The sequence below is a fragment of the Mirounga leonina genome, unplaced genomic scaffold (genome assembly GCF_011800145.1).
Source record: "Mirounga leonina isolate KUSES-001 unplaced genomic scaffold, KU_Mleo_1.0 Mir_115, whole genome shotgun sequence".
Taxonomy (NCBI): Eukaryota; Metazoa; Chordata; class Mammalia; order Carnivora; family Phocidae; genus Mirounga; species Mirounga leonina.
In genome coordinates this window covers 67,971,205-68,043,293 of record NW_023270268.1, presented here as the reverse complement: position 1 = coordinate 68,043,293, position 72,089 = coordinate 67,971,205, and the positions used below count along the sequence as shown (strand labels likewise).

At 41.1% G+C, this 72,089-nt stretch overlaps 1 pseudogene; it reads left to right on the top strand.

Annotated features, from left to right (window-relative positions):
• Positions 1-16,848: 16,848 nt before the first annotated feature.
• LOC118000313 lies at positions 16,849-17,093 on the top strand (annotated as a pseudogene).
• The last annotated feature ends 54,996 nt before the right edge of the window (positions 17,094-72,089 follow it).

Below are 72,089 nucleotides of genomic sequence, written 5' to 3'. Positions count from 1 at the left end.
TAAATGGATGAAAGACCTCAATGTGAGACAGGAATCCATCAAAATCCTAGAGAAGAACACAGTCAGCAACCTCTTTGACATCGGCCACAGCAACTTCTTTCAAGACACGTCTCCAAAGGCAAGGGAAACAAAAGTGAAAATGAACTTTTGAGCCTTTATCAAGATAAAAAGCCTCTGCACAGCAAAGGAAACAGTCAACAAAACAAAGAGGCAACCCACAGAATGGGTGAAGATATTTGCAAATGACACTACAGATAAAGGGCTGGTATCCAAGATCTATAAAGAACTTCTCAAACTCAACACCCAGAAAACAAATAATCAAGTCAAAAAATGGGCAGAAGACATGAACAGACACTTCTCCAAAGAAGACATACAAATGGCTAACAGACACATGAAAAAATGTTCATCATCATTAGCCATCAGGGAAATTCAAATCAAAACCACATTGAGATACCACTTACACCAGTTAGAATGGCAAAAATTGACAAGGCAAGAAACAACAAATGTTGGGGAGGTTGTGGAGAAAGGGGAACCCTCTTACACAGTTGGTGGGAATGCAAGTTGGTTCAGCCACTTTGGAAAACAGTGTGGAGGTTCCTCAAAAAGTTAAAAATAGAGCTACCCTATGACCCAGCAATTGCACTACAGTGTATTTACCCCAAAGATACAGATGTAGTGAAAATAAGGGTCACATGCACCCCAATGTTCATAGCAGTAATGTCCACAATAGCCAAACTGTAGAAGGAACCGAGATGCCCTTCAACAGACAAATGGGTAAAGAAGATGTGGTCCATATATACAATGGAATATTACTCAGCCATCAGAAAGGATGAATACCCTACATTTGCATCAACATGGATGGAACTGGAGGAGATTATGCTAAGTGAAATAAGTCAAGTAGAGAAAGTCAATTATCATATGGTTTCACTTATTTGTGGAACATAAGGAACAGCATGGAGGACATTAGGAGAAGGAAGGGAAAAATGAAGGGGGGGGGAAATCAGAGGGGGAGACGAACCATGAGAGACTATGGACTCTGAGAAACAAACTGAGGGTTTTAGAGGGGTAGGGAGTGGGGGGATGGGTGAGTCCGGTGATGGGTATTAAGGACGCATGTATTGCATGGAGCACTGGGTGTTATATGAAAACAGTGAATCATGGAACACTACATCAAAAACTAATGATGTATTATTGTATGGTGACTAACATAACATAAAATAAATAAATAAATAAATAAATAAATAAATAAATAAATAAATAAATAAGAGTCTCTTATGGTTTGTTTCCCTCTCTCCTTTTTTCCCCTTTCCCATATGTTCATCTGTTTTGTTTCTTAAATTCCACATATGAGTGAAATCATATGGTATCTATCTTTCTCTGAATTACTTATTTTGCTTAGCATAACACATTCTAACTCCATCCACCTTATTGCAAATGGCAAGATTTCATTCTTTTGATGGCTGAGTAATATTCTATTGCATATATATATACAACCTCTTCTTCATCCATTCATCAGTTGATGGACAGTTGGGCTCTCTCCATAGTTTGGCTATTGTTGATAATGCTGCTATGTGCATGTACCCATTTGATTCTGTATTTTTGTATCCTTTGTGTAAATACCTAGTAGTTCAATTCCTGGATTGTAGCATAGCTCTATTTTTAGTTTTTTGAGGAACCTCCATACTGTTCATCAGTTTTCATTCCCACCAACAGTGCAAGAGAGTTCCCCTTTCTCTACAGCCTCACCAACAGCTGTTGTTTCTTGTGTTAATTTTAGCCATTCTGACAGGTGTGAGGTGGTATTTCACTATCGTTTTGATTTGTATTTCCCTGATAATGAGTGATATTGAGCATCTTTTCATGTGTCTGCCATCTAGATGTCTTCCTTGGGAAAGTGTCTATTCATGTCTTCTGCCCATTTTTTTATAGGATTTTTTGTTTTTTGGGTGTTGAGTTTGATAAGTTCTCTATAGATTTTGGATACTAACCCTTTATCAGATATGTCATTTGTAAATATATTCTCCCATTTTGTAGGCTCCCTTTTAGTTTTGTTGATTGTTTCCTTCACTGTGCAGAAGATTTCTATCTTGATGAAGTCCCAATAGTTCAGTTTTACTTTTGTTTCCCTTGCCTCCAACGATGTGTCTAGTAAGAAGTTGCTATAGTTGAGGTCAAAGAGGTTGCTGACTGTGTTCTCCTCTAGGATTTTAATGGTTTCCTTTGTCACATTTAGGTCTTTCATCTATTTTGAGTTTATTTTTGTGTATGGTGTAAGAAAATGGTCCAGTTTCATTCTTCTGCATGATGCTGTCCAGTTTTCTATCCACCATTTGTTGAAGAGGCTGTCTTTCTTTCCACTGGATATTCTTTCCTGCTTTGTGGAAGATTAGTTGACCATATACTTGTGGGTCCATTTCTGGGTTTTTATTTTGTTCCATTGATTATGTGTCTGTTTTCGTGCCAGTACCATACTGTCTTAATGATGACAGCTTTGTAATAGAGCTTGAAATCCAGAATTGTGATACCTCCAGTTTTGTTTTTCTTTTTCAGAATTGCTTTGGGTGTTTGGGGTCTTTTGTGGTTCCATACAAGTTTTAGAATTGTTTGTTCTAGCTCTATGAAAAATGCTGGTGGTATTTTGACAGGGATTGCTTTAAATGTGTAGATTGCTTTTTAACAATATTTGTTCTTCCAATCCATGATCATGGAATGCTTTTCCATTTCTTTGTTCCTCTTCAATTTCTTTCATATGTGTTCTATAGTTTTCAGAGTACAGATCTTTTACCTCTTTAGTTAGGTTTATTCCTAGGTATCTTACTGTTTTGGTGCAATTGCAAATGGGATTGATTCCTTGACTTCTTTTTTCTGCTGCTTCTTTATTGGTGTATAGAAATGCAACAGATTTCTGTAAGTTGATTTTATATCCTGTGACTTTGCTGAATTCATGTGTTAGTTCCAGCAATTTTCTGGTGAGTCTTATGGGTTTTCTATGAAGAGTATCATGTCATCTGCAAATAGTGGAAGTTTGACATCTTCCTTGCTGATTTGGATGCCTTTTATTTCTTTTTGTTGTCTGATTGCTGAGACTAAGATTTCCAGTACTATGTTAAATAGTAATGGTGAGAGTGGACATCCTTGTCTTGTTTCTGACCATAGGGGAAAGGCTTTCAGTTTTTCCCCATTGAGGATGATATCAGCTGTGGGTCTTTTGTATATGGCCTTTATGATGCTGAGTTATGTTCCATCTGTCCCTACTTTGTTGAGGGTTTTTATCAAGAAAGGATGCTGTATTTTATCAAGTGCTTTTTCTGCATCTATTGACAGGATCATACGGTTCTTATCCTTTCTTTTATTGACATGGTGTATCACGTTGATTGATTTGCGAATATTGAACCAACCCTGCAGCCCAGAAATAAATCCCAGTTGATGATGGTGAATAATTCTTTTAGTGTACTGTGGAATTCAATTTGCTACTATTTTATTGAGAATTTTTGCACTCATGTTCATCAGGAATATTGGCCTGTAATTCTTTTTTAGTGGGGTCTTTGGTTTTGGAATCAAGGTAATGCTGGCTTTGTAGCATGAGTTTGGGTTTTCCTTCCATTTCCATTTTTTGGAAGAGTTTGAGAAGAATAGGTATTAACTCTTCCTTAAACCTCTGGTAGAATTGCCCTGGGAAGCCATCTGGGCCAGGACTTTTGTTTCTTGGGAGATTTTATTTTATTTTATTATTTTTTAAAGGTTTTATTTATTTATTTGACAGAGAGAGACACAGCGAGAGAGGGAACACAAGCAGGGGGAGTGGGAGAGGGAGAAGCAGGCTCCCCACAGAGTAGGGAGCCCGATGCGGGGCTCGATCCCAGGACCCTAGGGTCATGACCTGAGCTTAAGGCAGACACTTAACGACTGAGCCACCCAGGCGCCCGTCTTGGGAGATTTTTGATTACCTATTCAATTTCTTTGCTGGTTATGGGTCTGTTCAAATTTTCTATTCCTGTTTTAGTTTTGGTAATTTGTAAGTTTCTAGGAATTTGTCTGTTCCTTCAAAATTGCCCAGTTTGTTGGCATATAATTTTTCATAGTAGTCTCTTATAATTGTATTTCTTGGTGTTGGTTGTGATCTCTCCTCTTCTTTCATTTGTGATTTTACCTATTTGGGTCTTTTGGGTCTTTTCTCTTTTCTTTCTGATAAGTCTGGCTAGGGGTTCATCTGTTTTATTCATTCTTTCAAAGAACTTGCTCTTAGTTTCATTGATCTGTTTTGCTGGTTTTTTTGGTTTGTTTGTTTCTATATCATTTATTTCTGCTCTAATCTTTATTATTTCCCTTCTGCTGGTTTTAGGCTTTATTTGCTGTTCCTTTCCTAGCTCCATTAGGTGTAAGGTTAGGTTGAGTATTTGAGATTTTTTTTGCTTCTTGTAGGTTTGTATTGCAATATACCTCCCTCTTAGAACTTCCTTTGCTGCAGGTTTGGACTGTTGTGTTTTCATTTTCATTTGCTTCCATATATTTTTTTTTTATTTAATCTTTAATTTCCTGGTTAACCCATTCATTCTTTAGTAGGATGTTCTTTAACCTCTGTATTTGAGGTCTTCCAAATTTTTTTCTTGTGGTTGACTTCAAGTTTCATAATGTTGTGGTCTGAAAATATGCATGGTATGATCTTGATCTTTTTGTACTTGTTGAGGGCTGGTTTGTGACCCAGTATGTGATCTATTCTGGAGAATGTTCAATGTGCACTCGAAAAGAATGTGTATTCTGCTGCTTTAGGATGAAGTGTTCTCAATATATCTGTTAAGTCCATCCAGTCCAAGATATTTCAAAGCCATTGTCTCCTTGTTGATTTCCTGCTTAGCTGATCTGTCCATTGTTGTAAGTGCGTGTTAAAGTCCCCTATTATTATTGTATTATTATCAGTGAGTTTCTTTATGTTTATTATTAATTGATTTATATATATATATATATATATCTCCAATATATAACCAAATATATATATATATTTGGGTGCTCCCAAGTTAGGGACATAAATATTTACAATTGTTAGATCTTCTTGATAGCATGATAGATGTTTCTCCATCCCCTCACTTTCTTTTCTCTTCTTTTTAAAAAAGATTTTATTTATTTATTTGAGAGAGAGAAAGAGAGAGCACACGAATTGGGGGAGGGGCAAAGGGAGAGGGAGAAGCAGACTCCCCACTGAGTGTGGAGCCTGATGTGGGGCTCCATCTCAGGACCCTGAGATCATCACCTGAGCCAAAGTCAGATGCTTAACCAACTGTGCCAGCCAGTGCTCCTCCATTCCCTCACTTTCAATCTGTAGGTGTCTTTAGGTCTAAAATGAGTCTTTTGTAGTCAGCATATAAGTGGATCTTGTTTTTTTAATCCATTCTGATACCTTGTATCTTTTGATTGGAGCATTTAGTCCATTTACATTCAGAGTGCTTATTGAAAGGTATGAATTCACTGCCATTGTGTTACCTTACCTGTAGAGTTGGTGTTTCTGGTGATGTTCTCTGGTCCTTTTAGTCTTTGTTGCTTTTGGTCTTTTTTTTCTCTACTCAAAGAGTCCCCCTTAAAATTTCTTGCAGGGCTGGTTTAGTGGTCAAGAATGCCTGTAGTTTTTGTTTGTCTGGGAAACTCGATCTCTCCTTTTATTCTGAGTGACCGCCTTGCTGGACAAAGAATTCTTGGCTGCATATTTTTCCCATTCAGCAAGTTGAATTATCCTGCCACTCTCTTCTGGCCTGCAAAATTTCTGTGGACCGATCTGCTAGGAATCTGATCTGTTTTCCCTTGTAGGCAAAGTGCTTTTTTCCCCTTGCTGCTTTCAGGATTCTTTCCTTGTCTGTGTATTTTGTGAATTTAGCTGTGATACACCTTGGTGATGTTTGGTTTTTGTTGAATTTAATGGGAGTTCTTTGTGCTTCTTGGTTTTTGACATCTGTGTTCTTCTCCAGATTAGGAAAGTTTTCAGCTATAATTTGTTTGAATAAAACTTCTGCCCCTTTTCTCTCTCTTCATCTTCTGAGACTCCTAGAATATGAATGTTATTACATTTTAATAAGTTGCTGAGTTCTCTAACTCTATCTTTCTGACCATTATCTTTCTTTCCCTCTTCTTTTCTTTTTAAAAGCTTCATTATTTTCCATAATTTTATCTTCTATATCACTGATTTGTTTCTCTGCTTCATCTATCCTCATTTTTATGGCATCCGTTTGGGTTTGCATCTTGGTTCTAGCATTTTAAATTTTGGCCTGAGTAGATTTCATTTCTTTTATCTCTGTAGTAAGAGATTCTCTAATGTCTTCTATGCTTTTTTCAAGCCCAGCTAGTATCCTTATAATCATTGTTTTAAAATCTAGTTCAAACATCTTACTTATATTTGTATTGATTAAATCCCTGGCCATGAGTCCTACTTCCTGTTCTTTCTTTTGGGGTGAATTTCTCTATCTCATCATTTTGTCTAGAAAAGAAAAGAAGAAAAAAAATAACCAATAAAACAAAACCCCCCAACCCCCCCCCAGATCCTGGGTGTGTTTTGGTCTGCTTGTTTATTTCTTTTATTTATTTCTTTTATTTTATTTGACAGAGAGAGACACAGCGAAAGAGGGAACACAAGCAGGGGGAATGGGAGAAGGAGAAGCAGGCCTCCTGCCTAGCAGGGAGCCCAATGTGGGGCTCGATCCCAGGATCCTGGGATCACCACCTGAGCCGAAGGCAGACGCCTAATGACTGAGCCACCCAGGCGCCCCTTGGTCTGCTTGTTTAAAGAATCTTCCAAAACGTGGCCACTTTTCTACTTGTAGACTTGCACTTTTTGTTCTCTCAGACCTCCGGTTGATTTTTTAGGTGTTCAGAATGATTTGATAACTAGCTGTGTTCAAGGGACAAGGCAAGCTTAGGGTCCCCCTACTCCTCTGCCATCTTAACTCCTCCCATGAAAACTTTTTATTCTACCCTCCTTAATTCTTTGGCTGGTCTAATAATCAAATTAACATAGGACAGATTAATAAGAGAAAAACAAATTTAATCCTCCACAGAGACAATGAGACTCAAGGATAAACTGGGCAGTTGAGGCTTATATGCCATCCTGAGCTAAGGAATGAGATAGGGGCCTGGGACTTTAATGGGGAGGTAGGTGACTCACAGGGCCATAAGAAGAGCAGATGTTCGGTAATTAGATTTTAGTTCTGCCATACAGATAGGTCATTCAGGTTAAACAAAAAAAAAAGTTATCTATTGGTAATAGATCTCTTTCTGGGCCAGGTCCCCTCTCTAAATTCTTTTAGGTAGTTAAGGGAAGTTAAAAGGTTTTCTTGAATCTGCTGGATCTTGATTGCCTCAAAATAGTCCACATGCCAAAGTAACACATTCTGGGGAAACTTGTTCTGAACCCTTTCACCCATGTGATTCTATTATGTAATCAAGGTTAAAAATCAATGCACTATTGGAAATTGCCAAAGAAGCCCTTGGAACAGCACAAAATCCTTCTATTGTCCTTTTCTCTCTCTCCTTTCTCCTCCCTCCTTCCCTTCCTCCCTCCCTCCCTCTCTCATAGGTGTCTCCGAATCTAGCCCGAGTTAGCATTTATTCCCTACTACTAGAAGAATCATAATTATTATGGATTGAGGGGGAGAAGACTATACCACCTCAAAATATGCCTCTTTGGCATAAGGGTTATTTTAGGCTGCTTATTTATTTTATTTTTTAAAAACATTTTATTTATTTGACAGAGAGAGAGAGAGCACACACAAGCAGGGAGAAGGGGAGAGGGAGAAGCAGGCTCCCTGCTGAGCAGGGAGCCTGATGCAGGTCTTGATCCCAGCACCCTGGGATCATGACCTGAGCTGAAGGCAGACACTTAACCAACTGAGCCACCCTGGTGCCCCAAGACTGTTTATTTTTTAAGAAACAACAGACACAGTGGAAGTTACCCCTTTGTAAGAGACACTTACAAGTATAAGGGAAATCTCCATTTCTAAGGGTATCTCCCTCTGTACCAGGAAAAGGGGGTTGACCAAGTCTGTAGAAACTCTTATCAAAGGGGAAGGCACTGAGGAATTTGCATAACAACCATATCCTTGTTTTCTGTGACCTGGTAACTTCCCATAAATGTCTTCCTAACCCCCCAATATCTTCTTTTGTCTTCACCTGGAGACATTATTTAAGGTGATGGCCTGGGCCATTTCAACGAGTTACTCAGTTTTCCTGGGTATCTCTCATGCATATAGGAGACATACTTGTTATTAAACTTGTTTGGTTTTCTTCTGTTAATCTGCCTTCTTATTACAGAGGTGTCTCAGCCAAGAATCTAGAAGGGTAGAGGGTAGAGGAAAAATTATTTTTCCTCCCCCATAAGATGATATCTATGTCAAGAGTACCATCTTTGGAATTTTTTTTGCTCATAGAAATATATCACTTAGCTATATAACCTCCCATTTTGTTATTATGGATCTGGGTTTGTTTTTTTTTTTAGAGATTTTATTTACGAGAGATAGAGAGTGTGAGTGAGTGGGGGGCGGGATAGAGGGAGAAAATCTTCATGTAGACTCCCCGCCGAGTGCAGAGTCCAATGCAGGGCTCAATCCCCGACCCATGAGATCATGACCAGAGCTGAAACCAAGAGTTGGACACCCAACTGACTGAGCCACCCAGGCACCCTGTGGATCTGGGTTTTTACAAAATTGCTATTTTGTGTTTTCCAGTATTTCCCTAACAGGTCCTGCATATTCCCCTTAAGATATGAATATTTTGTTTTTTTAAGGTTTTCAGGCACTAATTCTATTCCCTTATTTTAGCTTCCTATTTTTATGTCTGCATAATTTTTGTCATACTGCCCAGACTGTAACTTTTGGGAGCAAACAATAAAGATAGAATGCCTTGAATTTGCATTGGGTGAACTGGAATTTAAATCTCTTCTCTTCACTCCCAGTAGCCTCAGTGTGTGTATATGTGTTTGTGCATGCATGTATGCACACGTGTGCATGTGTATTTTAGTATAAGTGCAGTGCCACTCCTCACACCTTAATGTATTATAAAATATCTCATTTACCTTTCTTCTTTTTCTGGCTGTCCTTCATTTTCCTTATTTGCTCCACATGATTCCAAAAAAGATGAGAAACTTAATATGAACATTTGTGTTGCTTACTGTCAGCCTGAAAAACAATTGCCAATAGACTCTATTGGTTTGTATCATCAAACCTACATAGATTCACACACACACACATACAATCGAATTTTAGTGTAACCAAATTGCCAGATATGCCTTTGGCATGTCTGCCTTGTCGGTGACCAGCTGAGACTTGTGATATAGGCCTCAGGGTGTGTACGCTCCCCAGCTGTACTGACCAGCTGGCAGATGGCCCCATGCTGGCAGGGTGGTACTGTTAGCCCCACCAGCATGCCATTCCACCCAGAAATAGAAAGAGAGGGTTGATTTTTCCCTCTGCACTGTCAGCAGAAATGTCCCTTCAAAATCACTTAGGATACTTTCGTAAGTATGAAGGAGCTCCATTTATTAGCTAAACTTATCTAATAACCTTATAGCCTTATTTAAGTTTGGGAGGACCCAGTGATTTTTAATTGAAAATGTTGGTTGTGAACTGCTATGAGATTTAATAATGTTATTTCTGTCTTAAAATTCCATTACCCAGGATTGAGCCAAAGTGCTTTTGTGAGTCACTTGGATTCATCTCCTGGCCAGCTGCACATTTGATTTTGAATTACTGTGCTGCCTGCATACAAGGAAATGCCCACTGTTCTTCCCTCCTCTACACATGACATCCTTTCTAGTTTCTGTTTTAAAGTGAGGGATGATAAACTGGGCTGGGAATCAAGAGATAATCAAAAGATAAATACAATCAAGAGATAAATATTGGGATTACATTTCTATCACAAAGGGTTGCTTGACATCTGATTTAAGTAGATTGGGATTTGATGGTAATTCACTGAAAAATTGTTGTACCATTCATCACTAAGCTGCCCAAAGATATCCAGCCTTCAGGAGTTATCATTCCTTTAATACTCACAAACAAATCAAATACACTCACAGCCCATCTCACATGTACTTGGGAGTTCCTGTATCTCTAGGAAGTAGGGGCAGGGGGTCTAAACTTCCTACCAGGTCTTCCTTTGGTTTCCTGCTATGCTAAATTCCTATTTGTTGCCCTGCATCTGATTTCCTGGCCTGTGTCTTCCCTTCTGTTTTTTCATCAATTATGGAAGGCAATTTTGCTTTTAATTTTCTACCAGTTTTCTCTTATCCAAGACGGTCTACCTAATCAACTTCTACTGAAAATTTAGAGGTAAAGAGTTGTGTGGGTATGTGTATATTATGGGCTGAATTATTCCCCCCCTCCCCATTCATATATTGAAGTCTTAACCTCCATTACCTTAGAAAGTGACTGTATTTGAAGGTAGGGCTTTTAAAGAGGTAATTAAGTTTAAATGACATCATTGGTGTGGACCCTAATCCAATAGGACTGATGTTATTATAAGAAGAGATTAGGACACAGGCATGTCCAGCAAAAATGACCATGTGAGGACACAGAGAGGAAGATGACCATCTATCTACCAGCCAAGGAAATAGGCCTCGGGAGAAATCAACCTGTTTGACACTCTCATTTCAGACTTCTAGCCTCCAAAAGCGTGAGAAAATAAATTTCTGTTGTTTAAACCACACAATCTGTGGTAATTTGTGATGGCAGCCCTAGAAAACTAATACAAGGCGTTCTATCAGAACAGAGCACAGCACGAGAAACAATTTACAACTGAACAGTAACCATCTTTACTTTAAAGATGTCTTTGGCTTCCCTCACCACTGAAGATTTCTCATGGCCATCTTTTCTTCTTATGATCTTGTCTTTTTTTTCATGTTGTCAGTGCCTTCCTTTCTCTTTAGACCTCTTTATCTCTCCCTGATTCTTCCTCTAAGGAGGAGGAACTCTCATTTTTGTCCAGGAGAATGGAATTCTTAGGGAAGCATAAGGCTGGGTGGGTCCTTGAGGCACAGAGAGACCTGGCGGCTCCACCACGTCCCAGCTGTGGGCTTTGGGTAGCTTACTGAAGCCTCCCTTCAACAGGTTCTTCTCTGTAAATTGGGGATGGCAATGGCACTTCTCTTACGAGTTGTTCTGATGATTAAATAAAACAGTGCATGTGAAGCACTTAGCAGAGTCCTGAGCTCAACAAACATCAGTGACCATCCCACCAAGTGGTACATTAGTAGATGGAGAAAAAGGATGATAAATTGATGCCGGTGCCCAACCAGCCTGTGTGTAAATACTAAACAAGGTCACATCTCCTTTGATATACAAATGGGTCAGGCAGACTCTTCTCTTTGAATTAGCACATCTCTTCTTTTATGAGTTCAACTGTCTTTACTCCTCAGGGCTCCGGTGCAGGCACCTAGGTTCTTTGAAGGCCTGACAGCACTAAAGTGGGAGAATACAAAGGAGCCACTGAACAGGTATCTTGCTTGCCTGCAGTAGAGAGCTCAAGTTGTCCTTCTGGCTCACAGAAGGTCCAGTCCAATTCATAGAGTAGGAGAACAGAAAGGAGTCTGGGGCAGGAATATTAGTTAAGAATAAATAATGTCGGTGGCGCCTGGGTGGCTCAGTCATTAAGCGTCTGCCTTCAGCTCAGGTCATGATCCCAGGGTCCTGGGATCGAGCCCCGCATCGGGCTCCCTGCTCCGCGGGAGGCTTGCTTCTCCCTCTGCCACTCCCCCTGCTTGTGTTCCTGCTCTCGCTGTGTCTCTCTGTCAAATAAATAAATCTTTAAAAAAATAAAAAAATAAAAGTTTTTATAACAGAATTGTTGAGATAACACATTTCTAAAATTCTCTACATTTTCGGAGTGCCTGGGTGGCTCAGTCGTTAGGCGGCTGCCTTCAGCTCAGGTCATGATCCCAGGGACCTGGGATCGAGCCCCGCATCGGGCTCCCTGCACCGCGGGGAAGCCTGCTTCTCCCTCTCTCACTCCCCCCTGCTTGTGTTCCCTCTCTCGCTGTGTCTGTCTCTGTCAAAGAAATAAATAAAATCTTTAAAAAAAAAAAAAAGAATAAATAACGTCTGTGTGTGTATGTGTGAGTCTTTCTTGGGGACACAGTGTACCAGTAAATAGCAGGATACAGAACTCTAACCCTTGTCACCTTTACTAAAACCAATAGAAATTTTGTTGGTGTTACTGAGGCACAAGGTAGAAACAGCCTGTGCTAATTAAGTTGCTGGCCTCAGCAACTTAAGATAGACCAGGCTGCAAGGTTGGCTTCCTCACGGCCAGGGTAGGGCCCCCTTTGTAACTCAGAGTGACGCTGTAAGAGGCCAGCAGCCAGAGTACCCCCAAAGATGTGCAATCTCAGAGAAATGACACTTTAAGCACCCACTGCAAGAAGATTGATTCCCAAGTGACACCAGTCTGTGGCCACTAGGGATCTAAGTCGTGCAAAGGTGTCGATACATTCTGGCATTGAAACTTGATTTCATCTCCTTTGAAAGCTTTCCCTATTATGTGTAGTTAATGAAAGGCATTGAGAAGAAAGCACCATTCAAACCTTGACTTTTTGTCTAATATGAATCCTTACAATTTCTCACACAGAGCTTTTAGGGGGTAGTTATTAATTACACACATTATGGATTATACAATCAATATGCCTGAATTCCTCTAAATTATCCCATAATTTGATCACAGAGTAACTCAGTTAACAAGGCAGAAATAACTTTTAAATGATGCCTAATTACCACCCTAACCACCAGATGTCAGTTTTCAAATGCAGGTCACAGATCGAAAGGCATTTTTTATAATTGTAGGGGAGGGAATGGTGGCTGGTGAAGGAAGTTCAGCAGTCCTGGTACAAGACTTCCCGGGGAGCGTGTCTGGAAATGAGAGCAGCATGGTAGGAACTTCATTTCCATTTGAACAGTGCTGGCTAGATGATGGGGCTGGTGTGTGTCTGTGTGCTTCGTGATAGTCACGGTATCCTGTGATGATAGTGAGCTTCCTATGGTAGATTTGTGTGCTTCCTATGATAGATAGGGATCCTGTGATGAGGGCGTTGGTGCGTGTCACGGTCTGCCTGGACCCCAGAAACCATCATGAGATCCCCAAATAGATGCTGAGTTGAACGGAATACCCCTGGCAGTGTCACCCTGTAGGTGACGAGGTGACCGTATGGTGGACGTGAAGGGTGGGCGGGCAGTGAGGAATCCCTCGTGTTCTCTCCAAGCGGTCCGTCCCTCCCACAACAGCCAGCAACCCAGGGACTGCATGACTTTCAACAGAGCCCCTCAATCCTGTGAAATTTGAAAATTTGAAACTATGCATCCTTCTCCACCTGAAGGCGCCCCTCGGTGTGAGATCAGTAAAATTATTTCCATTTGTACAAAAGAAGATGTAGCCTTGCCATCAATGTTTTTGGTTTTCTAAACTGGCCCTCCTGTATAAACTGAAGCACAGCCTGATTTTCCGACTTCCTGACTCCAGGCTCATGGGGGTGCTGAGGGGGGCGGGGGTGGTGTGGTAAAGGCCGTGTGCTCTTTGAAGTTACAGGGACTTGTCTTCTCATCAGAGAGTATCTCTCTCCTTTTTTTTTTTTTTACTTTGAGCAGGATAAGCTGAGGGGAAAATGTAGATGCCGACACCTCTTTCTTAGAGTTATTGTGAAGACGATATGAAACACTGTTACTGCCCTTGGTAGGTCACAGTAGCCCGCAGCTCTCACCCCGTCATCATCAATGTTGTCCATCATCATGACCATCTTCTCTGCTCATAGTTTCATAAACATATGAAGCCAATTGCTGACCAGCAGTGTGTGCTTATCCCCCTCTTCCGCATTCTGTTCCATCTTCTAAATCACACCTGTTCTCCCAGGTGGGGCTTGAATCTAATCTGTGCCTCGCCTCACGCTTCCTGCCCAGGACACGCCTCCTCTGTTCCACTCCGTGCTTGCCTTGCTACTGTTTGTTGCTCTGTCTTTTAACCTTTTCTTTATCTGCCTTTTCTCCCCACTGAAGGTTCTGAAAGGCAAGAACTTGGGGTGCCTGGGTGGCTCAGTTGGTTAAGCGACTGCCTTGGGCTCAGGTCATGGTCCTGGAGTCCCGGGATCGAGTCCCGCATCGGGCTCCCTGCTCAGCAGGGAGTCTGCTTCTCCCTCTGACCCTCCTCCCTCTCATGCTCTCTGTATCTCATTCTCTCTGTCTCAAATAAATAAATAAATAATAAAATCTTGAAAGGCAAGAACTTGCCTCACGCTGTGTTAGTCTTGTCGGTTCTATACCAAGTAGAGTCCATATAATAAGAGGTCAATACTTACTTGAACGATGAATAAAAACATATGCAAATTGTTAAGTATATTCTCTTGGTGATTTCAGTGGATATGGAGTAAAACACACAGAATGTAGTTGGGAAAAACCTTTGAACTCATCCAGTCCATCTTTCATTTAACAGGTAGGGAAACTGAAACCCAGAAAAGCAATAGGCACTTGTACTCAGAGTTTTAACTTAACCTGTGTTCCTATTGCCTGAACTATATCTTGTTCAGTAAAAGTATACAGAAGTTTTATGTCATAATAAACCTAAATATGCAGCATTTCTGTAGAAGCGTATTGGATTCTTTGTATGTGGACTTACAGAAAATGTCACCTTAAAAAAAAAAAAATCCCTGAATTTTTTTTTTTTTTTTAAAACCGGGAACAATCCAGCATACTGACATTTATGTTCCCAGACCAGACCACTATATATCTGTGTGCTCATTAGAGTGGGAACTTTTAGCTGCCTGCCCTGCCTCTTTTTTCCTTTCTAATAATCCTGGATTTTTGTGCAGGTCGACTTTCCTCCTTCATGCAGCCCATGAGATTCAGAGGAAGCTGCCTCAGTTTGGCTCCAGGGAAGGAACATGATTGATCTAAGACTTTAAAACCAATCCAGTTAATTTTGGAGTCAGCCAGTTTGAGAATGGATATGTTTTAGGATTTTGACCAATGAGCCAAGAGAAATGGTTTTTCAGGGCTTTATGGGAAAATCCCTCTCCCCCTCCTAGGATCCTTCTGGGAACCATTCTCTCTCTCCCACTGAATGTGAAGGGCATACCATGTGGCCCAGACTTGTACTAGAAGCATCCTAAGGCCATAAAAGGAACCAGCCTTGAGACAAAACAGCATTGTAGACAGCAGACTAAACACGATAATAGCACGGGCTCCCCACGATATTGTCCAGCTGTGGATCAGCAACTCCACCCCCACTTGTGGACCTCACATGACACGAGATGATAGAGTTCCTTAAAGCTGAAATCTATTGCTTGCCTAACGTTCTTTTTTTTTTTATAAAAATTTTTTTTTTTTATTTGTGAGAGAGAGAATAAGAGAGAGCACGAGAGGGGGGAGGGTCAGAGGGAGAAGCAGACCCCCCGCCGAGCAGGGAGCCCGATGTGGGACTTGATGCGGGACTCGATCCAGGGACTCGATCCAGGGACTCCAGGATCACGACCTGAGCCGAAGGCAGTCGCCCAACCGAGCCACCCAGACGCCCGCTTGCCTAACATTCTAACAGAAGTGCTCATGGGTAGATATTTTCCTGTACGTACAAAATGGTTCCCTGGCAGGTCATGAAATACAGTATCAGCTGTAATGTAAATTAAAACACTTACAAACTCTCCAAGGAGTTCTGAACTATTTAAGTGCTTCAGAGCATGGTTAGAGATTTCCAAAATAGTGACTTCTTAAATATCACTGAAACTCCTAGCAGCCCTAAGGGTCTATGACTCTGAATGCTAAAACTTCATGGATACCATCTTGGAACAAGCTCTTGGTGGAAGTGGAGAATTTTGTAGGTCTGATGTAGATCAGGGTTGATAAGGATGATGGGGAAAGAAGAGCTCTTAGCATGCACAGTGAAGATAAAACTCCTTAATGCCTTTATTAAATTTCTGAAAAATCTCTTGTTTGTGTGATATGACTTAATAATAATGTCATAATATTAATTATTATACACTTTGTGCCAAATAACATATAAACATTTGCCCATTTAATTGTTCTAGCTACCGTGGTGTTGTCATCCCTATTTAGTAGACAGGCAAACTGAGACTTACACAAATTAAGAAACATGACAAAAATCTAACAGACAGAAGATAGAAAAGGGAGCCACCATTTCAACTTATGAGCATTTCTCTTTAATTTTTTTTTTTTTTAAGATTTTATTTATTTGAGACAGAGAGAATGAGAGAGAGAGAACATGAGAGGGGGGAGGGTCAGAGGGAGAAGCAGACTCCCCGCTGAGCAGGGAGCCCGATGCGGGACTCGATCCAGGGACTCCAGGATCATGACCTGAGCTGAAGGCAGTCGCTTAACCAACTGAGCCACCCAGGCGCCCCAAGAGCATTTCTCTTTAAAACCTGGGCTATCAGCCAATATACTATATTGCCTTAAAACAACATTATCATTTTGCTAATTTATTCATAGTAAGCAATGAATATTCGCTAAGTGCCGGGCACTGTTCTAGGCCCAGTAGAATACATTAGTAAATAAAATAAGGTTGTGCTGTTGCAGAGCTTACATTCTAGTAGGAGAGGATGGACTAAAAAAACAAGTGCAGAAACATAGGTACTTTTGTGTATATAATGCATACACGATGTAAAATGTAATGAGGAGAGCCAGAACTCTTTCTGTGTGACCTCTTTACAAAAATATTAACATCTAGTGGGTCAAGGTATACAGCTAACAAGAAACTGGTGCATTTCAGAGATGGGCCATGGCTTTGGTAGGGATGGCTACACCTGCGGAGTCTGAGCATCGCCAGCCGCTCCCATAGGAGACTGGTTCAGTTGACCAGCCCCGCTCCCGCCCCAAGTTAGCCATGTGCCATCGAAAAGCTGGGATCAAAAATGGCCATATGCCCAAGAAAATGCAACGGGACTTGGTGGAATGTATTACCCAGGCGTTGGAGAAATATAGAGAAGGCCACTGCAGCCCATATTCAGGAGTTTGAGCTGTCGCTGCATCGTGTGGAGGAACTGCAGTAGTCACGTGACACACGGAACCAAACACTTCATCTACATTCACCTGGGCCAGGTGGCCATGCTTCTGTACCAACCTGGTTAAAGGCAAGGACTGTGTCACACACCCAGGGATCGGTCCAAAAACAAGGACTAAAGTCTACCATTCAAATACTAGAGACTGATGTCTTCGGCCTCATCTAAGGGAACGCCTTGATTTTTGAACCTTTATTGTGTTGTTTTGTACAGGGCATTCTCCGTACGAATTTATGGTGTTTATAGAAAAATTAGCAAAACAGCTTCCATTTGTATTTGTTTTCTATTCCATGCCTCTCTGCCTCTTGTTTTTTCTCCTCAAAACCCGTTCCTTTCAAAAAAGAAAAAAAAAAAATCTCTTGGAGAAGCAAAACAAAACAACAGAAACTGGTGCCTTTCGACTCTAGGGGAAAATCCTGCCATGGTTAGATTGTTAAGATGAAGTCGGTGGCTTTCGGTCAGACGTTGCAATCTCCAACGCTTGCCAGTAGGTGGCAGTCATGGCTTATAAACATTAGAGAGAGGCGTCTGATTGACACTTAGAGCTTAAAATGAGACTTAACGTTCTTTGATTTTATAATGCTAGAGCTTCCTATGCTATCTAATTATCTCTGTCGAATGGGTTGGGTATATGAAAGACTTAATCAGTACAATTTGAAATACAGGTAATGTGGCTGTGTCACTCTCAGTGACAATTTATACAACTTTTATTTTAAGGCAGTCCTAAGAGTGTAGCCTATTTTGTTGGAGCCTATGGATTATATTTATATTCATGATGAACAATCGACTGCATGATGAAAATAGGCTTATGGAAGTGCAGCATTCTGTTAAATTATATGGTCAGAACACACTTAGAGCTGAGAATCTAATAAAGGTTTTCACAGAGGAAAATGCGATTGAAAAATAAAACTCATGCCTAGAAATTGATATGCCTTTTAATCAAGCTTGCAAAGTTGTTCTCATAATTTGCACTGAATCTTTGCTACCTTACAGGAAGGAGAACATTATAATATGCTGCATTTAGAAAGAAAAGACATGCACATTCTGGGCTGTGATTAAAGGCCTACTCTGTCCCTACCATGATCCTTATCATTTTTCTTCAAAATTAGATCGAGGGGTTAGAACAGGTAAATGTATAGCACAGGGGCATCATTCTGTCCTTCAAACCACACTGCTCTTTGCAGTGAGTGAGTGAGACCCAGTGTTGGAAGAAACATGAGATGGAGCGGTGAGCAGAATTTTAAAGGGCGTGTCTATGTCTGACAATGTCTTTACTATCATTGTTTAAAGGTGCAGCCACTGGGCCCTTAGATGCTCCCTTTTGCTCTCTCACATGCTTGCTAGTCTATAAGCCTACTGCATTTGCTGAGAATGTTATTTGCTTTCTGTCAGATTTACTGTCTGAATTGCCAGGCAACATCTTATTTTAAAAGCCTCCAGTCCCTTGTTGTTGCGTTAAGAAGCTATCAGTCAATTAGTCTTCATAAAAAACATCTTGCTGATGTCTACAGAAGCCAATGAATGTGTGACTCAGTTACTTTTATGCTGAAGACCTGAGGATTCTAGTGCTTTCTCTGCTAGATCTAATTGTGAAAAAGTTGTGTTTCAGGAAGTTGCTAGACTTTTGTAAAGAAGATACCAACAGCCATGATTTTCAACTGCTAGCCTAGCATTTTGCTATTGTATTACCCTGAAGTTAGTGTGGAGACGTTAGTGTTTGTTTACTCTTTCCCTCTCTGTATGTGCCTATTAATCTACTAGCCTCTTTCTGAATTAAATTTCATTTGTGAAGTTAAAACCTATTCTTTACCTTTTTTCTTGGAGGACAGCAGGAGGGTGTGAGGATCCTTCAATCCCCAAAAGGGCTCTGAGTCTCTCTTCTCAGATCCTGTCTGTGAAGTTCCGCAGCTCATCTGTCTGTAGCTTCTGGTTCTTTCTGAAATTGGATTTAATCCAACTGCTCACTATGCTGAGTTCTTCTAAATGAAATCATGTCCAGTGCTTTTCACTTCTTTCTTAACTAAACCTTAGAGTTAAAAAAGTCCAGAATTTGCACCTGGTATTTTTTACAGCCCCACAAATGCTTTTCTTTTGCTGAGAAACTAAATTAAAAGATGCAGAAATCGGGGCTCCTGGGTGGCTCAGTCGGTTAAGTATCTGCCTTCAGCACTGGTTATGATCTCAGGGTCCTGGGTTCGAGCCCCGCATTGGGCTCTCCACTGTGCCAGGAGCCTGCTTCTCCCCTCTCCTTTTACCACCGCCCCCCACCCCCGTTCGTGCTCTCTCTCTCTCTCAAATAAATAAATAAAATCTTTTAAAAAATGCAGAAACCAATGAACTAGTAATAACAACCTGTCTTTAAGAGGGCTAAGATGGGAGAGGAACTAAATTTCCTACAGAAAAACAAAAACCTTTCTTTGATCTTGGTTTAGTGATAGTATTGAAGATTTCAACCTAATGCTACGTGGGTAAGAAAGTTCTTTCAGAGGATATGAGAACTGTCAATTTAGAGTCTTTGTGTAAGCCAGTTCGGTGCCGATCCCAGGAATCTGTCTGCAAGGGCTAGGGACAGGCTTCCTCCCAAATGTCTTGGTAAAAAGTGGGTAAGTTGGGAGAGTTTTTGATAGAGCAGAATCCGAGAGATTAAGGTGCGTTCCTTGTGCAACATGGTATTTCAATAGAGTGACAGCTAAAGAGTATAATTCCTACTCCCTGCCTTTCCTCTTTCTTGGAATGGTAAGGTGGAGAAAAAAAAAAAAATCAACATTGTTTATAGCTTGAAAGAAAAGTTTTCACAAAACCATGGGAAAGTGGGAACTCAGTGCAGCTTTCTGAAGTGTCTGAAAGAAGACAGCATGGCTCACTGCTTCCAAATTAGATCACAAATTTTCTGGCTGATGGCAGCATCTTAGTGCTCACCCTAAAGGCAAAGATCTGAACAAATTACATTTTAATATCTTATGTTCATTTATTCCTGCTGAGATCACACAGAAGCAAGGAAATACACATACATGGAAATCCAATAGGCCCAAGGGACAGGCAGCAGTGCGGTACACGGGAAGAGGGTAACAGTTAAAGCGAAATTAAACCTCTCTGCTTCTGCAGCAGATGATATGCCCTGTTTAACACATGTCATCACTCTGATGGGGTGCACCCCTCTTGGATAAAAGGGGCATGATGGATTTAAGAACCAAACTTTGTTTATTGAAATGTTCCTGTAGTTAAGTGTTTAACCCTCACTTTGGTTTTTTTCCCCCCAGATACACGGAAAAAATGCTAATGTTGGCGTAAAGCTCAAGTAAAATGTTTTTGTGGGAATATAACACCTTTGGGGAATAAACGTAGGAAAAGGTAAGATAAGCTATGACCAGACTGGGGAAGACTTTGTAGGCCAGCCTAGGGGGTTCCATCTTTATTCAATAGATGTTGGGAATCTCAGGAAGCTTTTGAGAGTGGAAATGATCAATATGGAGGAGGCATGTATTATACCTGTGGGTGGCAAAAAAGAGAAAGATCGTTTAGGATACTGTTGCAGTGCTTGAGGCAAAGAGAAGTAGGAGCTAGAAGAAGGATAGTAAGGGTAGGAATGGAGATAAGAAAATTGATGAAAAGATGGTCATAAACGTGCAGGCTTGGCTGTGAGCAGGCAAGAAGAGAAAGGAATTCCGATACTATCAAGTTTGAGACTGGGTCACCATCAGACTGGTGGTGCTGCTCATACAGATAGGATCCCTAGGAAGAGAAGCAGGCTTGGGAGGGGATGAGAATTCAGTTTTCAATATGGAGTGTGAAGGTCTTGTGAGAGAGCCATATGGAAGTGTCCATGAAGGTACGGAAAATGCGAAACAAGAGTATGTGAGGGCCCAACTATAGTTGTTTGGGGAGAGAAGAATTAGGGCATATGAAGCAACTTTTCTCAGAGAGTTTATGCTTCCTCAGAAAATTTATTTTAATTTTACATTTTATTTTTCAACACATATGTGTATTTTTAACTTCGCTTTGCAACCGAGCTTGACAAATACTCAGTTAAATGAAAAAAATCTTAAGTGTACAAACTGATATTTATATTTGTTTTACTATGAGAATATGTTTTAATATTAGTTACGGTAAAACAAAATACATTCTTCTGGATGTTATTGTTTGTACTCTACCAGGGACCTGAGGGAGTATGCAAATGAGATTTGATTTCAATAGTCACTTGTAGTAATAGAAGGGATTGTGAGTGGAGAGAACTGTGAAAGGAAGATAAAGAGCCTCAGGGACACATTGGGGATGAATCTGTGTTTGAGAGGAAGAGGAAGATAAGCCGAAGAGGTTGACTGAAAAGTTCAGAGAATTAGTGTTGCTGGTACCATGGGGAAAACATGGATGATCAGCTCCCTCAAATGTTCCAGAGAAGACTTCAAGGAGGAAGAAAGAGAGTTTGGATCAGGGTTGGGGGAGGTTGAGGGAGGAGAAAGGCAAGCAGAGCAAAGAGGTGGGAAAACCAGTGGTTAACCAGTAAGTGGACAGTGACGAAGTAGAGGAAGGCAAGTTAGAATGAAAGAGCAAGCAGATGAGAACCAAGCAGTTTCAAAAGAAGGACAGGAAATCCAAGTGAGAGAGAACTCCGTTCTGGGGGAGGCAGGAAGGGGCGGGAGGAACATCTTTAAGCTCTGATGAAACCCCAGATACTATCCTGTTTCTCTCCTTTATGTCTAGCAGAACTGCAAGGAATTCAGTGGTAAAAAAAATTCTGTTTTGTAAAGCTTTGATGAATCTGAGTTATATAGAAGGCAGCACTCTTTCTTGGCGGGAAACAAGTTACAGGGAATCCAGTCTGCTTAGACGGTCTTGTTGCATGCTGATGAGGAGCAAATCATTCTAGAAACTCCTTCCTTGCCAAGCTGGGGTTATTAGGATATGTCTGGGGTAATACAATGACCAGCTCCGCCTCTGTGATCTAGGGGGTTATTCTAGGCCTTCCAAGGATGCTAATTTAATTATTGCTACACTTGCTGGGAGATAGTCTATAACAATCTTGGACTGAAGCACTATAATGGAAAGCATGGGTTAGCTGGCATTTGACTTTGGCATTTGACATTTACACGCTGTTCCTTGAGAAAACGAAAACCTTGTTACATTTGCTCATTGTGTCCCAAATATTCCTATATCCATGAGAGGTTGGGCATATATTTCTTTTGCCAATTTGACCAAAGCAGCAAACACACTTCTTTTTCAAGTGGAAGATAATGAGACGCTTTACCCAGTTCCCTAGAGGGGCATCTCAGCACATCAACTCACTACTCTTACTTGTACCTCTCATCAAACATCAGTGTTAATTATGATTGATTAGGATGAGTTGGATTTGTTGACAGAATATCTAATGTAACTAATCAACTCCAATTTTTTTCAAAGTTAATTTTGTAAATGTATTCCAACTGAAGCACCATGGGGTAAGAACTTTTCTTGTTACAGCTCTTGGTCTGTAAAAAATAGAAATAGGGGATAAACTATTGTATTGCAGTTTCCTTAAGTTGTTTAAGCTTGTGCCTGAGAAAAGCAAGGAAAGGCATAGACCAGTCTCCAGGAGTTGTAAGTGAGGTCTTGGTGTATTTGTATCAATGAACACAATTGTTCTCAGATGTCATCTATCTTGGGGTTGATTTCTTGAGAATTTCTCTTTTGAAGCAATGAATTTCATCTAAGGTCATTTTCCTCACAGCGTCATGTCTAAAAGTGTAAACTCAAATTCATTTTGCCTGGGTGAATTAGCAACATCTCCTAGAGGTGTTGGAGGTATGTTGGGATATTGCAATATTGATGTTGAGACTTTTGGACTAACAGGGACATTTCCATATCCATGAAACCAGAATTATGAGCTTTAACAATAAACAGCTTCCCTTAGCAAATGTAAACATTCTGAAAATATTCTGATCTGACAAATAGAAAATGAGCTTAAATATAATCTTTCTCTCTTTTTAAAATTCTCCCCAAAGTCACCTTAATAGTTTTCTTAGAGATAGGTTTTTCATTTTTACAATTCCATCTCTCTATCCAAAGGTGCTATTTGAGTATGCTCTCCACTTGGCCATTCTGGGATTTGAGTGGGTTTTTTTTTGTGTGTGTGTGTGTGCTCAACTGAAATGTTGTACCGCAGTTTTCAATGGCAGAAGATGTAAGTTATATTAAATACGTATAAAAATTTATATCAAAGAACATTCAAGGCATTATTTGCATAGTAGGTCATTTTTCCAAACTCTTACACTTAAAAGGATTTCTACTGTATCTATACATTTTTAGGTAAGTGGTCTCATGTACAGAAACCCAACCTCATGACCTCAAAGGTTATCACGAAAATGCCTATTTCATATATATTCACAGGGGATATAGAAAGACCGAGGATTTCTGTAGTTACACTTCAGAGGTCTGACTGAAGCTGGTAAGAAGCTATGAAATAGGTAAAGCTAACCTTTGCCCCTTACCATGTAAATCATTTGGTTTCAGAATGTTTGCCCTAGAATGAGTGAAGGTTTGAATTTTCTTCTTGTCAAAATGCCTGTGAACTGGGAGTGAAACAATGATGTTTGCAAATGTCAACTTTAATGCCTGTCTGCTGGATCCTGGGCAGTGGCTTTCATATAGCTAAAATTCTGAAGCCTCTGGATGTAATGTGAGTATGAGCAGTACATAAGGTGGCTTTAAAAAAATTTGCTGCCAGTGTATAGTGATCACAGAAAGAAAAATCTGAAAATCAGTGCCATTCCTGCCTTACCACCAGAAAGCAGGTAGAATGAGGGAATTATGCCTTTTATTTTGCAATAAAACCATTTCAAAACAAACATCGTTGAAGTATTTTTTTTTTTCAGCATTGTCTTATGTCTTTTTCCTACTCCTATGTTTACAGCATGACTGACTGAGATTTGAGATGCAATTTCTTCCAGGAAACATGGAAGCTTTGGGTATCATGGTGGTCTCATTGGGAACACATAATAATGGCTATTGGTTTCACATGGTAAAAATAAGTTATTGCTCTCAAAACCGCAGATGACAGAGGAAGGGTTAAATTCTTACTGCAATGCTGCCTACTCCTTCAAGAAAGAATTTTATTATGCTTTGCGTGGATTTGACTTCAACAAAACTCCTAATAGGGGTTTTATGTATAATTAATATAATATAATATAATATAATATAATATAATATAATATAATATATATAATATAATGTGTAATATGTATAATGTATTTATAAATACATTTTATAAATGTGGGAGAAATGAAATGACTAGATTGCATTTTAATAGAATAAAAATAAGTTCTTGACTGTTTACTCTCTGCTAGAAAACTGTCCTAGGTCTACTTTCCATGTGTTCTCTCATTTGACTCACATGAAAACTCAACGTAATAGCTTCTCTTTTTTACTTGCCTTCTACAGGTGACTCAGCTGAGGTACTCTCCCTGAAAGTTTGAGTCTATACAGAGGGAATACAAATGAATTCAAAGAATTTTGAAAGTTTGCTGAGTTAAATATTATGCTTAAGTTTAATTCTTTCCCTTTGTTAAAGTAGGGTTTTTTCATTCCTGAGCTCCAGATTCCCTGATGTTAATAGCCTCTCCCATCACTAGGATAGGGAATGTAAGAAAGATATGAATGATGGTTTCAGCCTGCCAGGGGGCAGGTGGCTTGCTGGGTGGGTTAGATTCACTGGAGATTTTAGCCAGGAGGTTGTGGGATTGTAGGGTAACCCTCATAATATATGTCAGCTCCCCTTCTTTGATACATATCTAGTGCAAATGCATCTTCAAGTTCAAAGCAGACTACCACCTTTAAGCCTCTTTTCTATAAAATTCTGGAGGCCCCATCTGCCTGGGTGTCTTGAGAGAAGTGATGTTCAGACTTCGGGCAGAGGTGGACAGCATGTGGAAAGTGAATGCAACCAGCAAAAAGCAAGTAAGTGTGACCTGGTGGAAACCAGCAGAGCAGAATGGTAGCAGTAGCCAAGGATACCACATGAAGGCTACAATGTAACAGGGCAGGCAGGGTGGAGAGGAGAAAGGGTAAGTGCTGGTAAGGATTTCCAACCAGGGCAACAAAGCCCAGACAGAGAGTGTATCCAGGAGGGAGCCCCCAAGTTTTCAGTGATGTGCAAAAAGCAGCTAAAAACAAAATAGAGACACTGGCCCAGCGATCCCTGTTTAGGAAGAATTTATCTTTCTGTCTGAGAAGGGATTGGTGGTCAAAACTAAAATCACACCTATTTGTTTTATTTAATTGAAGGACTCTACTTATTAAAATAATCAGTTCAGTTAATAATTTAGAAATGACACACAATACATTTTCTTCAATAATTTTTTTGAGTTCTAAGTTGTGATTAAAACCCATAGCTAGCTCATATCTGATTTACCCTAATCTGACCAATGACTCTTTGGTTATTGGACCAGTGTGTAGACTGGGGAAGGCTTTCCCCAATCTCGTGTTCCTGATCCCCTACTTTCCTGGAAGAAAGGAAAGAAGGCCCTGAAAAGATAGTAAAACAAAGCCAGAGATTTGTGTTATTTTCTAATATTGAATGTAGAGAGTTGTGAGGTGCTGTTTAGACAAGACTCTATTCCATTTGCATGAGTGGGGGCAGAGAAATCTGCTGGAGGTGTGTTTGTTTAAAGTAGCTGTTGGAGTCTTTGGTTTACACTACTTAATTTCATAGCTGTCACTTTGTTTCATGGGAATGTTGCATTTCCAGCAATTTGCAAGAACATGTGAGTTAAGCATCGCCAGATCTCATTGGAGGGATGAAATTAACATGTGTGATCAGAGTATTCCACTTGAGGTTCTAAACCCATTAGGACCAGAATACTAAATAACCTGTTCAAATATGGTCTGCTGGCTATCAGTTTCTTTTACAGATTGCTTTAAAACTTCAGGCAGACATACATCTATATCTAGATAGATATAGGTATTATATAATTATTTTTTAAATCACAACATGCTAAAGAATTAAAAAGCAGAAAAACACAAAAGCAACTCTAAGTATTTTGTATACAGACAAGCTTTTGCAGAAGTATTTATTTCTCCCCTTCCTTCTATTTACATTCTGTGCTCTTTTTAATTACCCCAAATATTCACGAGTTTAGAACACTAGGTGCCTGTTCTACAGTTCCTTGTGAAGTGCATTTGTTATGCAAATTGTTATAGTGAACCATCATTCATAAGCTATTTATATTCATTTTAATAGGGGATAAAGTACCCTGTCTCATTTCATATAAATTCCTCCTTACAATCTATCAAACACAGAAAGATGCTTGGAATTAAATAAATGTGCTACTAATATTAGTGAATGTCTGATGCTTGAAATATTTCAGAGATTTTTGGACATTTATAATTATATTCTTCTAATTGCTCTGGGAATTGGCAACAAGGATGAGTGATAGGTAGTGCTTCAGACAGTTGTCTTCATGGTTTCTTGTCCCACTCATAAAGATGACTTCATAAGGAGGCACAGGTCAGTAAGCAGAGAAGAGAAGCATTAAAAAGAAGGCAAATATTGGGTGGCTCAGTGGGTTAAGTGTCCGATTCTTGGTTTTGGCTCAGGTCCTGATCTCGTGGGTTGTAGGATCGAGTCCCACATCGGACTCCATGCTCAGCAGGGAGCCTGCTTAAAGATTCTCTCCCTCTGCCCCCCACTCCCCCCCGGCTCTCTCTCTTTCTAAAATAAATAAATAAATCTTAAAAAATAAAAGAAGGCAAAAATCCAGGAGAGCATGAAAGAAGCATTCATCTCTTCATTTGTTTAATGTTTGCTAATAGTCACATACTCTGCTGGGGACATGAAGAAGACATAGTTCCTACCTTCAAGATACTGAGGATCCAGTGGGGAGTCAGATGTATGATAAAATGAGTACTTGTTGCTATTGCCACCTTAACCTTACCTCTTGCCACAGAGAGCATGTTCTTTGGTCTCTCAATTTTCCCTTCTGTAAGAATGCGCCATGGTTCCCTTGGTTCTTGGCTCTACAACTTTCCTACATCCCTTCTTTGTAGGACTCGTTTTCCTCCAGACATAAAGAAGGACCATCTGGCCAAGTGCTTGGCATCTACAGATGCTGCTTACTAACTTCTTTGTTTTTGTCCATTTGGGGTCATTGGAAGCAGCACCTGTTCCTGTGAGAGGGAAGGACATCTTCTCTGAACACTAAAAACCCTCCTCAATCTGGTCCCATCAGTTGATCGTGGTAGTGACAGCATTCTGATGTGAAAAGTCTCCTGGGTTTACTTATGGCAGCTCTCGCTGGCCTTACAAATGGATTGTTACATCTTCTTGCACTTAGCCTTGCAAACATGAAGTTTTTTTTGTTTTTTGTTTTTGTTTTTTTAACTTGAATAAATCAGGCTGATGGCTGTTTGCAGTGGGACTTAAGGGTGTAGTCTACACAAAACCAGAGACAAGTTTGAAGTTTGGGCTGGACCAGGCCCCCTCCCTGCCCCATCCCCAGCACAGGCATCAAGGTCCTTAGCTAGGGAACTGGCTCCATCCTATTTTTTTTTTTATTTTATATTTTAAAAAATATTTGTGTTTTCATTATTATTTTTTAGAGGTAGATTTAAATATTGGAGCTTCAGTTGATAAGCTCATAACTAGTAACATGTCCTTCAGTTAATAAGCTCGTAACTAGTAACATGTCCTTTAGGTCACAGATTCTTGCTTGCTAGGGGCTTGCTGGGATGTGTAAGGCAGTAGTTTGTGATGTTGGTAAACAGCATAATTATGTTTCATATGTGAGCAAATTTATGGCAACACATACTGTATTTCTTTTTTTTTTTTTTAAAGATTTATTTATTTATTTATTTGACAGAGAGACACAGCGAGAGAGGGAACATAAGCAGGGGGAGTGGGAGAGGGAGAAGGAGGCTTCCCGCTGAGCAGAGAGCCTGATGTGGGGCTTGATCCCAGGACCCTGGGATCATGACCTGAGCCGAAGGCAGATGCTTAACGACTGAGCCACCCAGGCGCCCCACATACTGTATTTCTGACAAAATAAAACTATATGAACACTAAACAGTTGGTGGGATATTTAATACTTTTAGTTCAAGTGGCGATGTTGACTTTGTTTTCTGGGCAGTTGTCTTCCAAACATATGAAGATGTTAACTTTGTAGGAGAGACAGGGAGAGAGAGAATGGTGGTGGTGAGAAGGCTATGTTCATAGATTTAAGTTTATTTTCTCTAATGGTAACATATAGAGAACTCTTTTGCTTTAACTAGCATTGAGATAAAGGAAAAACAGGTTTTCAAGTCAAACATACCTTGGATTAAATCCAAACACTGTCATTTACTGCCTGTGCGATCTTGGTTAAATAAATATATCTTGAGTGTTTACTTACCTGTAAATTATGAGTAAAAATACAGTTCTTGAAAGATGGCTATGAGTTTTACATTAAATCATGTATATTCAGGGGTGCCTGGGTGGCTCAGTCATTAAGCGTCTGCCTTCGGCTCAGGTCATGGTCCCAGGGTCCTGGGATCGAGCCCCGCATCGGGCTCCCTGCTCCCCGGGAAGCCTGCTTCTCCCTCTCCTACCCCCTCCCCCCCGCTTCTGTTCCCTCTCTCTCTGTCTCTCTCTGTCAAAAAAATAAATAAAAATCTTAAAAAAAAATCGTGTATGTTCAATTATTTAGCCCAGTCTTGCCACAGGCAGGTGACCAGTAAATGTTTGTTGGGCAAATGAGTACAACCTTAATTGGGCTAAGATGCTGCGTAAGTGATAGGCTGTTTTTGTGAACAAGACACTACTATTTGCTGAGCACTTTTTCAGGTATGTCAGACTCTAGGCTAAGCACTGGGGCCACAGAAATGTTGAGCCCCAGTCACTGCCCTCAAGGAAGTCAGCCTACTGGGCAAGTCAAGTCCCTACACTGGTGTTGTGGTATCATGCGATGGGGATGACACATTGGGGCACAGCAGGTGTCAGGAGAGTATGAGGAGGCCTAGCCAGGAGAGCTTCCTGGAGGCAATGACCCTTGAGTTGACTATGGAAAGACAAACATGAATCACTTTAATTTATTCAATAGGGGGTGAGAAAGGAAGAAAGACCTGGGTAAAGGCCAGTGGGGTCTGAGCTCATCCAATTTCTTAGTGTGGGGTGGAAGTTACATGGATTGAAACATTTTCCTTTTTCATGAAGTTTCTGCATTTTGCTTCATCTCTCCCTCCCAGCACAGGAAAATCTACAGGGTGGGGGAAGATTGCAAGGCACACCACTATAGGTATGACTCCCATGCTCCACATTCCAAATGGCTTCATAGGGGAGACAATGGCATACTGGGGAAGACTTGCTGCAGTTTTTTTCATAGCAGGTGGCAAGGTCGAGGGCAGGGCTGCTTGGCGGTAATGACACCCACTGCTTTCTATATTTGTGTGGTGAGCACATCACCATGTAGCTACATGGCATTGATAATCAATGCACATCGTGCTCCTGGCAGGTCAGTGGGAGACCATTTGAGAAAGCAAGATGGCTGCCATAATGTGATTATGAAAGCTCCTTCAGGCCATGTTCCGTATCCCAGTAATCCCTACCTCTTTCTAAACCACCCTCTTCCAACATCCCTTGACAATTATATTTTTCTGGGAAACCCACTTGCCTCAAAGATACTGTTATTTCCATTACCAGAATGCAAATCATTCCTGTGCATCCCTGGGTAGGTGGAATCTCTGAGGCTTGCAATTACCAAAGTTATGCAAACAGCCTCTTTTTAAGATTTCCTTAGAGTATGTGCTGCACGGGGAGAAGGAAATGCTTCGTGGAAATTGGACATTGAAATTGCCTTGAAAATACATTTATAATTGCATATAAAACAAAATGTGCATGTGAGCTGTGTGGTTTTATTTTTAATTATCTGTTTTTTTAGTAAACATTCTGCTAAGATTTCAAGAAATAAAATCCCAGGGCCTCGTAAGTGAATAAATAAAATATGAAGCATAATAAAATCAGATGATATAATGCACATGAAAAATGGGACAGGAGGAATATAAATAGACAATATATATAGTCCTGTTAGACTAACATTGTGCTCCTTCATGAAATAAATATCTCTAGAATATTATAAGCAAACAAGTTTTAAAAAGAAAAGCAGTCTATTATTTTATCTTAGGTTTTATGTCTAAACATTAATGTATTTATATTTGTTTTTGTTTTTATTAATCCACTGAAACAACCTTCAGCTAATTCCCACAACTGAAATGAAGTCCACAGATGCTATCTTTTTATAAGGAAAAATATAAATTTGTATTTCGTGATGTGGCTTTATTATTTTCAATGAGAAGAGTTTTATTGTATTAGATTTTTCCATTCCTTTGTAACAAAACGATCTCAAAATCGGTAAAATAACAGCCCAAATAATAAATAATATGTAGAAAAGTAGGTCACTCTGCATTAATTCACAGAGAAAATAGGTCTGCTCAAACAGAGGTCTGAGAGGCGTAATTAGTGTTAGTCACTGCTTTCATGCTAGAAGAGCTGGTGAACGACCGATGCCTGTCCTCCTTTCCTTTCCTCTCTCACTTCCCAGACTCTTGTGTCAGCAAACACTGAAAAAGCGGATAAAAGCCTAGCTTCAGCCGTCGTCAGCTGGCCGAGTGAAGGTCTGGGGTTAATGTGACTGAGCTTCTGAGTCCCACCAGACAGTGATGGGAACGGCCCCAGAGCATTGTGGGGAAGCCAGGTCCTTCACCCTGGGCAGCAGAACTGCTGCTTCTCTTCCTTTCACTTGAGGAGACTTAATTCAAAACAGAAAAATAGGAGGGCCATCTGATAACCATGGCTCCCATGTTTGTTGCTGACATTTATATATCTTGGGTCAGTATAACTGGGTTCCATTGGAATTCTCCTCCACTAAGCTTGCCTTTGGCCTTGAGAGAATCGTCCTGGCCACTTATGTTGGCGGTTGTGAAGTCTTTTTATTTATGGAAAATTTTGATGTGTAAATCAGCATATCTAGGGCAGAGGTTGCTAACTTGTAGTTCCAAGATATATTTTGTTTAGGTGGCATAGTATTATCTATTGAGTTATTTTTCAACCGTGGAAAGTCAGATTTCGTGATAAAAATATCCAGATTTCTGATATAAGTCTGAAAATCTGACAACAGTGGGCTCCGATTCCTTCATGGCAACAACTGGCTCGAGCTGAGCGACAGCACTCATTGAATTCATACCCACGCGTGTGGTTTCTAGTTTCCCTGGTTTGTGACACCTTGCCTGTCACTCCTTTGTGTCACTTGCCTTTTTGGTTTGGGGCCAGTGATTCTCAGAACTGGCTGCATACTATAGTCACCTGGGGAACTTTTAGACCTGGGCTGTACCCCCAGAAGTGTGATTGTATTGGTCTAAAGTGGGGTAATTTAACAGCACCTCAGATGATTCTAATGTGTGGCCAAAAGTGAGAAACCATGGCCTAGGGAAAATAGAAAGTGGGCACTGATCATTTTCTCACGAGGTTCCCAATTCACTCCTTGCTTGACCTTGCGCGTTCCATTAAGGAAATTGCAAATTTCTTGGTTCTTTTAAGGAGAATTGATCTAATTTTCTCTTCCTTTAAATTTTGTGGGGTTGTAGGGATTCATTGGGGCTGATGAAATTCACAGATGGATGCTGCTGGTAGGGGCTAGATCAAGGATCCTGTCTTTTAAGAAGTTCTAAATGCTGGATATCACATTTGTACTGTTTGCATTTTCCCCTCTTACAGAGCATGCTCTGGAGAGCTGTAGCTTGCTCCCGCACATCTCTTTCTCCCTCCTTCCGCTGTCACAGCTCCAGGGCTGTGCCAGGTGGGGACGTTTTGGCTGAGGAAGGGGGATGCGTCTGTGAAGTATGTCATGGGTTCAACTTTTTTAATGCCCATAAAAAGACAGGATGTCAATTTAAAGCCGCCTTTGTCACAAGCATTTTCAATCTTGCAGTGATTTATGAAATACTGTAAATTGCAATCACACTGGCCTGTAACATCCTGGCAGCTACTTCAATAGCAAAACTTTCATCCAAAAATATGATCTGTAGGTAGAATAAAAGTTTCAGAAAGGGAGTGTTGTTTAATAGGCAGGTGCTATTATCATGCACTTACTGACAAGGGAAAGTTTTCTCAGTAAGAAATGTTCTTTCCCACCCACACGGCTCTGTGTGCAAAGCATGGTGAAGGAGAATTGTGCCTTGCGGTTTCCTGCGCCTTCTGAGCAGGGAAGAGTTCAAGAAGGATATGTCAGAAAGAAAAGGCAAGAGGAGAATTGAAGTTTTCATTGGTAATGAATGATCCACGGTTCTCCTTACTGTTCTTTAGATTTTTGCCTGCAGACAGATAGACCCTGCAGTCCTGTGGGAGGAGACAGAAAGCTGTGCACAACAATTAGGATGGGCCAGTGTGACGTGTCATGGACTGGCAGATTTAGGGTGATAAAAAAATACATCTGTGTGTGTGATGCGTGCGTGCGTGTGTGAGGGAGGTAGGGAGAGAGACGAGAGGGAAAGGGAAAAGAAAAGACAGGGAGGGAGGGGGAGGGGGGAGGGGAGGGGGCAGGAGATCATTTGGGGCTGTGTTCTTGAACAAAGACCGTCATATTAAAACACAGGGACTTGTTCAAACCTTGTTGACAGAACCGTACTCAGATTATCAGAAGAAACTTAACATTTAGAATTCCTAAACTGCTTTTTGGACATGGATTTGCTATCACCTTGGATTTAGATGTTACCAGATTCCAGAGAACTTCACCTCAGCAGCGATAAGGTAGTGGTGGGGAGGGGCACACCTGACTCAGAATTTTAGAACACGGTGTTGCTGCTTACAGGACCTGAGGTTATAATGCAGGCAGGCCGGGTTCTAGGACCCAGAGGGGCCGCAGGACCAGCCAAGAGGGTCCTTGGCTTCACACAGGAAATCAAATGTAAGCTAGCAGGAGGTGAAAGCAGAGTTATGGAAGGTATCTATAGAGAAAGATACAGATGGAGCATCCTAGAGACTCAGAAAGCAGAAAAGGGAGTCCTGTCTTGGGGTTTGGGGTTTTTATTGATGATTTTAGTCTGGTGTATGTGTCCTCTTATGCATCCAGGAACTGATCAGAGCAAAGACAGGGTCTAGGTGTCGATATGTCTAGCACCAGTGATCTGGAGTAGGCACAAGATGGCTTTGTCTTATCTTTCCTTAGATATTATCTATTGTGCTGGAAGACTCCAAAGAGCATTAACTCTTCGTCCTTCACAAGGAGGACATACATTAAGGCATGTGTAGGGCAGGGGTGCAGTGTACATCCTAGCAAGAATAGAAACTGGAAAAGAAGCAAAGGAAAAAAACAAAAACAAAACTTTGTTCCCTTATGGGGTCCCTTCAGTTTCCCTGTGTTAGTGACAGGCTTTCTCTTCGATTCAATCTACCCTTCAAGCTTTGCCTTGTGGTCAGTTGCAGAGATGGGGCTTCATGATACTCAGGCAGGAAAAAGGAGACAAAGGAACATTTAACAGGGAAGGGAAGATGAACTTATAAGTCAACTTGTAAGTTGACTTCCAAAAATCTTTTCAAAAAAGGCTATATTTGAAAGGGGTACTGATAATATACATTTGAAAGGATGTCAAATATATATTTGGAAAGAGGTCAAATACATGTGTGAAAATAAAGCGAGGCACATTATTTGTCCTGGAGAACAAAAAAGCTTATGACGTTGAAATTCTATGAAGGGGTCATGATTGCACAAAGGGGTGAAATCTTAAGGATAGTTTAGGTTAGTTGAATTTTTAATGGGACAAGCAATTTCTAGATTGGGGAGGGGGCTGATTTTCTCTCATATCCTATCATGATCATCTTATTACTCCTTCCATATAGTCTGATCCGGAGTAGGATTCTCAAAGAACACATTTCAAAAAATTATCTTTCCCTCACGGTCAGAAGGAAGTTAGACTTAACTTTGAATTTTGAATTTTGAAAGCACTTAATTATTTGATGCAAACCACTGGGGAAGATCAGTTTTATTATATCCTCTGACAATGTTAAACTCTATAGGAGCCTTGTGCTTCCAGAGAAAGCAGTGACAGTTAAGAAATCACACCACACATCTGTGTTTCAGAAACAGCTAACTGTTGTCAAATTAAAATTGGACCAGATGGAGTTAAACAGTCAAGGAAGACTTTGTTCAAGACTATTGCAATCAGGGAGAGAGATTGAGCCCATCTCTAATACAACAGGGGCAGCTGGGATTTATAGCCAATAGGCAGGGTGAGAAGGTCAGTGGGTGGAAAGCTACTGAGAGGAATTTGGTTAGGGTGGGGAGATTCTTACTAAACTGGCTCAGCAGAATTCTTGTGAAACTGGGTCAGCAGGCCAAGCATGAGACCTACTTAAGAAGACTGCTCAGAGGAGTCTACAGATCAGTTAAGGAGGGAGTCCTTCGTTACCACAAAGGACCATCTTGCTCTTGTTTGCTCTGAGATACACCCACCCCATCCTTCATCATGACTCCTGGAAGACTGGCAGATGATTGTCTTGTTCATCTGCCTCTGTGAAACCCCAGACTCCTTTCTTTTTCTTTTGAGACATTCCTCATTAATAAATCTCCTCCTGGCAATAGCCTGAATAAAATCATCTCCTTAGTTGGCTGGTGCAGAGTGTCTTCCACAGTTTTGGTGCTGTGTCTTGGGTAGGATTGGAACAATACCTTTGGAAACCTGTCTACTCCAGCTAGGTACCATGGCCTCCTGGAGCCCTTTGTGCTCAGTTTCTGATTGGTAATGAGGGACTCATGGTGAGTTAGATTCTTGCCTTTGCAAAATCGAATCCTAAGTGATATCTTTTGCATGTAAAGTTGTCTTTGAAATTTTCAAAGTGCCCTGAATTTGTTCTTTCACACTGTAAAAAGAGAGGTGCTAGAAATAATTAAGTTTATTTGATTTGTAACTATTGATGAATTGCATGGGAAGAGAGGTCAAATCAGATGAGATACTTAGCTTTCTCTAGGTTACACTTGTCTGGGTGAAAAGTTAATAATACAAATGTTTCAGGAATTGTGTGGTGTTGGAGAAGTTCTCAGAGAATTGTCAATGCCCTTGCTGTCTGTGATGTTTCTGTTTATCAGAGTCCTGGGATGCTTTGCTCAGTAATAGAACAACAACGGCATAGGGCTGTCAATTATAATTTAAATTATTTTTTAATGTTAACTTGGTTGCAATTTACACTGTGGGTGATAAGGGTATGTATTCCTCTGATGAGACATAATATTTCTTCCTCCTGCCATCACGAGATCACTTAAACTATAAGCATTCATACATACATACAAACTCTCAATAAATGTCAGATGACAACTACATATCAAGCAATGTGCTAGGCACTAATGAACAATTGGATGGACAAGTTTATATTCTATTGGTAAAGAGAGACAAGAGACCAGCGATCAAAAAGTAGGTGAGAGTTACAGATGATGATGATTTTTATGAAGAAAGCCAGGGTAATGTGATGAAGAGTAGGAGGAACGGTCAAGGTAATCATGGAAGGCTTCCTGGGGAGGCGGCACAGGTTGAAACTGAAAGGTTATTGTTCGGCCAGCCGTGTGGACAACTGCGAGAAGAGCATTTCCACCTTTCTCTACACCCACACGCTAGGTTAAATGCTTTCCATTTGCTCAGTAAAAAACATTTTTTTAAAAGACATTAATTTATTGAGAGTGAGAGAGAGTGTGTGCATGTAAGCCTGTGTGTGTTGGGGGCGGTGGGCAGAGGAAGAGGGAGATGCAGGCTCCCACTGAGCAGGGAGCCCACCAGAGGGGTTTGATCCCAGGACTCTGACACCAGGGTCATGACCTGAGCTGAAGGCAGCCGCCTAACTGACTGAGCCACCCAGGCACCTCAATAAATTTTTTGTCTGATATGACAAGTAGACTACTTTCAAGAATGCATTTATTTCTCACCAGTCTTGTCTACTGATCAAGAGCCAGTTGTAGTTTTTCCCCAAATTTGTTTACACTGGTTGTGTTATCTCAATTATGCAAACTGATGAAAATTGATTTTGAAAAGAGAGTCACTTTTATGGAAATTAACTTCAATGGTATGGGAAAATTTTTCAAAAGGCAACTTGCTAAATTTTTGCTATCAAGTTCGGTGGAGGCAAGACAACCATCAGAACTGGAGAAAAATTATAAAAATATGGAAGTGTTTTGGACTTAGATTGCTTCACAAGAGTTTTTATGTTTTCTCACCAATTAAAGAAATTGAAACTGAAAATACTTGACAGTGTGGTACATAAAGACAGATGATGCAGAGCTATAAAAAGTGGACCCACAACTAAAATAAGTTAATCTTGGCTCTTTATCAAATGACTGGTGGAGGAGTGTACATTTGAGTTTTAGGTTAAAACAAGATGTTTATTACTTGTGTTTTACCACTTTAACTTATTTTTTTCTTTTAACTGACCGACCCACTGACCTGATTAGGTAAAATAAAAAAGCACAGTATTATTTTTCTCAAAAAGAATGAGATATTGTCTTGTACCCTTTTTTCCTATTTAATATACCATTACTAATAAATAATTTTAGGTGCTGTAGTATTTCATTAGGTGAATGGATCATAATTTTTTTAAAAGATTTTATTTATTTATTCGACACAGAGAGAGAGAGCACAAGCAGAGCGGCAGGCAGAGGGAGAGGGAGAAGCAGGCTCCCCGCTGAGCAGGGAGCCCGATGTGGGGCTCAGTCCCTGGGATCATGACCCGAGCCGAAGGCAGATGCTTAACCGACTGGGCCACCCAGGCATCCCTGGATCATATTTTTTTTAAAGCTATTTATAATGGTCAGATATTTAAGGCATTTGAACTTATTACTACAACGACTGGTCTTATACACACATATTTAATAATTTTCTTAGAATACATTCCCAGGAGGTGAATTTCTGGCTTAAAGCCTGGCAGTTTTAAGAACTTTGATGTATGTGATTACCCTCCAGTAAGGTAGACTGTTACATGTCTTTTGGGAGTGAAATATTTCTGAAATTCCCAGAATTTTTCTGAGGCAATTTGATCATCAGACAGTAGGGTCTGCTGTTGAAGGTTCTGTGCACATAGAAGGCCCCTGAAATCAGGCTCCTCCAAGGACAGAACGAATAAAACCTGGCAATGAAACACAAAACAATAAAACAGCACAGCGCCCAGTACATACCCAGCAAAGTCACTGTCGTCTGGTGGAAAGCTTGCTTTTGTCAGTTAAAGTCTTTATTTTGAGTGACAAATAAAATGTAATAGAATCTGAACCATTTTTGTGATAGTGGTTCTTCCACCCTCTTCTCTGAAAGTACTTACTGGCTACCTGCATCTTTCAATTTAAAGGCTGCCCATCATAGGCACAACCTTGCTTGAAGGAGTAATCTTGTTCGTTGGCACACCTGGCTCTCTTCTCGATGATGTCTGTATAAAACTTGTTACCTCTTTTTCTTCACTATACTCTGTGGTCGGTTTAAATGCCATTCTTTAAAATGTCCCTTAGAGACAGCTCTAGAGGAAAATAATGGTATTAGTTAGCAACACCTAGATGCAGCATGAGCCCCAAAAGATACACTAGTCAGATTTCCCACCCTTTCCCACATAGCTGTCCCTGGATGTCTTTTGAGCTGATAATTAGGTTTCCAGCGTTTTTCTTTCTCATTAATGGCCCCGGGCCTGTCAAAAACCCCCATTGAGAGTGAGATTTATTTAAGGCAGAAATTAAATTCCAACACAGAGAGAAGAGCCAGGAATTCCCACCACATCATCCAGTGCTAACAGTATCTCTTGCCACTCTGTGCCCTGAAATGATTTAATAAGGGCCTCTTTCTTGTTCCAAACTCAAATAACGACTTCCAGATTTAAAATTCTTTCTGTCAGTTATAATTAATTTCTTCTTTACTTACTCTGTGGCTTTGGAAATAAGTGCTGGCTCATCTTCTGGAGCAGATCTCTTAAGCATCACAGAGAAGGAAGATATTGATGCTTTTGAGAAAGCTCCCTTCTTTCTAGTGTGGGAAAGCTGACCCAGAAATGGAGCCTGGAGAATAATATGATGTAAGCGAGTGGAGAGGTGGGCATGAGGTCTGTGGAAACACAGAGACACACAGAGACCTAATTCCTTCTCAGGCAATCAGAGCCAGGTTCTAGGAGGAGGTGACCTGTGCCTGGGGCCTTGAAGGATGGGTAAGATTTAGCGAGGCAGAGAGGAAGGGCAGAAAGAGCATTACAAGGAGGACAGGGTGTATTTGAGGAAGTCCAGTAGACAGTAGGGGTATTTCAGGAGACAAAGTAGGGCTGTTGGAAAAATGACCCGAGAGCACCAGGCTGGATTCTGTCTCCAAACCTTTTGCCCTTATAGCCTCTATCACCTGCTGTTACCTTCACTAAATAGTCATTTTAAAAAATGGCAAGGTCTTTCTTGTTTTCAAAAATCTCTCTTTTTTTAAAATATTTTATTTATTTATTTGACAGAGAAAGACACAGCAAGAGAGGGAACACAAGCAGCGGGAGTGGGAGAGGGAGAAGCAGGCTTCCAGCGGAGCAGGGAGCCCAATGTGGGGCTCGATCCCAGGACCCTGGGATCACGGCCTGAGCCGAAGGCAGACGCTTAATGACTGAGCCACCCAGGCGCCCCTTCAGTCCATTTTTCTGATAGGGTTTTTTGTCATTGTTATTCATTTATAGGCATGTTTTATGTATTTTCTACTATTCTTCCGTCAGTTATGTGTTGCAAAGATATTTTCCTGGCTTATGATTTGACTTTTCACATTTAGTCTCCTTTTTTTTTTTTTTTTAAAGATTTTATTTACTTATTTGAGAGAGAGACAGAGTGAGAGAGAACACGAGTGGGGTGAGGGACAGAGGGAGAAGCAGGCTTCCCGCGGAGCAGGGAGCCCGATGTGGGGCTCAATCCCAGGACCCCGGGATCATGACCTGAGCCGAAGGCAGACGCTTAACAACTGAGCTACTCAGGCGCCCCTATTTTCAAAAATCTCTTAAAAAGAGAACAATACTAGGAGAAATGAAGAATAGTGGGGTTTCCTGCGGGGCCCCAGACTCTGTTCTAGTTGGTTCACCTGTACTATCCCATTCGGTTCTTGGCCAGCCCCGCGGGGCCCATCTCAGTTCCCATCATCGGTTTTTGGGTAAGGAAACAGAAGAGTGCTTAGGGAGCAGTTGTCAAAGGCCCCATCCCTGCAGGTCTCCTAAGGCTTTCCAGTGACCGAGCAAGACCCTGGCAGGGAGGAGATACCTTGCGGGGTGGTGCGGTCCGGCGCCCGGGCTTCGGGGATGCGTCTGATGGCAGTGCTGCTGTCCTACTCTGCACACTGGATGCCTGGATATGGGACACCAGGCTACAGTAGAGGAGGGGTAGAAGGAAGCCGAAAGGACTTGCTACCACCTTCCCAAGTACACTTACAGATTTCTTTTTTTTTTTTTTTTAAGATTTTATTTATTTATTTGAGAGAGAATGAGATAGAGAGAGCATGAGAGGGGGGAGGGTCAGAGGGAGAAGCAGACTCCCTGCTGAGCAGGGAGCCCGATGCGGGACTCGATCCCAGGACTCCAGGATCATGACCTGAGCTGAAGGCAGTCGCCCAACCAACTGAGCCACCCAGGCGCCCACAGATTTATTTCTTATTCATCTGATAAACACTTATTGAACATCTACCATGAGGCAGGTAGGGAACCAGGCACTGGAGTGACAAGGACAGGCAGGATTGTTGCTCCTGTGGAGCTCACATTCTTGTGAAATGGTGAACACAGATGCATCACAAGTTACTATAGAAACGCTCCAATGGAGCTACACTCAATGTATTGAGGTGATTACTGTTGCTTGAAAGAGTCAGGGGAATCCACTGAGATGGAGCTTCAAGGATTCCCAGGGGATTTACTGTCTGGAGAATGATGCGATCTGTGTGCCTGAAAGCAGGTGAGGAGGAACAGGAGGAGATGAAGCTGGGGACCTAGGCTGGGGCCAGGCTGTGAAGCCCTTAGGATCCTTCTGAGGCGTGAACTTAATCCTGTCAGGTTTTTAAGGAGGGAGCGATGTGATAGTGACCCTGTGATTCAGAGGTGATTTGGGGGACAGAGCTGAGGAAGAAGGAAGGGACTACAGGTGAGGATGTGACAGTGGCCATGGAGAAATGATGAACATCAGGAGCAGTTGGGAAAGAGAGAAAGGTAGAGAATTCCTTCATATTTTAAAAAATTTTATTTATTTATTTTTAAATAAAGTAGACAATGATTTTTTTTTAAGATTTTATTCATTCATTTGAGACACAGAGATACAGAGAGAGAGAGAGAGAGAGAGAGAGAGAGAGAATAAGCAGAGGGAGAGGCAGAGCGAGAGGGAGAAGCAGGCTCCCTGCTGAGCCAGGAGCCCAATGTGGGGCTCGATCCCATGATGCTGGGATCATGACCTGAGCCAAAGGCATACGCTTAACCATCTGAGCCACCCAGGCGCCCCCATATTTAAAAAAATTTTAAAAGCAATTCATATTCACTGTAGAAAATTCAAACAAATATATGCATATAAAATAGAAAGTGGAAGTCCATTCCTCCCATAAAAATAACACCAACTAACTGGTATGAATCCTTTCCAGATAGTATTCTTATCCTGCATGCACACATGCACTCATCCCTACACCCACACGTGTACGCTCACTGTTTGTGTGAGTCAGATATTGATCCTGTCCTCATGGAGCTCACAGATGTCCCAGCCCTATGAGCCTGAGGATCAGACAGTTATTTGAAGGTCATAAGTATTTGAAGTGTAGAAAGTATATGGATAAGCAGGGAGTTCATATTGGGGGAAGGGAAGAGGGTCAAAGATAGAACCCTGTGAAATATTAAATGTAAGGACTGGGCAAGGAAAGACAGGACCACAGGAAGAGAGAGAGACCAGAGAGTTGGAGGAACACCAGGAAAATATGATACTATTCATGTCCAATCTTAAACTCAACACCCAAAGAACAGATGATCCAATCAAGAAATGGGCAGAAGACATGAACAGACATTTTTCCAAAGAAGACATCCAAATGGCCAACAGACACATGAAAAAGTGCTCAACATCCCTCGGCATCAGGGAAATCCAAATCAAAACCTCAATGAGATATCACCTCACACCAGTCAGAATGGCTAAAATTAACAAGTCAGGAAATGACAGATGTTGGCAGGGATGCGGAGAAAGGGGAACCCTCCTACACTTTTGGTGGGAATGCAAGCTGGTGCAGCCACTCTGGAAAATAGTATGGAGGTTCTTCAGAAAGTTGAAAATAGAGCTACCATACGATCCAGCAATTGCACTACTAAGTATTTACCCTAAAGAAAAAGACTTTTTAAAGGGGGGGAGGGCATGTCATTAATGTTAAATACTGCTGAACAGTCAAGTCAGTTAAGGAGTAGAGAGTTTTCATTGGATTTCACAACAAAGCATTTCTCAAATCTGCCGTCTCCTGTTGCAACTGCCTAGCTCCAGCCTTCATCATCCATGGCCCAGGTGACTGACTGCCATAGCCTCAAAGCTGGGCTGCTGGGCCCCGACTGATTCTCCATGTTGCTGTCAGCATTGCTTCTTCTGAGATGGAACCATGTCAGTCCTCTTGTAAAAACTCCCCTGTAGTCCCTAGGGGCTATAAGATGAGGTCTAACCTCTTAAAATGGCATGGCCATCCTCAGCGCCTATCTTCTCCACCACTTCAATGCACTTTAAGCTTCCACAGTGTTGAATGGTTTATACTTCTCTGAAGACATCATGAGCTTTCACTCCCCTGTCTTTGCCATGTGATGTCTGCAGGAATGCCTTCCTCCTTTATCTGTCTAGCAAATGCCTATTCCTCCTTCAAAGCCCAACTCAGATGTCACCTCCTCTGGGAAGCTGTCTCCCAGTCCCCCTTCCCTTCCAGTTTATTACTTTCTTCTTTTTGCATCACACAGCATTATGGGTTTTGTTATATTTCTGTCTTCCTTAGTAAATTGAAAATTCCTCAAAGGCAAGACATGTGTCTTATTCATTTCTGCGTCTTCAGCACTTGGTATAGTACTTGTGGTATAGTGAGATGCTCAAGAATTGTATTGAGATTAATGGTCCTCCAAATATTATAAAAACTATTAAGTGGTATCTTTAAAACAAACTTCCTAGAGGAGTAAAATTACCACTTATTTTTCAGATTTTCAGATTTTTCCAGTGAGGAAATTGAGACAGAAAAGGATTTTTAACTCTGCCAAAATAAAAACTAGAAGGAAAGTTAAAGATCATCTAGTTGAGCCCTCTTATTTTGCAAATAAGAAACCTCAAGTTCAGAGAGGCTTGAGGACTTGTCCCTGATGGGTCAGGGAGCCAGAGACCCAGCTACAGATGAGAATCCAGGCCTGGTTCTCATTTGGGTGCTTTTCCATCAGCCACTTGCCTGTACATTTATGTGGAGCTGGTCTGGTGGCAGGGCTTCCACACATACCCCTTTTCTTCTGGAGCACCAGGCCGACAAAGTTGATAAATTATTAGTTGACTCTGTAGTGATGGAAAATGGGTCCTTTAAGCTCATTTTAAGAGGATATGGAAGATCTTCTGTTTGTGGGAAAATGTACCTGTCTGAGTCTAGCTAGGGAAGAAAGCTGTGCTATTCCAAACAGAGGGGATTAAATATAGGGAATTGGTTCTATAGATACTGGAAGTTTGGAGGAGCAAAAAAAGATGATAGAGTAACTTCAAGATTAGGGACTTTTGGAAGAAGCTGCTATCCTTGAGAACAGGGAACAAAAGAGAACTAGTGGTATTGCTGGAGCTTGGGGTTAGAGGAGGGGCCTATAGACTGGTCTCTGAACCCTCAGGGGTTTGGTGATTGGGTCTCCAACGAGGGGTTGCCTTGTAGCTGATGCTCAGATCTTGAGGTACCTCCCCTTGGTGTTTGGATTTCTGAGGGGTGTGGCCTGGAAGATGTCTGGACTGCTGAGGAGGGGTGTGGCCTGGTGGGCAAGGGATACAAGTGTGGTTGGTGCTGAGAGTACTGACAGACACCAGCAGCAGGGACTATGCCTACCTGCTGTTGTTAAAGGGACAGGGGCCACACTGGATGCAGGAGAGTTATCTTCTCTCCTCCCTAGGAGGTATAAGAACCTTGGAATTTTGGTTTCTTCACTGCTACCCACTCTGTAAAAGAAATAATTGTTCCTACATATAATTAGACCTCGTTGGCAATCAAAAAGGAGAATCAAAGATAATAAAATTAATGAGTTACTATTCCACGTGAGGCGTTAAACTTTTAAAAAAAATTGGTGAATGGAAGACATTTTCTGTTGCTCACAGCCTGGTGTTATACTTGTCAGGCTTTACTTACGACTCAGTGCAGTGGATTATCTAATACCAGCATTATCACTATACTGGATTATATAATACCAGAGTTATTGTCTCTCTGTGCACAGGTTTTACAAGAAGAATCTCTCAATCTCTCAGGAATGGTATTTAAAAAAGCAACTCCAAAATTAAGAGGGAATAATTATTCTTTTAATAGCACTAGGACACGGTTTTCTGAAAAGTGTGTGTGTATTCTCCTTTCTTATGTTCACTTTTTTATTTTAGATTTCTCACTTTATAGTTTTAACAGCATTAATTAATAGGTATAGTTAATATACAGTATGTCTTAGTCTGTTTGGGCTGCTATAACAAAAATACCATGGACAGGGTGGCCTCCTCTTTTTTTTTTCCAAAGATTTTATTTCTTCGAGAGAGACAGAGTGCATGAATGGGGGGTGGGTGGGATCAGAGAGAGAGGGAGAAGCAGACTCCCCGCGGAGCAGGGAGCCCAACTCAGGGCTCTATCCCAGGACCCCGAGATCATGACCTGAGCCGAAGGCAGATGCTTCACAGACTGAACCCCCCCAGGCGCCCATGGGTGGCTTCTAAAGAACAAAAATTTATTTCTCGCAGTCCTAGACGCTGGAAGTCCAAGATCAAGGCCCCAGCAGACTCATTGTGTGGTGAGATGGCCATCTTGCTGTGTCCTCATCTGGCAGAGGGGGCCAGGGAGCCCTCTGGCGTCTCTTTTATGAAGGTGCTAATTTTATTCATAAGGGCTCCACCCTCACTACGTAATAATCTGCCAAATGCCCCACTTCAATTACCACTGGGGATTAGGATTCAATGTATGAATTTTTAGGAAGACACAAACATTCGGACTACAGTATGGTACATTGCATACATTTATGCATGGAACTTGACGTGTGCATGGCACTGTGAGAACCTCACCACCATCAAGGTAGTGAAACTATCCATCATTCTTGAAAGATGCCTTATATCTCTTTGTAGTTTCTCGTCCTACCCCTATTCTCTATCTCCAGGCAACCAGCAATCTGCTCTCTGTCATTATTACATAGTCACATGTTAAATTTTATAAACATGTAAAAAAATAGTCCAGTGAGTCAGGGAAAGCTAGTTGCTTACCCAAACATCCCTTGCCACCTTTTCCTTTTACTTGAATCCTAATTTAGATCATGGAGAGCAATGAAATCTCTAGATGATTCTTTCCCAGCCTTCCTTGCTGCTAGGTATTGCTATGTAACTAAGATCTTGCCAATGAGATGGAAGCAGGAGTGTTCTATGAAACTTCTGGGAAGATTAATTAAAGGGGGTGAACTTGGCTGGGAAATAGCCTTTTCACCTTTCTCTCATTTCCCTTCCTGCTGTGTGGAATGCATTGGTAATGACTGGAACTCCACCAGCCATTTTGGACTATGAGGTGGGACCTTGACAGTTGAAGCCATTTATTAATTTGGTAGAGCAGAGAGATGAACCTGGATTTCTGATGTCACTATGTACGATGCTTTTATTCCAAACCAGCACTGTCTACATCTGGACTTTACGTGAAAGGGACATAAACTTTTAATTTTCTTAAGCAACTCTTATTTTGCTTTTATTTGTCTATGCAATTGACCCTATCCTAACAGAAATGTTCATACTTCTATTTTTGCTTTCTCAGAGAAGTCATAAAAATGCCACCTGCTTTTATTTCCATTTGAATTATATACCTGATATAAATCCTTTTTTAAACATTCATGTTTCATTTAGCTTTGACAGGGAATCGGTCACTTGGCTGGGGTCAAGCCAATTTCCTCAAAAAACATTAGCAAGCAAGTTGTTACAACAACTTGATTCCTGAGGCTCTGACACATCAAATCCTCCAACAGAATAAACTATTTTACATTAAGTACCTTTTTACCTTAAGGGAATTTCATGATGCATGTTGCCTTCAATACTTTTAAGGGGGGCCAGGGAGAATCCTTCTGACATCCTTTCTCGATGTAGAAAAAGAAAGAATGTAGAAACTACAATCCTATGTGGGGGGAGGGGGGAGTGTCATTAGGGCTAAAGATAAATCTCCTAGAGATGCTATTCCCTTCTTGACACTGATGTATGTTCCCATCACTGCCCTGACTTCGTGTACAATGTCAATTACCTTATGTGTGTGAAAAGGATAATCGTTCATGTTGCACTAGCCACCAGGTGTAAGAATGCCATGGAACTCTGTAGTGGGCTTGGCATGCTTTTTTATGGGCTGGGTTCCAGGACACCTCCTCCTCACATGCCTCTAACAAGCGCCCTCTTAGAAGGCAATGTGGTTCGTCCTGTGAAATATAAACTTAATTAAGTTCTGTTAGGTGCTGCATTCCTTGTGAAAAAGGGAAAATGGATGAACTATAATAAAGAAGAATTGGCCTAGGCAAACATTTGTGCTATTTTTCACTGGCATTTCTGGAAATTAAGCTGTTAAATCAGGAGAGCAGGTCAGACTGGTTTGATATTTATTTTTCATTCCTTGACAGCAAAATAAAAGGCTTAACTTATAATGACATAAAATCAACACCTACTGTGTTCCATTCATTAATTCTGGCGTTCTATCAAAAAACATCTCCCAGGTTTGTCCAATGTGATTTTTTTCCCTTCATAAAAGGCTGAAGCATATTAGTCATGATGCCATTATATTCTAGATGCTTTAAAAAGCTTTCTATGAGTCCTCTCATTCCCTGCTTAGTACTTTTCAGTGAGAAAGCAAAGCTGGGTACATTAGAAAGTTTTGTGGCTTGTAAAAATGTCTTGGCATTTTTTCATAGACTTCGGTGGTCTCTTTCCAATTCCCAGTATTTTCAGACTATTGTAAGCAGTTTACTGAAGGCATAAGCCATTTGGATACCCTACAACATATTTAACTCACACCTTATTTATTTTAGCTTAAACTTCACAGGGGTTTTTTAAAACATAATGTTTTTTGAAGTCTTCATCATTTTCCAACTGGGCACATTTTTTTCTTTGCCATTTAAGAAATTTATGTATATTGGATTTATCTTGTTCTCATAACATTTCTACCCTAGAAGATAAAGATATGTCAACTTGCTTTCCTTTCCTTAATTTTTTTTAGAGGTGGGGAGGCAGAGGGAGAGGGAGAGCGAGAATCCCAAGCAGGCTCCATACCCAACATGGAGCCCAGTGTGGGGCTTAGTCTCACAACCCTGAAATCATGATCTGAGCCGAAATCAAGAGTCAGATGCTTAACCAACTGAGCCAACCAACTGCCCCTCATTTCCTTAATTTTATGCAAAAAATCCTCTTATTTCCTTTACTCAGATCATATAACCATCTTAAGAAGAGTATAGACTGTTGGCTGGGTTTGGAGTGTCTGTCTTGATTAATGACTCCAGCTTCACGTTGGGATGCTGGGTCTTTGGATGCCCATTGGCCTCACACGTTTCAGCCTGAAAGCCAGAGCAGCTGTGCTCATGGTTACCAGGAGCCTCGCTGGATGAGGTGTGCAGGGACCCTGTTTGGTCCCAATGGGACTTCAGAGGCAGCAGTTCATTGAGTAAAGCTGGGCTCACAGAGTCATGGGGCCTACGGGAGAACTGTCCTTGGGTTTACTGCAGCCTACTTATACCCAAAACATTCTCTCATTTGCACAGTTTTAGTGATTGTTTAAGAGGCAAATCTGACTACATTTCCAACTCCCTTCAAGCTTCCTCACTGCTCTTAAGATAAAGAACTGACTCTCCTCATGGCTCACAAAGCTCTGTGTCTATCTCCATTTGTTCATCTCTCACTATTAATAGTCCTTGCACTATGCTCCATGCTCCTGTCAGACTGATGTCATTTCATATTCTTGAATGTGTCTCGCTAACTGGCTGATGTTGAAGTCACCCAGTCGGTGATACTTTGTTATAACATCCCTAGGAAATGAATCCAGCCTCCTACCTGCCATCTATTCAGATGCTGTGAATACATCATTCGGCAAAATGAACGTGCTACCCTGAAGAACTCACATTCTAGTGCAGAGGGATGGACCGTGGGCCATGGACATGTGTGAGAAGGTGGCACGTGCTAAGGAAAAAACAGTGTATAGAAGAGTGAGAGTGGTTAGCAGTGTGAGGGAGTGGGGCACTGCAGGTCCCCCTGGGAAAGTGACATTTGAGCAAAGACTTGAAGCTAATGAAGGAGTTATCCAAGGGTTTTCTGAGGGAGCAGTGTTCTGGGCAAGGGGAAGAGCTGAAGCCAAGTCCCCAAGGCCATGTGTGCCTGGTGTGTTGGAGGAGAACTAAGGGAGTCAGCATGGGGGACTTCTTGGGGTGGGGGAGAAGGTATGGGTGGGTCCAGATCACACTTAAGCCCCGAAAGGCACTTTGGCTTTTACTCTGACTGAAAGCAGAAGCTGATCTGGGTTTTGGACAAAGGAATGATATGATCTAATTTATGTTCTAGAAGGCTCACTCTGGCTGCTGTGTATTAAGACAAGGATAGAAGCAAGGAGAACGATTATAAGCCTATTACTGTAATCCAGGCGAGAAATGGGCCTCACTTGGACCAGGGCAGGGGTAGTGAATGATTTAAGAAGAGGGTAAATTCTGTATAGGTTTTGAAGGCAGAGTCATCGGATTTGTTGACAGATTGGATACTGGAGTGTGTGAGAAAGAAAGGGGTCAGTGTGAATCAGTTTACTGATTGCTTGAGCAAGTGAAACGATGCTGCTCTCTATTATTTCCTATCTCCTCTTATTTTGCTGAGAACATTAAGAAATTTTTGGTGAAGCTGATTCCTTCTCTGTTTGCAACTTTTCTATCAGTTTGCTTTTTTGATTGATTTGTTTGTTTTAGAATAAATATCTGCTTTCCATTTTAGATGATTTCCTACAATGTCCAGGAATCCTTGACTGTTCACATTTAAGAGTAAGGGCATAAAAAGCCTCTTTGGAATCTGGGTGCCCAGGGAAGGTGGGGAATGCTTGTTGACTGTAGTCTTCACTGTAGGGTGACCTTGCCATGTGCCATTTGACTAGGGAACCCTCAAAGAGATCCACCATTTTTGTCTTTGCTCTGCAGTTGCTGAGATTCCTTAGAAAAGACTCTTTTGGTCATACGGAGTGTAAGTCTGTGATTAAGATGCTGGGTGGTTTGAGAGAGCTGGGGCTCTCCCCATTCAGTGTGAGGCGTGATTGTAGTCAGGTGTCTTTGCCTTGGGCTGGGATGTGCGTTTTTAGCCTAGACCCTTGTTTTACCCTCCTCCAGGGAAGGTGAAGCCAGGGTAGGTGACAGGCACGTGCTGGGCTGGGCGGAGTGGAGGAGGGGGTCGAGGTCCTTCTTAGCGGAGTCTGAATCAGTGCATTGTAAAGCCATCTTCACCTCTGCTTCCCGACGTGCCAAGGGCCACAGACTGAAGAGCCTTCACGGGGTTAGCAGTATTGATGGCTTTGATTTTTGTTTTTTTTCCCTCTGCTCTTTGGGAGTCCGTTCTCTCCATTCAGCTAAATCATTTTCCATTTGTCAATCTGCTTTTCAAATTCTGGAATTTCTCATTGGCGCCTTCTTTCCCATTCTCTTTGCCCCCGTGGGCTTATTTATGTCTTTTATTTTAAAACTTCCTTTACTTTCATTTTGGTGAATTATGCCATCTTTAACCAGAGTCCTCGTCTTCTCTTGATTAATCACTGTCCATCCTTCAGTCCTCAGCTTCCAGGCCACTTCTGTCAGGAAGTCTTCAAGTTGGGTGCTTTGTTGCTGCGTTTCCATGGTTTTTTGTATTTCTCAATCACAGTTCTTTTTGCCTAGCTTTGGAATTGCCTGATTACCATCCACCCTGCTCAACAGACTATACTCTCTGTAAGGGCAGGGACGAGGTCTGTCTGTCAACATTACATCCCCGGAACCTGACACGGTGTCTAGTACATAATAGGGATTCAGAAATATCTGTTGACTCATTGGTTAAATAATCCTTAACAAGTTTCACAGCATTCTGAACTCTGACCGCACTTCTTGTTGAGAGAGACTGTGGCTGTTTGCTCTTTTCTTTGACAGCATCCACCACGCCTCCAGGAGTGTCTACCTCACAGACCTATCGTAGGATGCTTTGAACTTAACACAAGAAGCACATTTCCCAAAAACCTGCTGGGAAGAGGATAACACTTTGGTGGAGAGCTTTCCTGCAGCTGTATGACAAATCTCCAACGTGCTCTTCTGTTCCATCTTTTCTCCCATAGGATTCTTCATCTCGAACACTCTTTGAACAGCCATCAAAACCCCTAAATCTTCTTCTCAGTGGGCTATATATAGATTAATAAGTCGATTACCTCCGGCACACCAGGTTTTCAGACACTGGCATCTCAGCTTATCGATTTGGATCTTCTAACAAAACACGCCACAACTGTGGTTTCATTTTGTGCCACAGAAAATGCCTTTGCTAGGCAAACACTTCAGATAAAACCTACTTCAGACATCTGGGAACTTACAGCCTGGAGGCCTGCAGATCAAAGGCAGAATTAGGCACTTGAAAAACTCAGCTTTCTTAATTAATAATAAATTCCTCAAATTAAGAGAGGATTTTGATATGATAAAAAAGTATTACTTTTTCATAAAAGTTATTTCTTCTTCTTCTTCTTCTTTTTTTTTTTTCCAGGACTGTCCTAGACTTTCTTTGAAAGGAATAGTTACCCCAAGTTTTCTTCTTTTTTTTTCACTTTGTAAACATGCAATTATATGGCAAGGGAGAAAGAAATACATGTGCAGCACAGACATAGTAAAATGAGGCATTAGGAACCGAATAGATCCCGGAAGTAGAAAGCTCTGATGGTTTCTCACAGGAAATAACAGTCTTGCCTGATTTTCTTCTCCAGCCCGGGCTGCATTCTGCTGCTGCCCTGCCCCCTCAACATGGGGTCAGACTCCACTACTCTCTCTGACTGGTCCTTCTTTCTACAACTCACAGCACTATCATCACTGCTCAGGGCCTGTCTTCCCCGAGGCTGTACCTGGCCCCCGCCCACTGTCCCCAAAAGGGCAAGGATTATGTCTGTCTTGTCCACTGCTATTCCAGAACAGTATGTAGCACTTTGAAGGCATTCAAAACCTTTTTTTTTTTTAAATGTAAGGATGAATAAATTACAAACAGTAAGAGAGATGTGTAAGTTGCTTGCAAAGGTGGCGGCAGCTATTCCTCACACCCTTTTGGGATGTGACCAGGCTGCTCTTTGCATCAAGAGGTGGAGTCTGTCCCCTCCACACCTTGAATCTGGGCTTGCACTGTGACTTGCCGTGACCGATAGAATATGGCAGAAGTGATGTTGTATGACTTCTGAGGTTAGGCTTCAAGAGGTCCTGCAGCTTCTTTTGTCACCACCTTGGAACAAACCCACCATTGAGTAGGCCCAGTTAGCCTGCTGGCTCGTTGGAGAAGAAATGAAGTGCGAAGCCAAAAGTTCCTCTCTGCCCCAGCTGCCATACATAGGAGTGAGTCCTTCTAGAATGATGCAGCCTCAGTCAACCAGCGACCTGATACAAACACATGACTGAGCCCAGCCAACACGGGTGGAGTAGAGGTGAACCATCCCAACCGAGACCTGCCCAAATTATTGACCCCCCAAAATGCGAGCAAGTAAATGGTGGTCCCCCCCCCAAAGATTTATTTATTTGAGAGAGAGAGAGAGAAAGAATATGCAAGCGGGGGAGGGCCAGAGGGAGAGAATCTCAAGCACACTCCCTGCCCAGCAGGGAACCTGAGGCTGGGCTTGATCTCCAGACCCAGAGACCATGACCTGTGCTGAAACCAAGAGTCAGATGCTTAACTGACAGATCCACCCAGGCGCCCTGAATGGTCATTGTTTTAAGTCATTAAATGTTGGAGGTAATTTGTTGTGCCGCAGTGACTGATACAGGAGGATTTTTCAGATTTTTGTCAACATGGGAGTTCTCCTCCTGATTCAAACCAGAGAATCTATAAAATCTGCCCCCTTCCTTAATCCCCATGGCTTCATTGCATACTCAGAGGTAAAAGCCATTCCTGGGTAAGTGAAAGCAGCTATAGATAATTTACAGAGCAAATCAAATTAAATTCCAGAATAAATCTGTGATAAAAAGTGACAAAATGCAGTTGATGAAGAATCTGCTTTTAAAGAAAATCATTATTTTTATGAATTCACCCTGATTATAGAAGTGATTCATACTAATTATGGAAAATTTGGAAAAATCAGATAATTATAGAGAAATGATAGAATTAAAATTTCAAATATGAATGCTGTTACTACTGCTAATGAATTACTGCTATTACTACTACTACGTGTCAGTGGTGTGTTCTGGATATTTACTTAAAAACAGCTGGTGCAAGAAGGACACTGACCCTCTGAAAGCAAGAAATCAGTCTCTCATGTGAAGGTACCTTCCCTGCACCCTCTACCAGGAAGGCAGAAGGTATCTGAATCACCAGAGGTAGGGAATCTAAGGCTGAGAAGACCATATAAACAAACCTTGTTACTGCTTTGGTAATCTGCTACCCCAAGCCCAAACCCCTTTGTCTTGTCAATTGTTCACAAATGTATTGTATCTTTGTCTAGAAGGCATAAAAGCTGCCTGCTTCAGGCACTTTGAGTCTCATGTTTTTATGGGCTCCTATAACATACAGAATTAAATTTTCTGTATTCTGTATTTTATGGGCTCCTATAACATACAGAATTAAATTTCTGCTTTTCTCTTGTTAATCTGCTGTATGTCAATTTAATTATTAGACCAGCTGAAGAACCTAGAAGGGAATAAGGAACGCGTTTTCCTTCTCTACAGGTGTCTACATGTTAGATTGTCAAATGTCATTTTAGGCTTACGCTCAGTTGCTTTTAAAGAGATTTTTTGGAGTTACTATGAACAGATTTTCAAATAAATTAAGCATAATAGTTGGTGTATCATTTATCTATTGTGATAATAATGCTGGTTAACAGGCAATCACAAAATTGAGTGGCTCAAAATTATAAGCACTTACTTTACTTGAGAGTTAGTGGGCCAGCTTGGGTGTTTGGTCTTGGCTGAACTTCCTCATGAGTCTGTGCTGAGCTGTGGGTTGGTTAGATGGCCAGGTAAGGTGACTCTCATATGTGCAGGGGTCAGCTGCTGAAAGCTGATCTGGGGAAGCCTCGGCTGGTATGACTAGGTGACTCGACTTAGCTCCATAAATTTCATCTTTCACCAACGTAGCCCAGGGATGTACTTTATGGCAAAGGCAGAGATTCATTGCAATTCATTGCAAAGAAGAGGAGACACGAGAAGTAGGAATATGCAAGCACTTTTTCTAGGTTCTGACTGAGTGAAGTTTGCTAGTCACACATTGGGCAAAACAAGTTGCTTAGCCAAAACCAGGGTCAATGTGGGCAGACACTACCAAATGGTGTGGAGACAAGGAGTTTCATGGTTATAAAGGAAAGCGATTGATATTGTACATTTGTCTTTTAAATTACTATTTTACAATTATCTCCAAGAGACATCTTACTAAATTCTCCTGTTATTGAAGATAATTTATAACTTTAACTTTTTTTGGTACTTATAACTTTAATTTCTGTTTCATGTGTGAATGCATTGGCAACAACTTCCGGATTAGATAGTTGGGCCCTGGTGCTGTTCTGACCCCTAATACAAAGGAAAGTGAAAGGACAGCAACAGTCGTGCCAGCCCCCCGGTTCAGGAAATGTTCGTGAAGAGAGAATATATGCCCACTGAGCTTACTGCTGCAGCTGCTAAGTTCCAGCAGAAGGCCAGGGAAAGTATCCAGGCCTGGTTAGTGTGGCTATAGGATATGGGGGGGGTGGGGGTGGTGGTGGCCTTTCTCTGACTGGGCAGGAGGTGCAGAGAAAATGAGCAACATAACCCCACACTATGCCCTCTGGCAGTGTGTGCATGCTTGGGGGTGACAAGGTGCTCACACCCTTATAGATTGAAATATTCTAGCCTGCAGGGAGAGTGAGGCCCAATGAGGGGATGGCCCTGGGCATGGAGGACTTTGGAAATCTATAGAGGAGGTACAACAAATTCTCAGGGAGTTGGGAATGAGACAGGCCATCTATGCTCCCATTTTTGAAGGCCGTTATTGGGCTACATTCACTGTAGGAACAAAAGCCAAGATCCTCAAGTTTGCCCTCAGCACTTGGCATGGGAATCTGATATCCATGCTGAGCCCAGTTGTAGGATAAGACATTTAGGATGTTGGGCGATCCACTGCTGACCCAGAGGAAACTGGCAAACCCTGGGAATGGGTATGGGCTGAGGAAAAGACTGGAGACAGAAGGAGCTGGAAAAGCCAAAAGGCTATCCCAATTAGCTGTAAAGGGTCTGGTGAAAGTAACCTGGAGGCAAATGTGGTTTGACCTGGTTGCTGCCAGGACCTCACCCAGACAGATAGACTGGCTATCCAATGCTGTGTTGGTCCCACTCAGGGTGGGTGCCTCCCATGCCTCAGGTGTAGGATGTAGGCCAAGATTGTCTCCAGGTGCAGGTCACTCAGAGGCAGTCAGAGCTCACGTGAGTGGAGGCCTTCATTTTGAGCTCATTACTCATTGGTCCCCCAGAAATAAACAGTACGTGACAACTCTGGTTGACACTGAGCTGAACATACTCTAACCACGGTAACCCTCAGAAGTTTTCTGGCTCTCTCAGGGCCATCAGTAGTTATGCAGCATAAAAATGGCTATGTCAGGGAACTGCAGACTGAATATCCTCCTGTGTGAGAATATGAGGTTTTTATCTCTGCAATAGCAGAGAACATACTGGGCACTGATATTTTATAATTTTTAAAAAATATTTTAGTTTATTTATTTGAGAGACAGAGAGAGCAGGGGAGGGGCAGAGGGAGAGAGTCTCAAGCAGACTCCGCGCTAAGGGCAGAGCCCAACTCGGGGCTTGATCCCATGACCACAAGACCATGACCTGAGCTGAAATCAAGAGTCAGCTGCTTAATGGCCTGAGCCACCCAAGCGCTCTGAAGAGCACTGCTATTTTATTTTATTTTATTTTATTTTTGTTAAAGATTTATTTGAGAAAGAGAGGGGGGAGCGGGAGAGGGAGAGAGAGAGAATCTCAAGCAGACTCCCAGCTGAGTGCAGAGCCTGACAGGGGGCTTGATCCCACAACCTTGAGGTCCTGACCCGAGCCAAAATCAAGAGTAGGTCGTTCAACCAATTGAGCCACCCAGGCACCCCATTTTTTAAAGATTTATTTATTTGAGAGAAAGTGGGGGGAGCAGGAAGGAGCACTGATATTTTAAAAGGTCAAGCTCTGCAAAGCTCTATTGGTAAATTCTGTCCCTGGGTTAAGGTAATCAAACCAGTGCTGAGAAATGCCAACTGAGAACCTATGAGCACACTACCCCATAAAGAGTGGTAACTGTCAAACAACGTAGATTGCCTGGGGGTGGGGGTAGGGCATAAGGAAATAGGAGAAACTATTCCCTTCTATTAAGGGGTGGGTGAGAATATGTTCCATCGACCCAGCTCTGCCATGGCTCAAACTCCCACTTTGACCAAATGATATGCCTATTTACAGCAGAGGAGCACCCTGTCCACCAGCCCTCTGCCTCTCGAAATACAGGCGCTACTCGGCCCTGTAGGGGATGTAGATCCTCCAAACATTCTGCCCCCATTCCTGGGGCAGTGCCAGTGGCCTAGAGAGGGAGTGGGGGGAACGCCTGCTGATGGCTGGTATACAGATGGATCTAATCAGGGCAACCTGTCCACGAGACTATAGGTGCTATTCAGTCCAACACTGACACCATCTGGGTGGAAAATGCAATGAACCACAGCAACCAGCGGACTGAACTCAGAGTGGTTTGGCAGGTGCCACTGGAGAGCCTTGACAGTTAACCCTTTGCACTGACAGTTGGGCTGTTCTAAAGAGATTAACTCCACGGTTTAGACACTGGGAAGCCGAGGTAATGAGTAAGCCCTGATGGGATCAGAATATGTAGAAATACATTGCAGTTTGCCTGCAAGAGTCTGAGGCAGTTCTCACTGTCTTCAAGACCTGCACCAGGTGGGTATTGTATGCGGTGCCCGCTGTGCTTTCAACAGCCTGTTTCAGCAGCAGTCTCGAGTCTGGCATATGCGGCAATAGGTGCTACTGGTGGATTACTCAAATGTATTAAAGCCTCGGACAGTACTTCAGTCTGCCTGGCCAAGGTGGTTTTACTGACATGCCTGGCAAAACACCCACCGCTGTAAAGATATGGAAATTGTGGGAAACAGCTATCACCTGGACTCTCACCACGAATCAACGTGTAGTGCTGTGGCTGCTGAGAACACCAAGCCCCATCATGCCCGGGAAAGATGGCGTCTACAGGAATTTGCAATGGAACATCCCACTGGGATGGGTGGGTTACTTTGCACCCCTAGGGGAAGGGAATCTACTCAATTTCCACTGGGACCTATTGTCCTGCTATAAGCTGAGCCTGTTAAAATGCTCTATACATGGAATGGAATACACACTATTGAAAGAGAGGAGAAGGTGAGGGTCTTGGTCAGGCATGTCCTGCCCCTAGTCCATCTCTTCATCCTTGACAGTCCTGCCTCCCCTGATCGACATGTACGTTATGCACAACCAGATCAAATTCTTAAAGCTCCAGCCACATTAACATCTGAAAACTAGGCCCCAAGTGTAATTTTTTATAGAAGGAGAAGATCTCCCCATATAAGTTACTACTAAATATGTCTTTTCGACCTTAGACTTCTGCTGCCCCTGTGGTGTCCGGTCATGGGATGGACACCTGCTGGAAATACCTTTCTACAGTGGGCTCACTCGTATGCCCAACAAAGAAATCAATCTAACTCTTGGGTGTGTGGGCAGCTTCCCCTCAGGACAGCTCATCAGAATTGCCATACTTGATATCACCACTCCAGGGAGGGGATTGGAAGGCCCTAAAGCAGCACATTAGGGAAGAACAAGATAGGACTAGTACTCGTAATCCACCTGATATTACCAATACTGATCCAGAAACCTGGCCTGTGTATGCACTGTCAATAACACTGGGACTGGGTATTCTTTCTCGGTCAGTCAAACTACACAGGTAGCCCATCAGACTACTGACCAGAAGTATCCTAAAAATACCACCATTAGAGCCATGGGTGGTTGTGCCCAAATTTGGGATGGGTTTATGTGACTTACCTCAGGTTATGGACCTTTGAGCACATAGGCATCCCTATGTTGACAACAGAAAAATTACTCTAAACAGACCCAACCCAATTATACCAGGAAGATGAGCTATCACTGGAACTGTATAGTCATTCTGTCATATTAAAGGATAGTGACTGGTTGAGCCTGCAAGAGCCTGAGGCAGTTCTCCCTGTCTTCAAGACCTGCACAAGGTGGGTATTGTATGCGGTGCCCATTGTGCTTTCAACAGCCTGTTTCAGCAGCGGTTGACTGGTTGAACTGCCCAGGTATTTGTTGGGTAGCCCTGAAGAGAACCCAGTAGTTGTGTGGTATAAATTTTTGGCCATGGCTCCCCACTTGGGTGGTTGGGCCACTGACCCTGGGTTTTCCCTGCACACAGGGGAAAATCCACCCCAAGGTAACAATTGCCCACCTCCTTCTCCTCAAGGCCAGGTGAGCACATTCTGTTCTCCACTGGTATGATCAACTGCCATCTTTTTTCCCTCCATTGGCCTGGAGGACATTAGAGCACATACCAAATTCACACAATTTATATATAAATTTACATAGTATACTATAGCACACACTAAGTTTAGCCCATACTAAATTTACTCAACAAATTTTGCCAGCAAAACCTATCATTACTGAACATTGAAATGTCTCCAAAACAGAATGGCCTTGGACATCATTACAGTCTTGCAAGGACACACCCATGTACTCCAAACAGAATGCTATGTGTTCATACCTGATAAGTCTGCAAATGTATCATCTTTTTTTTTTTTTTAAAGATTTTTTATTTATTGATTTGACAGAGAGAGAGAGAGCTAGAGAGGGAACACACAAGCAGGGGGAGTGGGAGAGGGGGAAGCACGCTTCCCGCCGAGCAGGGAGCCCGATGTGGGACTCGATCCCAGGACCCTGGGATCATGACCTGAGCCGAAGGCAGACGCTCAACGACTCAGCCACCCAGGCGCCCCTGCAAATGTATCATCTTTAATGACATCTTTAATGACACACAGAAATGCCCTGAGTGATCCAACCCCCCCCCCCCCAGGGGACTTAACAAATCAGTGGTTTGGATCAAAGAGCTCTTGGTAAAAAAAAAAAAATGTTACTTATTTTGGGCATCATTATCTTGATCTGTCTCCAGTGCAGCTGGAGAGCTGCCAAAGGGGCCACCTCCAGGCTAATGAAACCCCTTGCTGCCTGCTCCCGGCACATTGGGAGGTGGTGAGAGCTGGTCATAAGGGGAGGACTGTTGGAGGAGGTCAAGGAGAGGACGTGACCTCTGGGTGACTCTGAGAGCTACATCCGGACAATCAGAGGCTTCTCACTCAGGGTGTCCTTGGCTTGTCTTCAGCTTGCCTTCTCCACACCAGAAGCTGCCCCAAGGTTGCAGCTTTGAGAGAACAAGATGTTATTGTGACCATCTGGACCGTATATATGTGATTGAACCCAGTTAAGGCCATTATATAAACATTTACCATCCTGGCGGGTGGGTGCGGAGATGTGCTCTACTCGCGGAGCCCAAGACAAGCCTTGCCGGTAAGTTCCCTTGCTTACTAAACCTGCCACCTGCCAACCTGCGCTGCCCACTCCTTGCCCTCTAGGTACAGGGCCAGTTTGTGAACCAACAAATCATTATTTGGACTTTCTTATGGGGTCCATTAATATATTATGTTAATAAGTTTCATAATGTAATGTCAGGGTCACTCTTACCAGAGAAAAATCTCGTATCAAGTGGATGTTTGCTGTTGAACACTAGACTGGCATTTTATCTGGAAATTTTGCATCTATATTTATAAATAAAATTGCTTTATAGGGTGAGTATATTTTTGGACAGTTTATAAAATCTGGGTTATTTTATGAAGGGCATTGTATAGCTATAATAGTTTTCTAAGGCTTTGGGAGGGCTTAATAATATGGAAATTACAACTCTTAAATATTAAAAAAAATCCATGGTAAACCTTTAGACACTGGTCTTTTTTGGAAGTACTATGTTGATAAAAGTTTGAGTTTATTTCATGATAATTTAGGGAGTCAATGTCTCCTTGATTTTATTTGGATAATTTCCTAAAAACTTATTTATTGAATTTGAGTTCTTTTGCAAAATTATAAAAAAAACAAGTTTTAAATTTTTTCTCTATCTGTGCTTTTTCATATTAATACCTTGAATACTTTTTTCCTCCTGTAATATTGAATTTTTAAGAGGAAAATATTTATCTAAATTGTTTTCCAAAGAACTAATTTTTTGATTTATTCAATTGTGATTTTCAAAAGAAAAGTTTATTCATGTTGTCTTACTTTGCTTTATCCTTTTACTATCCTTAAGTTTGGTGGTTTTTTTTTTTTTTTTTTGGCTTCCTTAACTCTTACATTGGCTTGATAATGAAATTTAAATGTTTTAGTATAATTACAAACCAGATACGTGTTATTGTAAAAAAAATTTGAACACAAAAATAAATTACTTAAGTTTATAGATTTACCTTAGACTATAACCTTGGCAGGGGCACCTTGGTGGCTGGTTAAGTGTCTGCCTTCGGCTCAGGTCACAATCTGGGGGTCCTGGGACCAAGCCCAGGTGGCTAGCTCCCTGCTGAGCAGGGAATCTGCTTCTTCCTCTCCCTTTGCCTCTCCCCCCAACTCCTGCTCGCTCGCTCGCTCTCAAATAAATAAGTAAAAATCTTAAAAAAAAAAAAAAAAAGAATATAGCCTTGGCAGAAGCTCACTAATTTTTATGTATTTTCATTTTCATTTTGTTATGTAGTTTTAAAGTTCCAGTTTTGGTATATACCCTGACCAAATAGTTCAGTGAGATGTTTTATTTTTTTATTGTTCTTTTTAAAGATTTTATTTATTTGACAGAGCCAAAGTGAGCCCATAAGCAGGGGGTGTGGCAGAGGGAGAGGGAGAAGCAGGCTCCCCGCCGAGCAGGGAGCCCGATGTGGGACTCGATCCCAGGACCCTGGGATCATGACCTGAGCTGAAGGCAGACGCTGAGTCAACTGAGCCACTCAGACGCCCCCAGTGAGATGTTTTAAAATTTCTAAATATGTGGGCTATTTTACTGTTAACTATTGTTACTGTATTTTATTACTAGGTAATTATAGTCAGAGAAAGTGAGTTACAATTTTTGTTTTACTTTTTCTTTATTTGCAAATTGGCTCAAGATTTTGTACATGTTACATTGATTCTTGAGAAGATAAATTCTCTGTAAGGTACACAATTTAATATCAAGGTACTAATTTGTTTATATCTTTGAACTGAAACTTGTATTCTTTGAATTGTCTAGGTATTTCTTTTCTACTTTATTAATCAAAATCTGAGAGAAATGTTACTATAACTTGGGGAAACTGAAAGTCATAGTTCCAGGAAGTATGGGTTCTGAGTCAGACAGATTGGGCCCAAATCCTAGGTCTGCAAATTCCTACATCCGTGTTTTAAGTCTCAGTTTCTCTGTCTGAAAAAAATGGATAATAATACATGGTTTCATTTGATTGCTATGAGTATTAAATGAGATATTCTGTGTGACTCCTTGGCACAATATGATATATAGTGAGGATCTAGTAACTGTTGGCTGTTAAATATTCATTTTGTTCCACTTGTATTTCTCACAGACTTGCTTTGGATGTTATGTTTTTCAGGATATCTTAATTGTGTAGCTTATATTAATATAAAACTGCCCTCTTCCCATTTAATTCTTTGTTTTTTTGCTTTGAATTCTACTGTCTGAAATGAAAATTGTTACATTTACCTGATAAATCTGTTTGATTTTAAACTGGTGGTGCCAGTTTTAGATCTATCAACAGCATAGAGTTGACTTTCGTTTTACAATCTTGCGTGTTATATAAAATTCTAAATTATAAAACATTTCAAGTATACTTAAAATTATAGAGATAATCCAGGGAACATGCATGTAGCCTCCATCTAACAAAATTTAATATTTTGGCCTGTTTGCTCTAGAAACACACATACCACATGCGCTCACACACGTATGCACATGCACACAGTATTTCACACTATTCCAGTCCTAGGTGAAGCCCTCTTTGCTCATTCCTGATGGGTTCTTCTCTGTCTTCCTGCCCCTGAGATCATTACTGTCCTGAAGTTGGTGTATATACCAATGCATAAAAGTTTTTATACTTTTAACACATAAGTATTCGTAACGATATAATATCATTTTATGTGTTTTAAACCCTAAGCGAAGGCTTCTATACTCTAGTTTTATTCTATAACTTGCTCCCAAGCGCCTGGGTGGCTCAGTCATTAAGCATCTGCCTTCGGCTCAGGTCGTGATCCCAGGATTCTGGGATCAGGCTCCCTGCTCATCGGGCTCCCTGCTTCTCCCTCTCCCAGTCCCCCTGCTTGTGTTCCCTCTCTCGCTGTGTCTCTCTCTCAAATAAATAAATAAAATTTTAAAGAAACCAACCAAACAGAAAACTTGCTCTCCTTATCAAGTTTTATTTTTTATTCTATTTTATTTAATTCATTTTTTGTTTTTTTAATCTCAGATGAATTATCCTTACTGTCTTCAGCTATTGTTCATACTGTAGATCTATTTTGATACTCTATCTAGAATGCCTTTCACTTTTAGTTTCCTCTAGTCTGTCTTTTTCAGAGGTATGCATTTCTTCTGATTGTTCAGGACAGTGTTCCATTGATCTGTAGAATTTTCTTCCTATAGTTCTTATGAATTTTTGTGTCCCTATGTTTGAATCAAAGCAAATGGTCCTAGGCCCAGTATTTGCCAATGGAGAAGGTGTATCAGCCTTGGTTTCACTCTTAGTCCAAGTGAATCTTGTTAAACAAATACTGTTCTCAAACCTATGGCTGCAAAGTAGATTATTGTGCAGATTCTTCATCTTATGTGTATTGTTCATTAGGTATTTAACTTACACACTTATTCTGGTTGAGGCAGGGTCTCATACCCTCAATACCTGACTTCTGACAATTGAAAGCAAGGTAGGACATGAAAAGCTGCAAAATCCTGCTAGCCACTGCTGACAGTTCCTAGCTCTACTCCTGTTTCTGTGCTGGTGCTTCCCTTTCCAGGACCCAATGTGGCGTCATCTATCTACATGATAGTGCATGTTGATTTCTGAATTGTGTTCTCTGTATGGATGTAGGAAGGGAGATACTAACTAAGGGAGAAGCTAGTATAGTGGCCACCTCAAAAGAAGTACCCATGGGATTGCCCCTGACTGATTCGAACCCTATGACCTTGAACCACCCGACAAGCAGGGAGTATGGGATGGAAAGAGTGTCCCTGTCTTTGTTGAAAGCAATATGCTCAGGGTCAGTATCAAATCTTGCATTTTCCCATTACTTTGATTCTGAATTTTGTTCTATATAGGTCTTATAGTTCATTCAAATTCTTTTTACATTAGCAACAAATTGACATTTTAGATTTTCTGTATTAGGTATTTTTTTTATTATGTTATGTTAATCACCATACATTACATCATTAGTTTTAGATGTAGTGTTCCATGATTCATTATTTGCGTATAATACCCAGTGCTCCATGCAGAACGTGCCCTCTTTAATAGCCATTACCAGGCTAACCCATCCTCCCACCCCCCTCCCCTCTAGAACCCTCAGTTTGTTTTTCAGAGTCCATCGTCTCTCATGGTTCACTGTATTAGGTATTTTTATTTTTTCTTTAATTTCACATGTATTTTTAATGGGATCTTAGGAGAAGTTGCATTGAGGTCTGCAATTCAGGTGTGATATAAAAATTGAAGTCCACAAACTGTCAGCTTTAATAATTGTACTATACTGATTTAGAACAGACTAGTTTGGGGTTTATACAACCTGGGGCAAAGAAGGAGTTTAGTGAAGGACACACCCATGTAACAAGGAAAGCTGAAAAGATCTGGAAAGAACCAGGGGAGAGACGTTTTCTTTAGTCACTCCTGGCCAAATGTTTCATTAATTTCTTAGTAGAAATTGAAAGTTAATGTGTGAATACACCAACTGAGATCAATTGACAGGGAATGTGTATCTTAAAAAGAAATGTGAGATCATGTCTGGGCTCAGCTACAGATTGAGAGCCAAGAACATTAGGAATGGCTGTTACGCGGTAGGATGTGCTGTGAATATACAACAGTAGTACTCTATCAGTAGATTAATTACTGCAGTATATGCTCATTTTGTCAGTTCAGGTCCTTTGAGAAGTCGAGGTCAACATGAGATTATATATGATTGAGATTTTGGGGACAAATGCCAGTGAAGGGTGAAAGAGGAGGGAACAGGAGTCTGTAGGTTGAGCCTTTAGGTAGTGATGCGGGTTTAGGACTTGTGAAAGGAGAGAGGAAAGGAAGGGTCGGGTAGCAGGAGTCACAGACTGCAGTGTATTTCTGAGAAAGTTTTGACCAAGTTGATGGGAAGTCCTTGAGCAAATACTGTCCATTGGAAGAATCCAGCCTTGGACAGTAATGGGCTAGGTCTAGTAGCCCCCATCAAGCTCAGCCATTGGGTGGGAACACCAGGGGAAATTATGGCCTTGCTGTGAATACCATGGTGGATCCAAAGAGTGGGAACTAGAAGCATTAGTCTCCATTAACACATGCCATTTACAGAGTGCATCCTATGGTCCATACAACTTTAATATTTCATTTATAAAACAAACTTGTGGGGGCATCTGGATGGCTCAGTCAGTTAAGTATCTGACTCTTGATTTTGGCTCAGGTCATGATCTCAGGGTCATGGGATCGAGTCCCACATTGGGCTCTGTGCTCTGTGGGGAGTCTGCTGGAGATCCTCTCCCTCTGCCCTTCCCCTCTGTGCGCTCTCTCTCATTTTCAAATAAATAGATAAATCTTAAAAAAAAAAAAAACAAAAACAAAACCCAAACCTGTAAGGTGCATGGTATAATCTCTATTTTATGAATAAGGAAGCTTCAACTTGGAGAGAATAAATAAGTTAAAGTCACACAATCAGTAAATGTCAGTGCCAGAGTTTGAAGATAGATCTGTAGATACATGTTAGGATTCTTTTGGTCTAAAGCAATAGAAAATACTTTTTTTTAAGAGAAGTTTATTTTTAAGGTGTAGGCACTGTTGTTGTATGGAACCCCATGGCAGATACATAGCCAGGATAGCCTAGAAGCAGGGATTGGCATGCTGTTGGGGCCCTCTCTCCTGCGCTCCTCTAGTGTAACTGCTAACTTCTCTTCTTTCACCACGGAACTGGTTCTCTTGTGTACAGCAGAAAAGTGGCTGCTGACAACTGTTGAGTTCAGGAGAACGTCAACAATTAAAGCTGGAATTAGTTTCTGAGGGAAAGGTTTCTGCCTCAGCTAGAATCAGGTGTTCACCTTTAGATTGATTGCTTCATTTGGCTGGGGGCTGGAATCTAGTGAGGAGAGTCTGTAGGGGTGGAGTGGGGGGTCAGGGCATGCTACTGCGGTTATCATGGAAATGATAGGAAAGGGGAAAGAAGTTTTCAGAAATGGAGGTGTTGGATATAAAAATCAATAGGTGCTCACTGCAAATAAATTCTTCAATGAGGTTGAACCCTAAATGTAGTGAAATTTCTGTGTATTGTAACAACACTGTATAAACAACCATTTAGCAAGTTATATTCCTGACTGAATATGCACTTATTTCACATAAAGATAATGAAACTGATTTTATCCAATAAAATGTTCCATAAATTTATTTTTTAATTTTTAAAAAGATTTTATTTGAGAGAGCATGCACGCATGAGTGGGGAGGAGAGGGAGAAGCAGGCTCCCCATTGAGCAGGGAGCCCTAACGTGGGGCTCTATCCTAGGACCCTGGGATCATGACCTGAAGGCAGAGGCTTAATCGACTCAGCCATCCAGGCGCCCCCATATTTATTATTTTTGACATGAGCGAGCAATGTATCACATATTGGAGATTGTGTAAAGGAACAGGAGAGTGAGTTTACATTGCACTGGATCCCTGGGGAGGAAGAAGTTACAGCGGCTGGCCCAGATCTATTTCTCTCCTGATTACTAAGAAGATGCTCCTGGGAGAAGGAACAAGGCAGGTGAACCAGTCTAATCTCTTGTAAACATTCTGATAGCTGAAACTTCTAGTAAATAAATTAATGATGTTTGCAAGGAGGAGAATCATTATGTTCCTAGTTTAAGATTAGTTATGGTGACCAAATTTAGGATATATGGATTTATGGGGCATGACTTGCTAGAGAATGTCCTGTAAGCTTGATATAATGTGGAGGTTTTTATGTCATAAATATTTCCTGCTGTGAGGCCCCATGTGCCTCAGTGGAGACCTCACTATTACTCTGGGCCAGCAGCACATGTCCAATATTAGAGGGAAGGACCTGGAGAATCCCATGGAATGTTCTAGACTTTTTCTGTTTCATCTTTACCTTTTGATTGCATGTATCCTTTGAGATTATTAGTAAACCTTGATGCTGGGGAGATCTTTGATTTAGGTGAGCCGGATTGGACAATCTAATACTTTATATTAGCTTAATCCTTCAGTAAACAACTGAGATCCTTATAAAGCATTTCTCCTATACAGAATTATCTCCCCACCTGCACTGCTGGAGGATGATATTATGGGCTGAATTGTGTTCCCTCAAAATTCATATGTTCAAGTCTTAACTGCCAGTACTTCAGAATGTGACCTTATTTGGAGATAGGTCTTTAAAAAGGTAATTAATTTAAAACCTGGTCATTAGGGTAGGCCCTAAACCAATATGATTGGTGTCCTTAAAAGAGGAAGTTTGGACACCCAGCGGTATAGAAGGAAGACTGTGTAGACACAGTGAGAAGAAAGATCTAACACCTTAGGAGAGAGACCTGAGAAGAAACCAACCCTTTTGATACCTTAATCTTGGACTTCTAGCCTCCAGAAAGTGAGAAAACAAATTTCTGTTGTTTAAAGCACCAGCCTGTGGTATTTATTATAGCAGCCCTAGGAAGCTAATACAGATGGAAAGGGGGATTATATCCCCTTTTTTCCCCTTTTGTTCACTCATGGAATCCATGCTAAATCCAACCTTGTTTTGTGTGTTTTCTTTCCATGGTTTTCCTTGTTACCTAAAATTCCCTATCCCTTTATAGTATATAGGACATTTTTGTTACTTGAACTTTCCCTTGCATATTAATAATGATTATTATCAATGAATAAATCATTTGAAAGTGGAGGAATTCTGCATCATTTTTCTTTCTGTTGTAGTATTTATTTATGCTAATAGAAACTACAGGTCAAACTTTGTACCTATGATGAATAGATAAATTATGATATTTTGGGAATATGATAAAATATGAAAAGTTACATAATATATACCTGGATATGTAAGAGTATTTATTTGGCTATATGCTTATTACTAGAGATTCTGAATAGTTTTACTTGATTTAATTAATGTGCCCCCTTCTTTTTTTTGCCTCGGAGCTTTGCAAATTGCAAACTTTTCAGTATTCTCAGGAGATTCTACCCTGGTTATTATACAGGCATGTGGAGTTTCTACTATTATTTTAAATGGAAAAGTTCCCTAGGGTGAATACTAGGAATTTGAACTATGTCATTTAATGTTTTGGTTTGGAAAATGTCTATGACTTCTTCCGCAAATAGAACAGAGGGGAGTCACTCACTGTTATGTATAAAGGACATGGGGGAATCTAAATATTGAATTTTTATCTCACTCTTACCCTGCTTGCTAGTTTGTACAATGTTTGAGCTATTTGAAAGCATTCAGAAATGGATATTTGACATAGTATTCTGACTCTTCAAGCAGCTTTGCAGTGGAAGGGGGACAGTCCACATCTCTCATTTTCAGCCCTCACCTCCTTTTTCTGGGCTCAGGTGAGTGTACGGTCTAGGTAAAGAGCTTCAGCGCTCATGTCAAATCTATTCATAAATAAAATATCTGCCCACTCACTACCTCCTGCTTATGGTTTTTAAGGAATAATATGCTGTAGATGGTATTTAAAATTTTTTCAAAACTGTGGGAAGACCTCATTCCATACTGACTCTGAGAAGAAGTCTAGAGCAGATAGAAAAAAGGCAGGAAGAGTGATTAAGGAGTGTTTTGTAGATTATATGTGTGTGTGTGTGTGTGTGTGTGTGTGCGCGCGCACGCGCACATGTGTGATTGGTATTGCCAAAGGAGATAAAGAGATCTTCAAGCAGATGAGAACTAGGTTAGGTACCAAGTTCTGAACAGAAGAGGGCAGAGGGTGAGAGGAGAGGGGCCACATAATTGGCTTCCTTGAAGGCAGTATTCCTAGGAGCCTTTGGGCAATGAGTTACAGGGGTGTAAGGACTATTTCCTAAGGGAAACTATAAAGGTCTTTATTTCCTATAACCATCTATAAGGTGTGCGTTAGGGCAGAAATGTGTGTTTAAGCCTGCAGGGTGTTTGTTTTCCCGTCTGAGGCCCTGACCAATTATGGGAGCTGTCGTTTCTCCCTGTCCTTCTTGTTTCCGATCACCTCGGTAGGTGCTTCCGTCCTACGAGCTGCCAGGCCCTGCGCCAGTGCTGCATCAGGACGAAGGAGGGCTTTTTGTCTTCACTTAAAAAGTTTGCACTCTGTAATTATAAAGGAGAAACCATGGAGGTATAAGCCTTTCTCAACTCTGGTTTGCTACATATGGTGAGTACTTTTGTTTTGAATGGAAGAATTAACCAAAGAATAGAGAGGAAAAGGAATTTTTAATGAAAAAGGGAGAGATAAGTACTACTGGCAAGTGGAAGATTGAGACATGGAGGGTATCTGTTAGCTTGTAATACTAGGTATATGGGATCTTCCCAGAAAAGGGGAATTTGGATCTTTTGAAGAAATGGTACCCTCTCATGCTCCACAGAATGATCATTAAAAGGACTAGGTCCTAGTCTATGCAGGTAAGCATGTTGACAAGGTCAAGGAGGGAGAAGTGCGTAATGGTGGTTGGCGTCTTCTCATTGAGGCCATAGTATCAGTTGTATGGAGGTAGTTTTATGCCAACCTGACACGGGAAATTGGACAGTGCTCTGTTTTCCTGGATCAGGTAGATGAGATGCAACAGAGTTTCCACTAATCTATCCAATCCTGCCATCCATTATCTCATTTTGTTGATTCATAGGATGTTGATTGTGTCTATCAGAAAAGACTTGTGGTAAGGAACAATGACAGAGAAGTCCCATAAGAAATGCAAGAACTTGGTTATACAACCGGTGTCCTTATTACTTCTTGTCTGGGGATGGAGCCATAGACGAGTATTAAAATGACCTGTTGACTTACTTGACATGCTTGTTAGAGGGTGCAGACATTGTCTGTCTTTCTACTATTATAACCCGAGTTATTACCGTAGCACATTGTACAAAGTGTTTTCTCAATAGAAGTTTGTTGAATAAATACATGAGAGAGGAAAATATTGATGTTGAATGGATGGCAGCGGTGTTGCTAAAATAGAATTTAGATTTTTGAGCCATAACTTAAGACCCTAGCATGGTTCGTTTTTGGCAAGGTGAGGATAGATCTCAAAATTATATGGTTGAGAATTAAAGTAAATATGAAGAAGAAAAAATAATCAGATATACTGGTGTAGACTGTACTTTTGGAAAATGAAAGTAGTAAAAAGGAATGTGGGAGAAACTTAGTGATTTGCATGGAAAATCAACAATGGTACTAAAAGTAAAAATTATGGCCTCTAACACTAGATACCTTTGCAGAACATGGGAAAGGAGCAAGGCCTATTGAGATTTTATTTATTTTTTTATCTATATTTATTTAGAGATTTATTTATTTCAGAGAGAAAGCATGCGTATTGTGGGGGAGGGGCAGAGGGAGAGAATCTTCAAGCAGACTCCCGACTGAGCGTAGAGCCTGACGGGCGCTTGATCCCATGACTCATGAGATCATGACCTGAGCCAAAACCAAGAGTTGGACACTTAACCAAATGAGCCACCCAGGTGCCCCTAGACATTGTGAGATTTTAATACATGGCAAGAGGTTTATATGCTTTCATAATTATCATTGAGATTCACTGAGATATGATTCAAAATTGAAAGATGGTGATGGTATCCCTTTACAAGGACCAGATATATTGTGATAATAAGTTAGAGATATAGTTGTGTATCAAGGAGACCTAGTCTACACCATTGTGAGTTTCTACACTGGTCTATCACTGAGGAAAATTGAAAAGGGAATCAGAAATTATATTATCGGAGAGTGTTTTCAAGCTTCCTGGCCAAATGGAAGTAAGAGATAATATGCTTCTGCTAGAGGTCCAAAAGATAACCTGTGTCAAGGCACAGTCATGATTGAAGGATTTTAGTTATTAAAAATCTGCTAGAATTCTCAAGCTGCTAAGAAGCTCAGTGCTTGCATGCTCATGAGGTCTTTTCAGAAATTGGTAAAAATCTCCCGAAACATAGGCCATGAGAACAACAGTTCCTCTGGGTCTGTCTCTGATGTATAGAAGGAATTTATTGGCAGTTGAAAGGAGCAGAAGCTTTGGGGGAAGTTCTTTGACATCTTAGAGTTCATAATAACCACTGATGGGAAACCTGGCATCATCAGCCACATGCTACACACACTTCCAGAGGGTAGATTAAAAAAAAAAAATCAAGGAAAACATAGGCATGATTTTATGGCATGCTATATCAAAGAGAAGATGATAGCATATTTAGAAATACAGTTTCAACTCTGCATATTATAAACCATCCATCTGATAATTATTAGGGGGAATTGCAAAAAGAAATTAAGATCATTACACAGAGACCTCTCCAGTGAACTCAGATTTTTGTAAGATATGTGTAAGTGATAGAAAAAGGGTACAAATAAATTAAAAAGCATATAAGGATGAGCCACATGGATAAGAATAATGTCCATAAGGCTCAAGTATACTCAGATTTGCAGAAAGTACCGACAATAAAAATAAAATGGAATTTCTTCAATATATTCAGAGAAAGTAAAAGACCAGGCAGAGGCCATGTACCAACACTGGGGAAGAAGATGCAGTATTATGTATTACCCAGTAGAATTCCTTGTATCAGCTTGATCTTCATACTAAAAAAAGTGGGGCAAACATTGGAATGGGAAATGCAAACTCAATACAAATAAGGCGATGAGAGCATATTAGCAGAGCAAATGAATCCAAATTGTATGAAGCAAATGAATGACACCTTAGGGTACTCAGAAGATTCAAACAAATTAACTGAATCACTATTTGTTATTACAGAGAAATTGTGGAAACTGGGTAAGATGTAGGAGACAGAGGTTGAGGAATTATTCTAAAAATCTTTAAACGAAAGGTGATCTCTGTAAACATAATACTCATTTCTGTCACTATTTAGCCATATCTCTTATTAATCTATTGCAACTCCCCAGCCTTTTTTTTTTTGCTGACAATTTTAACAGAATCCCAGATATCATGTTATTTTATCTCTAAACATATCCATATTCATTTAGAAAATAAAAAAAGGTTATTTTTACACATAACCACAATACTAGCAGAGGTGACTTATTTAACAAAGATTTGTGATTTACCAAAAGTGGAAAATGATCATTGGGACATAGAATGGGTTGATACAAGGCCATTCTAGACTGGCTCATCTTTCTTTGGGATTTCTTAACTTGCTAAGAAATGCAGCCAAAATGATACTATATATCTGAACCTAACGAAGAAATTTGACAAGGTCCTCTAAGTTGTGGACAAGTTGGAGACATACAGATTGGATTCCAATAGTCAACTTAAATATTGGAAATCTGTTCAATTGGAGGGAAGTTTCTGTTCTTAACCTTGTCATTTTTGATATTTTTGCCAATGACTTTGAAGAAGAAATAGAAGGTCTGTTTATCCAAGTTGTGGATAATAGAGTCATCAGGCAAAAAAATCTTTACTATCTGGAAGATAGACTGACTGCCTTATGCTGGAATTTACCAGGTCTGAATATATGGTCCCTTATTAGTTTCCAAAGATTCTGTAAAAGATAGGCAGTTTCTTTCTTTCTTTTTTTAAAGATTTTATTTATTTGAGCGAGAGAGAGAGTGAGAGAGAGCATGAGAGGGTCAGAGGGAGAAGCAGACTCCCCGCTGAGTGGGGAGCCAGATGCGGGACTTGATCCAGGTACTCCAGGATCATGACCTGAGCCAAAGGCAGTTGCTCAACCAACTGAGCCACCCAGGTGCCCCAAGATAGGAAGTTTCATGTGGCAGTGAATACACAGTTGACTAATGGTGTGATGAGCCTTCCAAAGAAAAGGGAATATGATTCAATGTTGTAGGAATGCACATAGATGTCTCAAAAGACAACAGTTATGGCCTTGTTCCCTCTCTATTCTAATGGGTCACAAAGGGGATGAAAATGGATTGAAGAGCTAAGAGATATAAAAGAAAGTAACCAGTGTGGGTAAGCCATGTCATTTAAACAGTGTGTTGAAATAAATAATAAATATTCTAGAAAAACAATAACTTGGGTGATGTGATAACCATCTTCTGGTATTTGAACGGCTGTCATGTGAATATATAATTACATTTTCTGTGAAGACTTGAGGTTTAGTATTTTAACCAGTAATAGAACTTCCAGGGAGATAGATTTTGGCTCAAGATATGGAAGAATTTTCAAATGGTCAGAGTCCTCTGAAGTGGAATGTGTGATTTATTTTTAAGTCATTGGAGGTGTTCCAGAATAGAGGGATCATTTCATGGGATGTTACAGCAGGCACCCAAACTTTGGCTGATTAAGTAACACTTAAGGTCTTTTTTCATGCCTCAATTTTTAGCATTCTATGAAGCTGTTTTCAGCTTGCTTAACTTCAAAGAACCCAGATTTCTAGTAATTCAATCCAAGATAATTATGTTTTAACCTCAAAGGGATGGTACAACTTAATAGCGTTCTCACCTAGCTTCCTTTCTCCCTAACTTTTTGTCTGATTTTTATTCAAGTGGCTTCTGACTACCATCTTGTCTTTCTGAAAATTCCTTCCTCCTTTAAACTCAAACCCCTTTTATGGTACTCATATCTAGATTACCTATAGCTTTCCAATTTCTAGCTCTGGTCAGATGGAAAGGCTTCTTAACATTTGATTGGCAGGAGTTTGGTGACCAATCTTCAATAAGACCCAATGAATATTCTAGTTCTCCTAGGTTCTTACATTTGACCTTACATAAAACTTTCCTTGAAAACTCAGTCTTTTTTTTTTTTTAAAGATTTATTTCTTTCTTTTAGAGAGAGCCAGAGAGAGAGAGAGAGCATGGGGTAGAGGGGTAGAGGGAGAGGGAGAGAGAAACTTCAGACTCTGTGCTGAGTGCAGAGCCTGATGCAGGACTCGATCTCACAACCCTGAGATCATGACCTGAGCTGAAACCAAGAGTCAGACGACACTTAACTTACTGCACCACCCAGGCAGCCCATGAAAACTCAGTCTTTATACACTTGCAAGTTTAAATCATTTAACTCTAGACATTTAACTCTAGACATTATAACCTCCACAATTACATTAAAGTCCCCTCACAAATGAATTATTTTGAAACCTATTTGGCTTGTGGGAGAGTTTGAGGTAATGTTGGCAAATACAAATAGAGGAAGCAGGGATATAAGGAGACAAAATTGGAGACAAAAATTTGGGGGAGTTTTTATAATGGATAGGTTGTTTTCTTGTAGAGAGAGAATAATGGAAATTTCAGTTTGGGGTGGGTGTCCTCCCCTGGTATTACTCCAGGTGTGTTCTCATAGATAG